The sequence below is a fragment of the Mytilus trossulus genome, chromosome 6 (assembly GCF_036588685.1).
Source record: "Mytilus trossulus isolate FHL-02 chromosome 6, PNRI_Mtr1.1.1.hap1, whole genome shotgun sequence".
Lineage (NCBI taxonomy): Eukaryota > Metazoa > Mollusca > Bivalvia > Mytilida > Mytilidae > Mytilus > Mytilus trossulus.
The window spans coordinates 36,544,172-36,616,260 of NC_086378.1; the positions used below are offsets into that span (position 1 = coordinate 36,544,172).

At 32.8% G+C, this 72,089-nt stretch overlaps 5 protein-coding genes across 6 annotated transcripts in view; 3 read left to right on the forward strand and 2 right to left on the reverse strand.

Moving 5' to 3' along the window:
- LOC134723403 (apolipoprotein D-like) overlaps positions 1-298 on the forward strand; it is a 2,946-nt gene extending 2,648 nt beyond the window's left edge. The window contains exon 4 of the mRNA XM_063587017.1: positions 1-298. This exon is cut by the window's left edge and continues 18 nt beyond it. Within this exon, the coding sequence (XP_063443087.1) occupies positions 1-206 (206 nt within the window). The 3' untranslated portion in view covers positions 207-298.
- Positions 299-13,227: 12,929 nt separating this feature from the next.
- LOC134723404 (uncharacterized) lies at positions 13,228-18,218 on the forward strand. Its single transcript, XM_063587018.1, has 4 exons — positions 13,228-13,466; positions 15,548-15,726; positions 16,044-16,179; positions 17,886-18,218. Exons 1-4 carry the CDS (start codon positions 13,333-13,335, stop codon positions 18,121-18,123), a joined length of 687 nt encoding a protein of 228 aa, XP_063443088.1. The 5' UTR covers positions 13,228-13,332; the 3' UTR covers positions 18,124-18,218.
- Positions 18,219-20,088: 1,870 nt separating this feature from the next.
- Positions 20,089-24,036, forward strand: LOC134723405 (uncharacterized). The gene is made up of 4 exons (XM_063587019.1): positions 20,089-20,257; positions 21,496-21,674; positions 22,790-22,925; positions 23,593-24,036. The coding sequence occupies exons 1-4, from the start codon at positions 20,124-20,126 to the stop codon at positions 23,828-23,830; spliced, it is 687 nt and encodes a 228-aa protein (XP_063443089.1). The 5' UTR covers positions 20,089-20,123; the 3' UTR covers positions 23,831-24,036.
- A 4,955-nt stretch (positions 24,037-28,991) lies between these two features.
- LOC134723406 (QRFP-like peptide receptor) lies at positions 28,992-39,221 on the reverse strand. Its single transcript, XM_063587021.1, has 3 exons — positions 38,947-39,221; positions 32,446-32,945; positions 28,992-31,790 (listed from the first exon to the last, which is right to left on the reverse strand). The coding sequence occupies exons 1-3, from the start codon at positions 39,188-39,190 to the stop codon at positions 31,584-31,586; spliced, it is 951 nt and encodes a 316-aa protein (XP_063443091.1). The 5' UTR covers positions 39,191-39,221; the 3' UTR covers positions 28,992-31,583.
- A 26,873-nt stretch (positions 39,222-66,094) lies between these two features.
- Positions 66,095-72,089, reverse strand: part of LOC134723407 (uncharacterized) — an 18,228-nt gene continuing 12,233 nt past the window's right edge. For both annotated transcript variants that reach the window (XM_063587022.1, XM_063587023.1), the window contains exon 2: positions 66,095-67,870. In XM_063587022.1, the coding sequence (XP_063443092.1) occupies positions 66,611-67,870 (1,260 nt within the window). In that variant the 3' untranslated portion in view covers positions 66,095-66,610. The remainder of the gene's footprint in view (positions 67,871-72,089) is intronic.

The following is a 72,089-nucleotide window of genomic DNA, read 5'->3' on the forward strand; positions in this document are numbered from 1 at the left end:
ATGTAGTTATTGATACAGATTACACCAACTACACTCTCATATACTCATGTACCAGTATTTTGGGAATCAGTCATTTTGAATTTGCATGGATTCTGGGAAGGCAGAGGACAATGGATCAAGCACTTGTAGACAGACTTTTTGCAGAACTAAAAAGTTATAATGTAAATGTTGGACATTTTATGAAGGAAGATCAAACTGGATGTTAACTAAAAACTATGTGATATTTGTATTATTGTTTTAAAATTTTGCATTTGTTATGTTATATTTGTTTTTTTCTATTGAATAATAAAAAAATAATGAGAAGCACATGTTTCTGTTTCTACTATACTTGATATGATTAATGGCATGAAACTATTACAAGGTATGAAAGAATGAATTTTGAATGCAATTTTTACGACAAATTTCCGACGGTTGTTGAAAAAAAAACCCAACAACCTGAAACTGTAAAATTGAAAGATGAAGTAGATTAATAAAATCCAAAGACCTGCATAATATAAAAATAAGACGATGTGGTATGGTTGCTAACGAGACAACTCTCCACCAGAGACCAAATGACTTGGAAGTTAAAACAACAATAGGTCAACGTATACGGCTTTGAGTAATGACCAAACACCATTACCCATAAGACCATTTATCACACATGCATGTGGTAACATCAAACTAGTTCATGTATAATAGGTGTTTTATAATTGAATAGTGTTCTTAAAATTTGCATTGCCTCCATGTCGATAATTTTAAGATAACTGTATTGAATTTGAAGCTTTAAGGTAGATCACAAGTATATATTTTTTGAGACAGAATTTTTTTATAATTTGCCAAAATGAAGATTTTACTATGCTCTTTTCAAAAATTTAATAAAAAGTATGGGTCACCGTGCTATTTTTCAAGCTATGAGTCGTTGAAAATTGCAAAAATTTGGTTAGTTTGTTCATGAAAAAACACATTAGTGTGCATAAAAAAAATTATGAGATAGAGTTTTGAAATAAATTGTGAGAAGAAAGGTTTCATAATATGTTTTAAGAAAATAAAAAAAAACAGGGTGTCACCGAACTTGTTTTCTTACTTCAAGTAAAAATTAAAAAAATCCCTATAAGACCAGTATAAATTTTGTATTAAAAGAGTTATCTCCCCTTAAATGGCTCATTTGAAAAAAATGATTTTAAAACCAAAAAAATATATTTGTTAAAATATTTTGTATTATACGAATTATAAACAAGATTTCTTTAAATAGAAAAAACAGTCTAACCATTGAATTGCAAATCTGTCTCCAAATTTGCAGATTTAGGCAAATAACTAGACCGATTGTGTACTGTTATTGTACAATCCAAGATGGCGGTAAACCATAAATCTTCCTATAGGACGTCCATCGGTAGTTTTACTGTAGCAAATTTAGTTTACCTGGCGACGCGTAGCGGAGACAGGTAAACGGGTATTTGCGACTATGGTGCCCGAGTCGTCTAAGTAGTTGAACTACTAGACCACTAGCATGTGATTACCGAGGTTCTACTACCGCACGTGACAGGAACTTCTCACGCAAGCTTTCCTTACCAGGATTAACAGTTTTCCTATCGAACGTCGATGGTTCTCTCCGTGAACTCCCGGCTTCCTCAACAATAAATACTTTCCGTCATGAAATGACACAATAGTTCTAAAGGTTAAGATCACCAATCAATAAATCAACATATTGTATATATACATCAGGGATAAATGGAAATTGTTCGGAATTTACCGAAAATGACGAAATCCAGGTAAATGAAATTGAGAAAGGAAACGGGGAATATGTTAATCAGACTACAACCCGACAAACAGCATAGTATACTAGCCGAAGGCCACCAATGGGTCTTCCACATAGCAAGAAAATCCTGCACCCCGAGGCTGATCCCTAAATGAATGTACAAATACGTACTACTTCAGTGAAAATGGATGCCATACTAAACTCAAAAACATATAAATGAACTAGAATTTAAAAAAAAGAAGATACAAGACTAAAAAAAGCCAGAGCTTCCTGAATTAGGGCTCAAAAATGCGACGGGATTACACATGTTTTGTCAGATCTCAACCCGCCTCCTATACCACTAGCCAATGTAGAATAAAAAAGACACATTAATACTCACAGTTAAACACAGTTTTAATGAAGTCCGAGTCCGATGTCGGAATATGTAACAAAGAACTAAGGAAAATGATAATGATACACAAAATCACAAAGCACTACTAGCAGTTACTGACATGCCAGCTCCAGACCTCAATTGAACTGAATATTGAAAGATTATATCTCCATCATTTGAAAATCAAACAAAATCCCTTCTGTTAGGGGTTTAGTATCATACCATCATAAAATATATGAGAAGAACATAACCCGTCTCATGCCAACAACTGGTTTTAGAATGAATGTGTTCATATCCAATGCAATGAGTGAATCTAATATACTGAATGAGATCCCCCAATCCATTACGAACTTCCATTGTTTTACAATGATGTCGTTATAGTTGTCCAACAGGATCAACAGCCATCCAGCCAGTCTTAACTTTGTCAATTTCATTTACATTGTTCAAGAATAGATTATCAGTAAACTGTTCCATAATCTTTTAAAACAACAAACTACAATGGATTTTTCATATCAACGGCTTTACATACTAGTAAGCTTTATACATAATTTTGGTTCATAAGTGACTTATTGTTTTTCGAATAACACAAAAAAGCATAACAAAAATGCTGAACTCCGTGGCAAATTAAAAAAAAATGGAAGTCCATACAAACTGACAAAACCAAACGCTATCATTCAACGGACCAAGTGAAAACTACTGCAATATTCCTGACTTGGTGCTTTAGTTAAACCTAGTTTTACAGCTATCTAAACCATGCAACTACTTGTATGCCAGATGTTAATAATTCCGTAATATTGACAAAATTGAGTAAGTCGCAAACAAAATAGACATAATAGGTTAATGTAATAATATCAGGGATTCAACTATTAAAACTATGTAGACATACAACAGAGTAAAAAAAAAATGCACAAATAAACATACAAACGAATCTAATGAATACAGTGGCAAAAAGAGTAAACAGCAATAACTCATCATAGATTCCAAGACCAATAGGTTCGCCCCCGATTTGTGGTGGTGTTCATGTTGCTATAGTTTTAGTTTTCTGTGAATTGTGTTATTTATATTGAATTTACTTTCTCTGTTATTTTCTATTTCATGTTCTTGTCCAGTTTTCGTTCGAAATTGGATTATTTCTCCTTTTTTGAAAAGTAATTATGAAATTGTCATAGTTAAATGACCTTGTTGTTACACATAAAAGGACGGCAGACATAATCAACTCGGACTCCTTACTCCAAATGACATTGACTTCTAACAGCTTCGATGTAATCGAGAGAAGAAAAAAACGCAAGAAAAATGTCATTGCTGCCTTTTCAAGATCTCGGAAACAACCAACGAGCATTCAGTGTAATTTGTTCATCATCAAGTTAATCATTTTTTTTAATAATCCGTCATTTCGGCTGCTTGTAATCCTTGTGTTCAGTTCTATCGCAAAGAAAGGATTGCGTTCATGAGTACTGGTTTAAATTTCGTCCTGTAAGCAAATTTTGTTATTAAAACTATTATGACTTAGTTCAAGGCTATTGGTCAGTGAACTTAATAAATAATTTCCTTAACTGCAATGGAATGTCCAGTCTCGATAAAGTGTCTTTTCATAAACAAAATTACATAAAATTTCACGCCGGAATCAACGTGATGGAAGATAAGCTTGTAAACATGGTATAAAAGCATGTCGTTACCGTGTGTGGTATCACACATACAAAATACTCCCGCTAAGATGTGGTCAGCTCTTGTCGTTCTTAGTTGTGTGTGGGCAACTACTGCTCAGGTAGTCAGGCCCGGTGGATGTCCAAAGACTGTTACTCAAACCACTCTTGATTTACAACAAGTAAGATTTTGATTATAATTATTTTTTCTATAAATGAAATGAAAGTTTCCCCCTCGCTGTCCAAGGATACGATAGTTCTTGGGTTTTAATCTGTTCGCTTTATAATAGTATTTTTAGGGCGGAGATTTTTAAAGTTTTAAAAGGCTTGTTAATATATTATTTAAAAGCCAAGTTTGTCTCAAGTTTTTGAAGCAAGGGTTAATTTGATTTCTGACAAAAATGGTGCTTTGCAAGAGACAATTGATTACCCTACCTGTGTTTTTTCACAGCAACATTAACTCTCCTTATCAGTAATAAAAACAATATACTTAATCAACTTTTAACATCATTTTCAGTATCTTGTACAAATAATATTAAGCAACGTCAGCAAATAGAACAACAATCCATGTCCAACGCAAAACTTGTAAAATTTATCAACAAGACCACCAGTCCGCCAACAACACCTAAAAAGTATACACCTGTCATACTTACGGACAGTAAAGGGAACTGGCTAAAACAAAAAGTCAACCCAACAAACCAAGTTGAACATACAATTAAATGGTGGAGCAAAAGTGGAGCAAATGGTAAAGACAGATACAAGTGGCTTGAAAATAACATACGCCAAAAAATAAATGACCTAGGACCAATCTGGTTATACATATGGTTCGGCACTTGTGATCTTACCACATACAACAAAGGCTACATAGCAATAACTGCACATGGAACCGATGCAATAGACAATACCATTCAATACTATCATAAATGCATTGAATTAATACAAACATTTGACAACTGTAGGGTAACCATACTGGAAACACCAGTCTACTCGGGAATAAGGGGAAACATCATAAAACCCCAGACAACTTTATTACACAAGACAAAGAACTAGCAGAACAAGTTGTCCAACTAAACAACAAAATCAAAGAAATAAACAGCACTTTAAACAGCCACACTCCAAAATTCTCGAACGACTTACAAGTGAGATCAAAATATAAAAAAGGAGCACATCGAACTGAAACAAACAGAAGTTACTACAATTTCCAACTATACGCCGATGGAATACACCCAACAAACCTACTAGCACGAACTTGGCTAAAGAAAATAGCAACTCAGGCACAGATAGACTGCTGGTAACACGTGTTCCTCACGCACTGGTCAGCACGGGCTTTTCCGAGCTAAACCAGGACTGAAAACACAAAACAACTTTAACACACCAAGCAGAAAAACAACACACAATATTGAATACTGATCCCACTCACCAGCAAACAGCAACGATTGATATATAGAAAGTGTTCTAAATTCTGGTCAGCACGGGCTCATCCGCGCTATACCAGGACAGAAAACACAAACATCTCTACAATCAATACCAGAAGAGTACAACATCACAATGAATATAATCAACATCATAATACTCATAAGCTTCCTGTACAATATCGGAACAAACTTAACAACCAGTAAAACATGGGAACATCAACAACTACTTACCTGTGTACTAAATAAGAACATGTCAACAACAGGCAGAAGACCGATCACACTACCAACAACACCAACCGTGAAACAACACCTCACACTATTATTACTCATATTAGGAGGCGACATAGAACTAAACCCTGGGCCAAGAGGAAAACAACAGAGCATATACCCATGTGGACTATGCGACCACCCAGTAACATGGAAGTGCGATGGGGTTTGTTGCGATGATTGTGACATATGGCACCATAGATCATGTATTGAACTCTGTACAGTTGACTATGAACTTCTACAAAGATCAAACGTACAATGGCACTGTTGTAAATGCGAAAGTATAAATGTGTCATCTTTTACATTTCACAGCTATGAACTGAACACATCAAACTACTATGAACCACTCACACATGATATATCATTCGAATCTGTGTCATCAAGCATATTTAGTCCACTAAAAACCAGCAGCCCAAGACTAAAAGCTCAATCATCAACAACAAATAATACCAAAAATTGCAGTAACAAAAGTAGAACACAAAGCAGTAATGTATTTAACTTGAACGAGAAAAGGAACTTGAGAATTCTAACCGTCAATTGCCGAAGTATAAAAGACAAGACTTCAGAATTTAAAGCAGCCATTAATTACATAAAACCTGACATCATCTGTGGTACAGAATCCTGGCTCAAAGGAGAAAAACCCGGGAAAACCAGCACAAAAGACGCTATCAAATCAAGCGAAGTATTCCCAGATGACTACAATGCCTACAGGAACGACAGGGGAACACTTGGAGGGGGAGTCTTTATCCTGGTCCATAAAGATATCATATCAGTTGAACAGTCTAGTCTAGTCACCAATTGTGAGATAGAATGGGTAAAAATACACCTTAAAGGCAAAAAAGAACTGCTTATTGGATCATTCTATATGCCACACCGGAACATGAAATGCCTAGATGAACTAGAAAAATCTTTACAAATGATAGCAAATTCAAACACCAACGTCATGCTTACTGGAGATTTTAACTGCCCTGACATAAACTGGGAATCAATGTCAGTACCAAATAACTCAAGTGATAAGGAGATACAAACCAAACTCATGGAAATAACATCATCATTCCAACTCACTCAAATCCATGAACAACCAACAAGAGAAGACAACCTCCTTGACATAGTATTAACCACAAACCCATCACTTGTCAAAACATCCAAAAACACACCTGGCATATCAGACCACGAAATGATTGTTACAGATTGTGACACCAAACCTTATTACCAACGTAGCAAACCCAGGAAGTGCTATATATACTCAAAGGCAAACTGGAACACTATTAAAGAGGAGATTTTAATAACATCAACAAAACTCCGACACATGCAGGATCGTGGAACAAACGTACAAGAAATGAGCGACACCTTTAAGAAAGAACTCTTTCAAAGTATGGACAAACACATCCCATCAAAAGAAATCCGCTCTAAGAACAGCTTGCCCTGGATAAACCACAAAATTAGAAAACTCTTTAAAAAGAAACAACGGCTATACCAACAAGCTAAGAAAACTAAAAAGTGGTCAAACTATAGACAGTTCCAAAAAGAAGTAAAGCGACAAGTCAGGAAAGCAGAATACACATACATCAATGATACTATCATCAAAGGCCTAGAAACAAACAATACAAAGCCATTCTGGAAGTATATCAAATCCAGGAAAACAGACAACATTGGTGTATCACCTTTAAAAGACAAGGGGAAATTAGTCAGCGACAGCAAAGGAAAGGCAGAAATTTTAATCCAACAATTTAGATCCGTATTCACAATTGACAAATCAACATCAATACCTAAAACAACAAAATACATACTGGAAACAATACCGAATCTACTTATTACCACAAAAGGGCTAGAAAAACTACTCAAAGATGTAAACCCATCGAAAGCATCTGGACCAGATGGTATACCAAACAAAATACTTAAAGAGTGTGCCGCAGAAATAGCACCAGGACTTACTGCCATCTTTCAAACATCAATAGACACTGGCCAACTACCCGAAGACTGGTTAAACGCAAACATCTCGTGTGTATTCAAAAAAGGAGACAAACACGCAGCAGAAAACTATAGACCAGTCTCATTAACATCGGTACCTTGTAAACTATTAGAACATATCATATGCAAGCACATCCTCAAACATCTTGAAAAGCACAGAGTCTTAACATCACTCAACCATGGATTCCGATCTGGCTACTCATGTGAAACACAACTATTAGTCACCTTACATGACTTCATGAAAGCATTTGACGCCGGACTACAAACTGATATCGCAATCCTAGACTTTTCAAAAGCCTTTGACACAGTACCACACAACAAATTATTATCAAAAATGGGAGAATACGGAATTCGAGGACAACTAAACAACTGGCTAAATATGTTTCTGACACAGAGAAAGATGAAAGTAGTAGTAGAGGGAGAACAGTCAGAAGAAGTTAAAGTGGACTCAGGTGTTCCACAGGGAACAGTTCTAGGACCATTACTTTTCCTATGTCATATAAATGACCTCCCGGACACTGTCAAATCATCAGTAAGGCTGTTCGCCGATGACTGTCTATTATACAGAACCATCAAAACAGAGAAAGATCACAAACTGCTACAAGAAGACCTAGCTAGCCTAGAAGATTGGGCAAATAAATGGGGTATGCGATTTAACGCAAAGAAATGCTACATACTAAGCATAAAGAACAAAAGCCAGAGATTCTATACACTCAACGGCCACATACTCCAACAAGTTCAGAGCAACCCATACCTAGGAGTGCAGATATCAGAAGACCTGAAGTGGAGCACGCATATAACAAACGTTGCCAAAAAGGCTAACTCAACACTAGGCTTCCTCAGAAGAAATTTACGATACTGCCCACAGGAATGTAAGAAAACTGCTTACATTTCCTTAGTAAGATCTACAATGGAATATGCAGCAACAGTATGGGACCCCTACAGTATTGCAGACTCAAACAAGTTGGAAAGAGTACAAAGACAAGCAGCACGCTTTATAACAGGCGATTATAGAACTAGAGAAGATGGCTGCATAACAAACATGCTTACAAAATTAAAACTACAGGAATTACAATTGAGACGCACGAGCCAAAAGCTTATATTTATGTACAAGGTGGTTGAGGGGCTGGTACCTGCTATTGATCCAGACGATTTCCTCAAATCAGCGAGACCAAGACGAAACATCACAGCTAAAAAGTTTGACAACTATCAAGCCACGAACATTGTTGAAAAACAAGTGAGGAACAATACCAGGTGTTTTGACATTCCTACTAGTAAAACACCGCAACATTCAAATTCATTCTTTGTGTCCACAATAGTAAATTGGAACCATCTAGAAGACACTATTGTACGCGCAACTAGTGTAGAGAGCTTTAAATCTGCTCTCGCGAAACGTCAATAAATCGACGGCGCCTTCACTCCCGTTGTATAAAAGCCAGAATTGGTAGCTACGACGTACCCATACAGATACAGATACAGATCTTGGAAACTGGTATGAAATTTACAAATTTTGGGCAATTTTTGAAGTTGGACAAAAATGTGTAGGTGCCAACTACCAGATGAAGAACAACACTCATATCAGGGTGGATAACTCTGGTATCAGGTAAATATAACAGTACTGTTATTAATTTTATTGTCGCCAAAGCAAACATGTCATTTCCTTCTGATAATGCAAACTGATTGTGATAACCATGGTTAACGATCGAATGGGGAGGGGGATAAGACTAGTTAGAAACAAAATGGGTGTTTTCAAAAGTTAACCGAACCTTCAAGGAGATAACAAGAATAAACTGACAAATACATATTTCATAATAAATTGAATTTCATTCGATACCAAAGCCATTTTCTAGCCCTTACTACGGCGGGAGAAAATCCAGTTATCTAGTGTTATCCTATTGTTAGTCGCTATTTGTAATTTGATTTCAATGTTCTATCATTTTGTAGATCTGGCAGCAAAGTAGAAGCAATAGGTGATCTGTATATGCCTGATACAAAGCAACCTGCTAATCTAAAAGTGAAATTTGCTTCAAGTAAGTATCTTTTTTTAAAGTATTTAAAAGCTCAAAAACAGTATAATTCTCTATATAACTTTGGCCAGTTTGATTATTTTATCCCCCCCCCCCCAAAAAAAAAAAAAAAAGTTGATGGAAATTACAATTCTATGAAAAATAAAACTGTTTCTATATCGTTTTTAAATGACATTTAACATATATTTTAACAGCAATTTATCGGACCAATTTCGAATATCATTTGAAACCAGTCAACTACTGAACTAGTTAAAACAATTCTGGTTCGACGAAAGGGATAATATAAATGTTCAATTGACGTCATCGCATACGAGCTTTTTATCAGATTTTACATTGGATTGTAGGTGTAGTTTTTAAAAGTCAGCAATACATTTTTGTTCGTATTGGTAATAGCAAATTGTTGTAGAATTTATTGTTGTTGGTCCTTTTTTCTGCTCCAGTAACGTTATACCTTCTTATGCATATGGTTGTAACAATAAACTTTATGTGGTTTTATTTCGTTGAAAATGACATATTCTTTTATTCAACAAACTGAGATATATATTTTCAGATGGTGAGCATGAATGCTTATGTTTTTTTGTGTTTTTTTTTTTTAATTTCATGTATGGATTTGTGTCATAACTTTTTTTAGCAATTAAGAAAAAACAAGTTTTTATTTTTTAAATCACAAAACTTTTTATTTGTTTCAGGTGCTCCATATGGAGACTACTGGGTGTTGGACACAGATTATAAAAACTATACATTAATCTATTCATGCGGTCCTTTCCTTGGACCACTCGGACATGTAGAGTTCGCATGGATACTCAGTAGACAGAGGACTCTGGATCAATCTATAGTGGACAAACTTATGGCAAAGGCCAAAGCTTTTGGAATAGACACAGGTCATTTTTCAAAAACCGATCAAACTGGATGTTAAAAGACATATATTGTTTGTGATAATTTATTCTGTTTTATATCTTTGTTATTTCTAAATAAAATAATTTCTAAAGAATTTGAACACTCACAATGTTGTTTAACCCCGAAAACTTTTGTAGGTGCCTGGCCTAAGCCAGCAAACTGTACTCGAGAACATGTAGTCTCTTGTGGCTCTATGTGCTAATTGTTTTCGTTTATTAGAATATAAGCTTTTATCAGGACATTTAGAATAGGTGGAAGATATCAAATGGACAATCAGAATTATATGTCGAAGATAAACTGACTAAATAGGTAAAGGAAGATGTGGTATGAGTGCCAATGAGACAACTCTCCATCCAAATAACAATTTATAAAAGTACACAATTATAGGTCAAGGAACGGCCTTCAACACGGAGTCATGGCTCACACCGAACACCAAGCTATAAAGGGCCCCAAAATTACAAGTGTAAAACCATTCAAACGGGAAAACCAATGGTCTAATCTATATAAAAAAAAACAAGAAACGAGAAACGAGAAACATGTATAAATTACATAAACAAACGACAACTTCTGTACATCAGATTCCTGACTTAGGACAGGTGCAAACATTTGCAGCGGGATTAACGTTTTAATGGTACCCAAGCTTCTCTCTTTTACCGAGACAATAGTATAAAATCACAACATAGAAAAACACACGATAAAATATCAATTGGAAGGCTTAACTTAATCATAAAGCATAGTAAAGTTAAAAAGAAAAAAAACCCAAAACAACGAAATGTCATGAGCAGTCTACAAAACATATTTATGTACTATAATAACAGATAACCGAACGACTGACCAACACAAACCTCATAATAAACGGTTTGGAAACTCATTCAGTTCAAGTTGATATATATATAACTGTGCCTTTTACAGCTTATAACATGGTATGGGTATTGCTATTTTTTAAATGTTGTACGGCTTGCAGTGGTTTACATCATTGTCATCTATCAATGTAATTCAAATATGCCCTCTGTGTTTTTGTTATATTTATTTCGATTTGTAATTATCTGATGAGTTAAGACTTTTTCAACTGATTTTTATAGTTCGTTCTTATGGTTTACTGTTACACCACTGTCCCAGGTTAGGGGGTCTCGCTAACAAGTTTAACCCACACATTCTGTATGTATGAGCCTGTCCCAAGTCAGGAGCTTGTAATTCAGTGGTTGTCGTTTGTTGCTGTGTTATACATATTTGATTTTCGTTCATTTTTTTGTACATTTATTAGGCGGTTAGTTTTTCGTTTGAATTGCATTACAATTATGGTATTTGGGCCTTTTTATAGCTGACCATGCGATATGGGCTATGCTCATTGTTAAAGGCCGTACTGTGACCTATAGCGGTTAATTTCTGTGTTATTTGGTCTCTTCTGGAGCGTTGTCTTATTAGCAATCAAACCACATCTTCTTTTTGTATACCTATAGTTTATATGGATTTTAGTAGCACTCTATCCATTTTAAAGAAGTTGTGCTATAATCATAACAAACCACATTTGACATGTTGATATTCATTCATTCATCTTAAAATTGTTTGCGACGTGCTCTTTCATATTAAATTAAACTTTTAAGTGAATAGGCCTATATTCTGTCTCAAAACATCTTTATGTGAAAAACAAAGGAAAATGTAATATATCTTTTCAATGTATGTTATCGTAGTTAGACGAACTCAATGGACGAGGAAGTGTCTAGATATGGCAACCGAAAAGTTTCAGCATCCTCTTTATCAGTAAGACCAGAAATGACACAGAATTATAACTTTTACATTTCTTTTAAAGTTTTCAAGATACTACATTTAAACTTCGTACTGGTAGGTGACATCCTTAGGCAGCAACCATTTGATTTTCGGGGGGGTTGGGGGGGGGCTATGTTTTTTTTTGGAAAAAAAGTATGCTACCAGTTTTTGGTGAAAAAAATAATTTGTTTTGGACCCTGAGAAAAAAATTGTTTGTTTCACCCTCAGCTGCCACTATATGTAATGCTAAAATTGAAAGAAACAAATTGTTTACGGTTTCGTCGATAAAAAATTGATTGTTCTTCGCCGAAGGCGAAAAAAAAAGTTTGTACAGAAAAAAAAACCATAGCCCTCAATGACCCCCACCCAGAAAACCAAATGGTTGCTGCCTTAAATAGCATGTCCAAAATTGCGGAAAATACAGCTCCCACATACACTTCACAGAAAACTAAAAATTGAGCACCATCAACTCAAATAAACAACCAAAAAAAAATGAGATTTGAACTCCTGTACTCCGGAAAGGTAAGCAGTTCCTTTTTCACAATAGTGACAACCCTATCAAAATTATTAGTTACCCGTGTTATAACACACCGGTGGTGCTGTTTTATTCTACAATATTCAAATTTTGAGCCACCAAAAACACAAATATCAATTTGCAAAATGTACTGAAAATATATCATACGGTTGGTTTAAAAATTTTGCTTACTAAAATAAGCGATTTATAATATTTTACTAGCTTTTTACTTTTATCGTTTATTTCAATTTCAATATTCTGAATTCCAACTTAAATGGGTTTTTTTACATTTTAAAACCGATAACTTTATAAAAAAAAATTTAAAATAAATAAAATTGTTTTATTCTACGTATAGCTACATGTATCATCCATTTTTTTCTAGATATTGTTGTTTCTGAATGTTCGTACATGCACATAATGAAGATCAATGAACAATAGAAATACACCAAAGAAAAACAGTTTCAAAAGTTTGCTTTAAATGTCTAATTGAAATAAAAGAATGGACAGAGGAAACATCAACTATAACAAATGCATAAAGAATCCATAAAGCTTAAAGTTCAACAGTAACACCCACAAAAAAATGCATTATTATACATCATTTGACATGCGTTTTACTTTATCAATTCAACTTTGAACTTTTGACACACGATTGTGAAGTTTTAAAAATATAAAATTTATTTACTCTAGTTATGTAATACTATCAAGTCATAAATATACTGAGCTAAAATGGGAACGCAGGCTAACATCAAACTGGAGTTTACTGACGATGGAATTGCGATACTACGAATGTTGAATGGAGAAAATCGACTGAATAATTCGTTTCTTCATGAATTTAACAAGGCTTTGGATCTTGTGCTGGAGTAAGTGAAAATTTACTTATATCTTTATCCCAAGTTTGTATAACAGGTAAGTTTAAAATGTAGAACGTTCTACATTTTGACACTATTTTGTAGTATTGTTCGAATTGATTGAAACATATAATTATAAAGCACAATTTAGAAATAGACTGGCCGGCGAATAAACAAAGTATGGGCATTGGTAAAATTATATTCAAATCTGTTGGTTTCATTTAGATAAAAGAGTTAAAGTTTGAAAAGTCCACTGCGCCTGAAATGGAAAGTACAGCACTGCAGCAATGAAACTATGCAGTCAATTCAAGAATTTTGTATCGACCTCCTCATCCTTGATTTGTGACTTTAAACAGTTAACCATGTTTTGAAATTTATAGATTTTTCTTTGCAAAACAAGCACTTGTTTAGTTGCCTTTAAATTGTCCAAGCTTTTGTACGGACAGTTTTGTTATGGGTTTAATAAAATTGAGAAAGGAAATGGGGAATTTGTCAAAGCGACAACAACCCGACCATAGAGCAGACAACAGCCGAAGGCCACCAATGGGTCTTCAATGTAGCGAGAAACTCCCGCACCCTTAGGTGTCCTTCAGCGGGCCCCTTAAAAATATGTATACTAGTACAGTGATAATGGACGTGATACTAAACTCCGAATTATACACAAGAAACTAAAACTAAAAATCATACAAGACTAACAAAGGCCAGAGGCTCCTGGCTTGGGACAGGCGCAACACTGCGGCGGGGTCAAACATGTTTATGAGATTTCAACTCCTCCCTCTAGCCAATGTAGAAAAGTAAACGCATAACAATACGCACATTAAAATTCAGTTTGAGTCCGATGTCAGAAGATGTAACAAAAGAAAATAAATAAAATGACAATAATACATAAATAACAACAGACTACTAGCAGTTAACTGACATGCCAGCTCCAGACCTCAAATAAACTGATTGAACCATTATGTCTTCATCATATGAATATCAGGCACAATCCCTCCCGTTAGGGGTTTAGTATCATACTATCATAAAATATATGAGAAGAACATAACCCGTGTCATGCCAGCAACTGTTTTTTTTTTTAAATAAATGTGTTTTTCCCTGATGCAAAGACCCTATAAGTGAATCAATATTAAAGCCAAAATATGCAATCTTTAATGACCTGATAACAGTATCGTAACTATTTCCCTTCTTAATAAGTCTGTTTAAAGGTTTTGTAAGCTTTTGATGTGACATGTTTGTGCTTTGTAAAGAATATTACCATAAAAGATTGGATGTCTGCATGTTGAGTTATAATTACCAATTATTTGCTTATACCGATGATAAAATTTAGTAAATTTTGACTAGTTTGTGATATCGAAAACCCTGGTGTAATAATTTTTCAGTAATACATAAATTTCTCTCGCTAAAATCTAATACGTTGTTACATAAATGAGCGAATCGTACAAGTTGAGATATATAAACACCACAAGGGAACGTCACCATCTAAAAAGAGATAATTAACAATAGGAAATGAAAAATCATCTCTTTTATCATAAATTTTTGTATTAAGCTTCCCGTTAATGATATAGATATCAAGATCGAGGAAAGGGCAGTGGTCATTGTTAGTATTAGCTTTATTTAAAGTAAGTTCAACAGGATAAATTTCTTTAGTATACATACTGAAGTCGTCATTATTGAGAGCCAATATATCATCCAAATATCTAAAAGTATTGTTAAATTTTTGTATCAAATGTTGTTTCGATGGGTCTTTGCTAATTTTAGTCATAAGATGTAACTCATAACAATACAAAAACAGGTCCGCAAAAAGTGGTGCACAGTTAGTCCCCATTGTAATTCCAATAACTTGACGATATACGGAATTTCCAAAGCGAACAAAGATGTTATCAAGTAAAAATCAAAGCGCATATATAGTATCAAAGCATGTCCAATTGACATAGTTCTTTTGTTTATTGCTACTAAAAAATGACCTAAAAGAGTTTGAACATATATACTCGCATTCTGACTTTTTAAATGCTCATTTAATTAGAGATATGATTTTTTCTTAAAAAATATGAGGCAAAGTGGTATATATTAAACATGCCATAACTTTTTTTCAGGAATAAAGATTGTAAGGCCCTTATTACAACTTCAGAAGGGAAAATTTACAGTAATGGCCTAGATTTGAAATGGTTGGCACCATTAACAGACAAAAAGAGGGATCAGTTCAGGGCATACCTAGCAGATTCCATATGGAGGGTTATGCACTTTCCAGTTCCAACTGTAGCAGCATTAAATGGTTTGTTTTAACATTCTAAAACTGATAACTTTGAAAAGATTATTTTGTTGTTTTTGATAACATCAGACTAGTTAATGATAGTGTATTTTTTGCAATAAAGATTATAATTAAAAAACGACAGCAAACATTTGATTAGTAAATTTTAAAAGAATGGTCATGCGGTATGGGCTTTGCTCATTGTTGAAGGCCGTACGGTGACCTATAGTTGTTAATGTTTGTGTCATTTTGGTCTTTTGTGGATAGTTGTCTCATTGGCAATCATACCACATCTTCTTTTTTATATATCATACAATCACTTCATATCACCAATATTCTAGGTCATACATTTGCTGGTGGTGCCATTCTTGCAATGGGACATGATTACAGAGTGATGCGGTCAGATCGAGGATGGTTATGTTGGAATGAAGTTCACATGAATTTACCAATTAAAGACGACGCGAGAGATGTTATAAAGTAATATTTTGTTTCCTTTCTGTCATTTTTTAATTTTTGTAAAGATTTCGCTACTTATATCGTTATTAGGTTAACAATATTGATTGACCGGGTTGAGAATTTTTCATTTAAATGACTGTTTACTGGACATTACAAGTTCATATAAATAATTAGACAAAGAAAAACTGTTGTTAGTATTCCAGTGAGCATGAACAAAACAGTTGCACAGTTTCAGCAACAACCATTATTCATTTAACTGGTTATGTACATATTGGTTTATTGGCTGTTCATTTGTTATGCTGAGTTCATACGTAATTCGAATTCGATCCGCATGAACTAATTCGAATAAGTATAATTCGCATTCGAAACGTTTTTCGCCTTAACGTCAATTCTAATTCGAATTACAATTCGCTTTAAAAAATACTGTCCAAACGATGTTAACTTTTAATTCGTATTCACAAAAGCGTATTTCTAATGCGAATTAGATAATTCGAATTAGCCAATTCGAATTAAAAAAGAAGAGTGTGTAAACACCATCTGCGAATTCGATTAGAATTCAATTCAAATTAAATGTCCTTGTGAACGAGGTATTACACTGACTAACTATGACAATACTACATATCCATGACCATATGCAGCTTCAATAAACAGCTGCGCCATGAGCGCATGATACGCCCGACGTTCTGTGTAGAAGTTTTATGCAATAATTATAAATAGTTTCTGAGAAAGTTTTAAGCAATAACCATATATTGTTTTTGAGACACGGCGGGACATGTGAAACCCCCAAACTTTTTTTTTTTTTTTTTTTACAAAAAACTAAATATCACTAAAATAAAATTTTGAATCAAAACCAAAAAGTATACAGATCTTTAGATTAATATAACAAAGAAGTGTGTAAAATTTTAAGCAATTATCATAAATTATTTTTGAGATACGGCGCGACATGTAAAAATAACCTTCCCTGTTTAACAAAATACTCAATAACTCCAAAATAAAGTTTTAAATCATCACCAAAAAGGATACAGATATTTAGATTAATATAACAAAGAAGTGTGTAAAGTTTTAAGCAATAATCATAAATTGTTTTTGAGATACGGCACAACATGTAAAAAAACCCTCACCCTTTTTTTTACAAAATACTCAATAACTCAAAAATTAAATTTTGAATCATCACCAAAAAGTATACAGAATTTAGATTCATATAACAAGGACATGTGTAAAGTTTTAAGCAATAATCATAAATTGTTTTTGAGATATGGTGCGACATGTAAAAAACCCCTCCCCCTTTTTTACAAAATACTCAATAACTCAAAAATAAAATTTCGAACCATCACCAAAAAGTATACAGATATTAAGATTAATATAACTAAGAAGTGTTTAAAGTTTTAAGCCATAATCAAGAATAGTTTTTGAGATACGGTGCAACATATGAAAAAAAACACCCCCCTGTTTTAGTTACAAAGTGCCGTAACTCAAAATTTTTAATCTTATTTTCACTAAAAAGTATACAGATCATTTGACCATCATAAGAAACAACTGTTTTAAGTTTCATGAAATTTGGATAAGTCGTTCTCAAGTTATGGTGCGACATGTTTACGCCGGACAGACGGACAGACGGACGGACACCGGACATTTGTATACCATAATACGTCCCGTCAAAATTTTGACGGGCGTACAAAAAATTGAAACTGAACAAACTAAACAAAGTACAATTTTTACAATTTCAGCAACAAAATTTGGAATGCTGATGCCCACCGTGAAGCTATTGTATTTGGAAGGAGACTAACGGCCCCAGAGGCTAAAAAGTTAGGCCTTGTTGATTCAGTTGTAGACATTGATCATCTTCTTCAGGAGGCAAAACGTTTGGCAAAACATGCTCTTGGGAATAATAACATTGACAGGGAAGCATTGGCAATGATGAAAAGGAATACTTACACAAGAAAAGTTCATACCTCAAAATTGTGACACGCTTGCAATGACTTTAGCCAAACATATGCATTACTTAGGTTTAAATGTTACTGTTCAGTTGTATTCAAAATAAATTGATATCTGGTGTTTTATTCAAGTACCTAAATAAAAGAGGACGTTAAACATGAGTCAATGAGACAGAATACTTAAATTTTGATTAAAAACTATTCTTGCTAAGGATTGTTTTTATGTACCCACAACCTTCCAGAATCAGTAAGAGCTTGCCATATTATACAAACACCTGTTATTGTCGGATACTCTAAGTTACCCTCTTAGAGTTTCTTGTCTTTCTTTTAGAAAGTCAGCAAAATGAAAAAGAAGTAAATTTCTCACTAAATTATTTACCAACAGAGCCATATTTCAAACGTCCTTACTAAATGTGCTTCGGTGTGGGATTTCTCACTGCGTCACTGAATTTTACACTTTTGCGTATATTTTCTGAACATGTACCCAATTTTTAAGATCGAAAATCTCAAACTGATATATTTTGGGAAAAGTTGTATGTATGTATGGCCGAAAAAAATTAAAAAAGAACATTAACGGGATAAAAGTTCATTAACCTGTGAATTTTTCTCGAGGAATTTTCCGCCTGGAGGACCTTGATCTATTTTTTGTTTTTTTAGACGTAAAATTTGCTTTAATTTGTTTATGGACACCAGCCTGTATTGTTTCAAAATTGCTTTGAACAGCAAATATGCTTCAACACGTAGACTTTTATCCTTTTTTTTTTTTATTAAATATACATGCAAAAAAAAAAAGAAAAAAAAGCAAAGCCCATACCGCATATAGTCAGCTATAAAAGGAAACACATTTGGACTTAGGAAATGGGAATCATATTTCCAACATGAGTTCTTTAACAAAAAATATAAAGCAACATAACTATCATGCAATTATTAGTCCAGTCAAACTAAGATTTAACCTCAACTAATTGCAACAGAAAATGTTTTAGTTCTTATCTATAGTATTATGTCCTGTATATATATATATATACACAGAAAAAAGTCCTATAAAATCTAACTTGAGGAAAACTCAAAATCGGCATTTTAAATTTTCTATGGAAATTAACATAGGGAGGGGAGATAACTCTTGCAAAAATTAATCCTTTTGGGTCAGTTTTTGGTTGTTTTTCTTGAAATTTATGTATAATATAATACATTGATGGGGTTATAAGTTTGTATTTGACTAAATTATATAATCTCCTGCTCATGAAATGTACTAAACCGAAGCGTTATGGGTAGTTTTATTTTTTTCATACATTTTTTATTAAAGAAATTGCAAATTTGAAGCTTTGTAACCATTTTGAAAAAATAATGTGAAAATTTGGTATTGTTTATATCTGTATATTATATATTTTTTAGCAACTTACTTATCTTAAGAAACTTTAAACCACAAAAAGAAGAATACATGCTTTATTATTTTTTTATTAAATTTGAGATTCTTTACCTTGACATGTTGAAAAATTCAATAAATGGTCAACTGATAAATTACGAAATTTAGATTATAGCTTGATAAACTATATGAAAATACCTTTAGAGTTGTTTGTTATACTCTAAAGACCGCTAAAAAATCAAGAATCAATACATTCTGACGAATAGAAGCGGTAAAGTTATAATATTGTATCAATTTTTGTTGATATTTCTGACTTTTTGCAAGAGTTATTTCCCTTTTCAATGTAAATCTTCATAGGAATTTTAAATGGTGATTTTTTTAATTTTCCTCAAGTTAGATTTTATGGGACTTTTATCTGTGTACATTTGGGGTATAATGCTAAAGATTAAAACTTGAAAATCTTCTGTTGCAATTACTTTCAGGTTAGGGTCAAATTTATGCTAGATTGACTGGACTATATCCATATCAGGTTTCTACATCTCAAATTAAAATGATATTTACATGCGTCTTATAAATTAGGTTCACGTGTTGTCTTTCTTTTTAAAAAAGAAAACTGTGTGTGTACGAAAAAAGGTCACGTTATCTATCATGTGACATTAGGGTCAGAAATGGGAACGACACAGAAGATTACCACAGAGTTTACTGCTGATGGATTTGGAATTATTCGAATGTTAAATGGACAGAATCGGTTAAATATCGACTTTCTCACTGAATTAAACTCAGCACTTGATCGCGTTTTAAGGTAGGGTATATATATAAATTATTTTTGGTTTATCATAGTCAGTTTAATTGGTTAATACGGCTATTTTACTGACTATTTTATAACATTTTTTTTCTCGTATCACACTGTTATATTCGACTCTAAATCTTGTTTCGACAGTTATTAAACGTAGACCACCGTCTATAATTAATTTGCAACACTAAATTTCGATGATTTCTTATTAAAACTAATAAAACAGGTGTATAAATTTACGTGCAAGTTGTATAGTAGTCTTTATTAAATACGAAACACATGTACACGGTTGCTGCTTTTAAAAAAAGCCGAAGGAATCTCAGTATCAATGGCAAATTTAAAGTCATTCCTTCGAAAGTTCAACAGAAGAGACCACGCCTTGGTTGACAATACATGTGTTTATCGCGGTTTCGCTCCGGTCATTCTACATCGTTACATCGTTGCTTTGGATGACCAACACGATGGGTACCACAAGTAAAGCTGGAACCGCATACCCTTACAGAGCACCTTTGTGTACAAAAGTATTTTTATTGGAGTTAGTTGTTCTTACTTCCGTTATTTTATTTTTTTTCAAAATTATGCAGGTGTTACTTGTCACTCGTGATTTAGCATACAATTATTCTCATTTAATTTCAAATTCTAATTAATTCATTTAATATAGGGTTGAATAACTTTTATATAGATGGTTGATGTGTTAAGTAATTTCTTAGGATTAGACTAAGACATTTGGAATGAAGCCATATATCTCCATTCAGACTTATCGGGTTTTATCACTGACGAATAACACGAATGTTGTCACTTGTGGAGCAGGAACACCTAACCCGTTAGAAGCGCACGAATTTACCCCGTTTCTGTAGTGGATAATTTATTGTTAAATATTGAAGATTTGTGAAGTGTTTTTTTCGACTGCTTTTGTACATTTTTTTCCATTGTATGTTTTTTTTGCATGGTCTGTCCTTCTTAGACTTGATACGTTCGCTATATGTGTATCAGTAAATTCGGTCCAGTAGTAAAATGTGTCCCTCAGCACGAACTTTGTTTCCTAGGTATTCAAGGCCATATTGTTACTTATGCTGGACAATAAGTCCGAGGATAAATTTTCCATGAAAATAATTCCATAGCTAGTAAAAACACCCATGTCTTACACTTTTTTTGGTAAATTCGGTAACCATTGACATGTCTCCAAAAAGCCACACAATATATCTTCTAGCAAATGTTAATATTTTGTCATTCGTCATTCATTTCAGTAACAAAGATTGCAAAGCTCTTATAACAACATCTGAAGGAAAGTTTTACAGCAATGGGATTGATTTGGATTGGCTGTTTAAACAGCCCGAAAAAATAGCACAGACATTTTCCAACCTTTTACACGATACGCTATGGAGGATCATGCACTTCCCTTTACCAACTGTGGCAGCATTAAATGGTACGATATGAAAATTGTTTAGAATTGATGAATGATTTTATGAAATGATTGCATCAGCAAAAAAAATATCGGTTTAGAGAAAGGGGGTATTTTGAAAATGAAGTTGAACTAATTACATAGAAATGTGTAATTGTTATGCTTTTGACTCCATCTTATGGGGGTAATTCCTGCTTAAGGTTCATCATAACCTTTTGGCTAAAATGGCCGTATTTACACCCCAAATTTTACTCTGAGCACAGACTAACCTATACACCTGGAACAGTTTTGAGGGATGGCAGGAACTAGATATATAAATTTTAAATGCATTTTATGTTTCAGAAAATTATAAACTTTTCTAGATTTTGCTATCCATTTTTTTTCGTTCCTGCAGAAGGTGCAAAAATTAACTAAGTAGTGAAAACGATTGAGAAGCTCCCCTCATATAATCAATGTTGTGAGTAGTATTGATTTAAATGGACAATAGATGGACAATAGACTCCTGTAGACAATAGGTGATTTAACAGGTTTAAACTGTGTAACTGAGTGGACCGTATCAAATGAAACTCGGGTGTTTGTTTATTTTGCTATCTTCTGCAGACTGGAAAAAAATGCACATCAAAATGCAGGTAAGTTTTTAATTTTCTGAAACGTAGACTTCATATAACTTTTATATATCTAGTTCCTGCCATGCCTTAAAACTTTCCTGGATGTACCAGTTTGTCTGTACTCATAGTAATTTTTGAGGCGTAAACACGGCCATATTTTTCAATTCCTTATGATGAACCTTAATAAAGTAAACAACTTTAAAAACGACATCTGAAAGTCGAACTGTTTCCGCATGGTAAAAGTTTAACAAGTTTTCAAATTGTATCTGCTCTTTGGTCGGGTTGTTGACACATTCCCCATTTCCATTCTCAATTTTATTTCAATTTCTCTTACACGTGTTTGCACATTTCGATTCGCCCTTATAGCTGATAAAGGCTATGTACATGTATGACCTTAAAGACTAAGGCAATTATCTAATTACTAGTAATTAGATTAATGACAACTAGGCATCGATTAGGTTGATTAAACAAAGGATCGAGAAAGGGTTAAATTGCAGAAGAAATGTTTTTATAAATGTTTTTAATCGACAGGTCACACGTTTGCTGGAGGAGCCTTCATTGCAATTTCACATGATTACAGAGTTATGCGGGCCGACCGTGGATGGATTTGTTGGAATGAAACTCACCTTAAGTTGCCAATTGGTGATCCTCTACATGAAGTTTTGAAGTAAGATCTTTACGCCATTTATGTTGTATACACTACCGTAAAAATGTTATCTCCAAAATGCTGACCCTACGGTTTGAGTCTAAACATAAAAAGTCTTATAAATAAAAGCTGATGACATTATAAATTCAGTTTTAATCATAAACCGAGATTCGTAACGCTTACAGACATTAAGCCGTCACTTTTACAACATGGTCAACTTAAAACTTTAGAGGGTTTTCTAATGAATAAAAGGGATCTAGGTTATACGTTAATGGGATATCACGCGTTAGAAACCAAAATACATTTTAAGGGATCAACATACGGTCTTCAACAGTACAACTTGTTAGCATTCATAGAGGTCCGTTAAAACTTGGAACATCTGCTTCATGTTTGTGAGTTGTTAAGGATCAACAGAAAGTCATTTACAATAACAACATGTCGGCAAAGTATGCCAAGTTATAAGCGTCCGAGTTTAGAAAATTTGTAAACTAATTTAATCGCAACTTGATGTCCATTCTTTCGAAATATCTATTGTAATAAATCATTTCTTATCCTATATTTCTGTAGTAAGAACCCCAAAAAGGAATTAAAACGAACCATTAAGGTATAACCACCAACTGTTTAGATTTTTCACATTTAAAACAATGTGTAGACTATGTGCAGTATATATATTTAAAATTTGTTTCAGCACAAAAGTTTGGAATCTTGATGCTATGCGTGAAGCTGTTGTGTTTGGGAGAAGAATAACAGCACCGGAAGCCAAAACATTGAGCCTTGTTGATTCTGTCGTTGAATTAGACAAGCTACTTCCGGAAGCAAAGAGATTGGCAAAGCATGCGCTTGGGAACAATGACATTGACAGAAACGCACTAACAATGATGAAATCAAACACATATGTCAGAAAGATTTTTCCGTCTAAATTATGATCATTTAAGAGAAATCAAAATGTTATGTTCACACCAACATGGAGATGGCATGCGGAGGTGTTTGCTGTGCAAATCATATATGTTTGATAAATAAAAAAACAACCGATTTGTACGCTGGTTAACACCCTCCGCTGGATTATAAATGAAGATATAATCACCTCTATATGATTTAATCTATAGCCAGAAAAGACAAAATAATAGTAATTATATCATAGAACAACAGATTTGTTCGGATATAAAATTAAAATAATAATTAGAAAAATAAAAAATTGCCTGGTCTGGACTTTTCTCTCATCAAATACACCAACAGATTCATCCCTGATTTTTGTCGAGCCTTCGACTTTTGTCGAAAAAGCGAGACTAAGCGATCTTACATTCCGTCGTCGTCGGCGGCGTCCACAAATATTCACTCTGTAGTTAAAAGTTTTTGAAATTTTAATAACTTTCTTAAACCATACTGGATTACTTCCAAACGTGGACAGAAGCTATTTTATGGTCATAAGATAGTATCCAGACGTAAATTTTGTAAGAATAAAATTCCATTTTTTTCCATATTATACTCATAAATGGACTTAGTTTTTCTGCGGGGAAACATTACGTTCACTCTGTGGTTAAAGTTTTTGAAATTTTAATAACTTTCTTAAACCATACTGGATTACTTCCAAACGTGGACAGAAGCTTGTTTATGATCACAAGATAGTATCCAGAAGTAAATTTTGTAAAAATAAAATTCCTTTACTTCCGTATTTTACTTATGAATGGACTTAGTTTTTCTGCAGGGAAACATTACATTCACTCTGTGGTTCAAGTTTTTAAAATTTTAATAACTTTCTTAAACTATCCTGGGTTTGTACCAAACTTGGACAGAAGCTTGTTTATGATCAAAAGATAATATACAGAAGTAAATTTTGTAAAAAAAATAACTTCGACAGAAGCTTGTTTTTGATCATAAGCTAGTATTTAGAATGAAATACTGTTAATATTTTGTACCTGTGTATCTGTATTTTTCTTATAAATGGACTAAGTTTTTCTTCCATTTAACATTCAGTCAAAGCTTTTAAACATTCATTAGATTCATAAACTATCCTGGATTTTTACTAACATTGGACAGAAGCTTCTTAACAATCAAGAGGATTTTTTTTATTGATTTTCAGCAAAAGTAGGCGAGACACTGGGTTCCGCGGAACCCTTACACATTTTTATGGGATTCCTTTAGCTCAATAGTTCAGTTTTCATTATTGAGATATGAACTGTTTTTGCACCTTTGTGGTGTTTTTTTTCTTGAGCAATGTCATTGTCTGGTGTTTATTTTTTTAATTATGGGTTTTGATTGTATTTAGATTATGGTATTGGTATCTTCTCTCTCACAAATATGTAATGTCCAAACAGTTTTTATCATCATTTTGTGTTTTGGACATTACATTCCATTCTTTATAAATTATAATGGGGAACTGACTTAAATTATCTATATAGTCGAATATACGGAACATTTCACTTTTGAAGTAGAACAACAGTTCGAAGTTGGGGAAAAAAATACTCTCCAGTTTTATAGTCTCATTTCAATTCTCAGATGGGTTTTCAACCAAACACATTCAACTGGATCCTCCATTGCTCTATTATATACCAACCAAAAGTTGAACTACGAAAGCGTGTTTTAGTACTGCCATTAGACTCTGATGTGTGCATTAGTAAGATCAATGTAGCCTGCAAGTTTAAGTAGACGTAAAAGACGAAAAGATGGCAGGTGATATAAATGCCAAAAGTGGTTTAGTTTGATACAAGTTGACCATCGTCCATTTTTATTTCCTATTAAAAATTATTATTCTCCGGATTCATACTAGCTTTTGATCTAGAACTATGTCAAATACACCAAATAAACAGAAAAATAGTTTACGGAAAACATTAATTGATTTTTTTTACGTAGATGTAACGAAAGTTAATTTAATAGCATCCGACCAAGGTCCTGCAGTTAAAATTGTCACACGTAAGATATCAACGGCCCGTACGAAAAGATCACACGAATAAGTGTCGGAATTTTGGAATGACCAACAATGTTTGTCTAGTATTGCCTTTGTGTCTGTGGTATATATCCGTATTACTGGGACACGACGATTGGTCAGTCTTGTGGGCACTCCATTTTTTCGAAGTTCAAGTTCATAGGTCAGATTTTGAAATGAGTTTGAATTATCAGGAGGCATCCAGTCAATATCCGTCTGTGTTGGAGATCCAGTGTGAAAATGATAAATTGTTTGTTTTGGACAAATTCTGCCAGGCATATTGTGTTGATCACTTTGAAGCGTTGATGAACAGGTTCGTTCACGGACTTGGACACTGCTGCCTAATTTGCTTAGAGTAGTAGCCACATTTTCGTGCAGCTTTCTCCTCTATTCTCTAAAAATGAAACAGCTATAAAATGTTGAAGTCAAAGAAAAGGGAAACACATTTAAGAACTATTACCTGATGTTCAGTGGTTGTCGTTTGTTGAGATAGTTCATAAGTGTTTTTCGTTTCTCGTTTTTTTTTATATATAGATTATACTGTTGGTTTTCCTTTTTGAATGGTTTTATGCTGGTATTTTATTGGACCCATTATAGGTTGCTGTACGGTGTCAATGGTCCGTGTTGAAGGCCGTACTATGATCTGTAAAAGTTTACGTTTAAAAATTGTGACTTGAAAGAAGAGTTGTCTCAATTGCACTTATACCACATCTTCTTATATCTATATAGTCGGCTATTTTGTATGAATTTCTCAATTGTTCCGTTTTATATATGTAGTGTACATTCTCAGATGGTCTCTTATACAGGTGCTTCCAGTGATGCCACAGAACAAAAACGTTTTATTTCCACTAAAAACATGAAGCAGAGATATATAAGATATCATAGAATATAAGGAAAAAAATCTGTCTGTTTGTTCCCTTTCCTGTGGTCAATTCTGATGATAAATCTAGCAAAAGTTTCAGAATTGTCCTTGTTATCTTTTCTTTGGTTAAAAAAACTAAACGAGAAGACTATTATCTTACTGTTGTTATTCAAATATTTCATCTTTTATATCTAAAATTATCATTTTGTCTTTCTTTCACTTTCAATGTAGAAAGTAGTTCAAAAACGGTATTGCACATGACCGGTTTTTTTTTTCTTGATGACGTTACAGTTTATAATTTATTCTGAAGTTCAGCTTGTGATATCAGGGTTTGGGCGACAGAATTTCATAGTACTGCGAACTTGCTATCCGTAACTGCTATTAAAAAAATGTGTGTGCAGGGTTATTTATGACGGATCAGAAGGGCGTGTGCCTCTTAACAGTACCCAATTAATTGATGAAAGCACAACAACAGAAAAGAAAACTTATGACATTAAAATCTGATGGTATCCGAATCCGAATTGTCTTCACACTGTGACATGCAGAAGGTATATGTACCAATACTTCATCCAAATAACAAACTTTCCTATTAAACCATTCAACAGAATCGATTTCAATTTTATTTATATAAATACCTTTGAGGGTATATATAAATTGGCTTGGGTCACAGGGGGGGGGGGGGGTAACTTCGATATTTTTTTGGTAGGAGTGTGCCATTTTTGCCTTAAAAACTTACCCATTTTAATATAACATTCACTGAAATTCAATACCTATAGTTATATAAAAATTTAAGAAAGAATGACCTATACTTATATACAATATTTAAAATATGACCCATGCTTATATAAGCACTAACTCATCATCACTCATAATTCATAAATATACCAGCTACCCTTAAATTTTTATATATGAATTGACATCGTTTGTTGCACATATATTTTATAATGTAAGATTCTCAATTTAGCATATTTATATATATGATATGTAGATCATACCCCAAATCAATATATAGTTATAAAACGTATATGCATTTTAATATAGGATGTCATTAAAAAGAAGGGTCATTCTTATATAAAATCTCGCAAAATTATGACCCATATTTTTAGCACATCCCCGTATACCCAATAATAGGAAGTTGACCCCCCGTGGCTTGGGTATTTGATCAGCATTACATGGTTGTTATAAATATTATCTATTTCAAATACTATAAATGGCTATTAATCTGTGATCGATACACTGGTATTTAGGAGGTTCCAAAAGGTTAATCCTTTACATTCAGAGAATTGCTCTCTTTATGGACAAAAGAGAACTCTTCTTTTTATATATCTGAGAGTCTCGCCAAAAACAGACACATGAAATGGTTAATCCCATGTTTGTTATGGGAAAACCAAACAATATTAACACAAAACTAAAATAATATATGCACAGCTTTATGTTTTGCAGAATCTTGCAAAAAAGCCGTTTTTCAGAATAAAAAGTAGTACAAAAGCGTGGTGCGGACTAGATTATAAGTTATTCTTATACGCGACATGAGTATCAAGTTTATCGTAATTTTTGTATTATTGTAAACTAAATTAAACAACAAAACAAATATAATTATAAAGATGAGCGTGTGCAATAATTATTATTTTACTTAATTATTAAAGCTTGATATGCATTCAGCTTTAATTTGCCAACCATCTACAAGTTACCTTTCAGTTGTTGCCTTCATGTCTGTCTTAGTGTTTTAAACAGTAAATTATCGTAACATTAGAAGATTTTTTTAATTTTCTATAGAATGCATTCACACATTGTTTGAAACACATGGCATTCTAGAGATTGAGCTGAATACATGTATTGCAACTTTCTTGTACCATCACATTGGCTTGACCCCGCTATAATTCGTATGTTTTCTTTATTCGACTATTTGGATTCGAGCGTCACTGATGAGTCTTTTGTAGACGAAACGCGCGTCTGGCGTATATACTAAATTTGGTCCTGATATCTATGATGAGTTTATTTATCGACAAGCTGCATTATCTGTTAAAAATTTTGAAAATACAGCGGTCATCTTGGATTGTTCATGTAAAGATTTAATCAAACTACTAAACAGATGTTTAAGTAAATTTTGAATAATCTAACACATACTTTTCGCTAAGTAGAAAAAGCCCATCAGTTTGAGGAAGATAGACAATACTTCAGCAAAAGAACAAAATAACTTTTCCTTAATTCCTGAGTAGAGAACTATCAATAAAACTAGGTCAGTAGTACAGATAGAAACAATAATGCAAATCAGTTTTGTGTAAATTTTTATGACGATATTTTAACAATGGGTTATTATTTACATCTACATGTTATATATTCAACACAAAATTACCTACATACCTTAATATCACGTATATAGGTACCAAAAACAATTACAGAGATGGACATGTAGTTATATGAAGGTATTATTATGATATTTCAAACAGCAATGATTAAGAATATAGATATGTAGAGGACAGTAGTTTATCGCTGTTCAAAAGTCATAAACCGATTTAGAGACATCAAATCCGGGTTGAGGAAAATACATCAACTTTACGAGGAAAACAACGAAACAACAGAAACACTGAAGTGCAACAAAAACAAACGACAATAAAACATACATAGAAATGAACTTTCATATAACAACTGCCATATTCCTGACTTGGTACAGGACATTTTAAGAAAATTGGTTTGAACGTGGTTTTGGGGCTAGCCAAACCTCGCATTTTAAGGCAATGTTAATATGATCCACCATTTTCTACATTTAAAAATGCCTGTACCAAGTCAGGAATATGACAGTTCTTGTCCATTCGTTTTTGATGCGTTTTGTTATTGATTATGGTTATGGATTTCCCGAATTGATTTTCCTTTAAGTTCAGTATTTTTGTGATTTTACTTTTTAAATATACAGCTAAAATGACAACATTACATGGCAGTAGTACAGTACAAATAAACACAAGAACAACCGGGACAGAAAAATACATATATAAATAATATAATAGTACATTTCGACATGTTTACAACAGTTTTACACGAATGCCTTAAATTAATTTAGGTCGATCAGTACACAAACACAGCATAAAAGAATTACAAACTGTGCGTCATACGAATGTATCAACGCCACAAAAAGTTACGTCACAGGTAAATTTCAATAAATGTATATAAATCGTGATTAGGTTTGTCATTATGTTACTCGATAAATAAAGATATCTTAATTTTACCCTTTGTCAGAAATTTGACAAATCATCAAGTTGGTATATATGTTATCATTCTATATTTATTAATTACATCTTGTTGATGTCATGAAGGTGTCAAGGGGCGTATGACATTTGCGCCGATTTTGAAAATTTTCATTCTTTCATTTGCGCCAATTTCATTTTTTCATTTGCACCGATTTTATATTTTTTCCTAATTGGATTTACAGGTAAGTTCATACTTTTAATTGGCCTAGCACAGAGTATAAAGACAAATCAAGTGACATTGCAATTGGTAAATGGCTATCCCAATGTTTCGGGTAACCATTCCTTTCCCTAAATGAAATCGATGACTTCTTCACTTTTGACATTGTCTGACGCTCTGCTCCTTCTGATGACAACGTACAAGTACACATTCCATAACGGTCAACCAATTTGTGATGGCGTCCATAAAATTAACTAAGAGATGCTTTCAACTTCACCATGTGGAACTCTTGGTTTAATAGCTCCCTTGTGAGAAAATGCGAACTCTAGAAATGCCACAACCAGTACGTATGCCAGACAAAGAAAAGATGGCCTCTTTATTGACAATTACGCCAAATATAAAAGAGACGAAATCATATAAGAAAGGAATATGTTAGATGTGTTGCCTACTATACATACTCGGCAAAAACAGATTTATGATTTGAATGTTTTCCGTTTTTATTGATTTGAATGCTGTACATATATTTTTTAATTCGTCATTTTAGTATAAACAAAGTGCTTTTATCTTAAGTTTTTACTTCTTGATTTGAAACAGGAGACAACAGTTATATACATGTTATGATTGACAGATCATAACATATGTACAACTGGCTGACGAAAGAGGTCTTTAATGATAAATGAAAATAACATTACTGGGATGGAGAGTTGTCTCATCATAGTGGCACTCATACCACATCTTCTTATATCATTTCACCTGTATTTTACCTGTTATTTACCTGTAAAAAAATCGGCGCAAATGAAAAGAAAAATCCGCGCAAATGAAAGAAAAAATCGGCGCAAATGAAATGCAGATCGGCGCAAATGCAAAACGCCGGTGTCAAGTAGTGTCATATAGCCTTGTTGTTTGGGTTAATGCAATTTATTTCCATATTCAGTTACAAGTATACCATAAAATAAAATTTTACCTTTGACTTTATTTATTGACTTTCTTAGTATTTTGATCAGAGCGACACTCATGAGTCTTTTGTAAATGAAACGCGCGTCTGGCGTATCAAATTATAAGCCTGGTACCTTTGATAACTATTAATTGATCGCTGAAAAGAAAATTGTATTCAAAGCATTTAAAAAAGGAAGGATTTCTTGGTTTTTTATATAGACTGTTGTTTTTCTTATCATCGACTATTTTGCCATAGTTTTGCCGATGTCTCTTCGACATCTCTTCGACCTATGAATTTTTATTGTCTATTGGTATCTGCCGCTTTTTAAAAAAAACAAAAAGTAAAAAAACAAAAGGAAAATCTATATTTTCGACGAAAGGCAGACAAAATCATGACCAGTAGAGAGAAAAGGACGACTCACAGTAAAACATACACAGAATAGACAATAAGTAATAGATTCGGAAACGCAATAAGAGACGAAAAAACCCCCACAAACAACGTTAAAAAACAAATTAAAAAATATCTTGAAGAATAACTGTTCTGATACTTCTATACTTAAGATGTTTCGTCTACGGCTTCAGGACTAACTCCACTTAACTGCACTTTTCCGCATGTCAGAAATTTCAAGATTTGTCTTCTAAATTTTGAGTTTGAGGCGAAGTAGATGATTGGATTAGACATCGTACTCATAACAACCAGCACTTTCTTGGCCACCTGTGTCCATGATGCTGTGTGAAGTGTATCATCTAAACCAAGTATTTCCTGTAAAGCATGAAGTAAATTGATGATTAGTATAGTTTTGAAATGCAGAAAATATTTACTGTTCATACAAGAACAATATTTATGATTTAAAATCGACCGTTTGTATTGTGTAGATACTTCGAAGTTATTTTTTGGTTTTCTTTTAATATTAAAGTCATATGAAACGAATGACTGGGAAAAAAAAGTTTATCCAATTCGTGAACCAGTGCATGTATTTATCATAAACTGAGTATTATGTGCACGATTTTATCCTTTTTTACGCATTCATATCGTATAATCATGAAAAAAATCTTTCGGTCTGTTATGATGTAAAAATATGGCAGCTAATTAATTTGAAGCCGTAGTTTATAGAATTTTCTTGAGAAACAAGTATATATACATAAAGTTTTATTATAAAAACTAGCCATTTAGTTATAAAAAAAGCACATGCATAATTTTTTTATTTGAAGATACATATTACTTCAACATCATTTTCTTTAAATGTTTTAAACAAGTGGTAATATTAGAAGTTTCTCAGATACATAAAAATATCTAAAAATCATAAGACTTGTTATTTAGCCTCTATTGGATAGTTATCGTGTTGTCACAATACCACAACTTCTCATTGTTACTGTCAAAATTGAAAAATTCTACACATCCAGTATAGATGACTCACCTCCATCCCAAACAAAACGAAAAATGGTGACCACAAAATGACGAATACAATTGTTATCAGTAGAAGAATTCTGACAACCTTCATTCTCTTTAGAGCTTGTTTGTCGTTTTCAGATGAAGTTTTTCCGACTTTCCAGACGTAGCGCATTATCTTAAAATAACAGATTGTGATTATTATCAAGGGTACAGCGTACGAAAGCACAATAGCAACGCATGCGTACAGTGTTTCAAAATTTTCAACAATGCCATGTGCTCCGCATGATGTAATATTGTAATCATCTTCTTCTTTTCGGTAGGTGCTGTATTCGTATAGCTGTGGTGAACTGATAACGAGACTCCAAATCCATGTTCCGAGAACGATGTTTGATGCTCTCTTTGTAGTCAACTTCTCTAATTTTAGTATTTCTTTGTATCTATCAACAGCAATGGCAACCATTGTATAGATCGATGACGATACTGTAAGGAGGGGAAGAAACATTACCAGCTTGCAGACTGCATCACCTGCAACAAAAATATCTGTGTAATTTCAATGATTCACAATGAATTTTGAATACTACTAGTCGATGTCAAGTTTCTTCCTAGAAGAAACTTTACCATTGGAGGATTATTCTCCGAGGGCATCACTAACTTGGTAGCTTTATGCATGAGGAATACATATAATACAAAAACAAACCAGATAGGAAATCGGGTAACCAAGGTCCTCTTTTGCCTCAAGGAACACTGTAGCATTTATGTGTTTTATTATTTGATTTTGCCATTTGTTTAGGCAGCAACTATTTGATTTTCGGGGGGAGGGGGGGGGGGGGGGGGGGTGCTATGGAATTTTTTTCTGGACAAACTTTTTTTTCGATTCGGCGAAACACAATCCATTTGTTTGGCGACAAGTCGAAAACATTTTTGTTTTTTTCAATTTTTTCACAGGGTCAAAAACAAATAAAACAAAAACTGGAAATACACTTTTTTTTCCAAAAAAATCCATTGCCTACCGCAACATGACGGGAGCCACATGTGGAGCAGGATCTGCTTACCCTTCCGGAGCACCTGAGATCACCCCTAGTTTTTGGTGGGGTTCGTGTTGTTTATTCTTTAGTTTTCTATGTTGTGTCACGTGTACTATTGTTTCTCTGTTTGTCTTTTTCTTTCTTAGCCATGGCTTTGTCAGTTTGTTTTAGATTTATGAGTTTGACTGTCCCTTTGGTATCTTTCGTCCCTCTTTCACCTTTTATCCCTTACTCTATAATTCTATATGTGATTAAACAATAGTAGGGAAGTAATTCCAGATAGAAATGAGGACATTAGTCTGATCTATTCTATCATTTTAATTATAATGTCTGTTGCATAACCTTGGAACTATTAATTTACATTTCAGAATATTATCCTCTTATTACTAGTATAGTAATACATAATACACGAATGCATTCATATTTGCCATATAGATAGATTTGATTTATAAGAAATCAACTGACATCACAGAAAAATGTATAAGATTTGAGAGGAAGCCAATAAAAAAAGGAAACGCGTTGCAAAACATATAACCAGGCACAACAAGTAGAGGTGTCCATTTAATCAGGTTACATCAAATTGCTTTATTTCTCAATTGTTTATAAACATGTTTTCCGTGTAAAATTTTAGAAAGAATAAGAACTTTTTCCAGGAAAGTTTAATGTCAGATATAAAGACAGAATCAGATAAAGATATGCACAAAAAAGGAGAGATGGTGAAGATGAGCAGAAAAGAAGGGAAGACAAACAAAAAGCACGTTTATTAAAGCAGAGTTTTGAAAAAAATAAAGCAGATAGTAAGTGCAGATAAACACATCGCGGTGTCAAATTATTATTGACCCACGAGTTTGAATGTCTCTTTGGTATGTTTTGCCTCTCTTTTATGCTTCATTTGTAATAAAAAATAATATTTAAACACTTAATCCATTTAGTTTTTAATAATCCTAAGCTAACATGCCTTTCCATTATACATCTTGTTGTTGTACACCTTCTAATTACTACTGCTTATATTGTATCTAGTTTTTCTAAACGTTCTGTTTGTCAATTCAAGTAAATACCAAATGCGTGGAATAAATTATACGATATAGCACACACCTTGTCGCTATTTCTCAGCCATAATTGGACATCATAGACGTTCCTTTAAAATATATGTCACAGAAGAAAATGTATGTCGCAACAATGCAAATATAGCTGTTGTAAGTCCTCAAAATTTAAATTAGAAAACATGTGGACTCGTGCAGAAGATTCCGTAAATAGTAATAGAATTGGTAGTTGGGTTTGGATCTGTCTATGGAGAAAGTAATTTCAAATGCTATTCAGTATTACATAATTATCAAATGCTATAACTTAAATGTATGTGCCGCATTACATACATCATTTCATTGAAAATGTAGCATTTGAAATAAATATCAAAAAGCGTTTGCAACATCATGCTTTACAATTATCATAACCTTATATGACTGGCTATATGTTTCTCATATGATTCACAGAGGAAAATGGTGGAGTTTCTTATTGAAATTATAATTTTGAATTTGAAGGTAGACTTTTCAACAAATTGTCGGCATTCCCATGGGAACGAACTATGCGCCTCTCTAATTGTCTACATCTCTTCTTCTTTGCATATGAATTGGAGTTCCTTCAAACATTTGTTAAAAACAAGAAAATCAAAGAAGCCATGTCATCTAAGAAAAATCACATTTAGATATATTGGTGATGTTCTTTTTACTATCATAAACTAAGAAAAAAACCCAGACACGGCTTATTACTCCCCCTCATTTTTGAGACTTATCATCTCAGTTCCAGAATCGAAATCTATGACAACGTGACGATCCTAGTTTTGAAAATATCAATTTCCCCAACCTTTGAAGCGATAAACAAACTTCACCTTCATATGAGATTAACATTTTCCAACTAATTCAAGAGCTTGCAGCTCCTATTAAGACTTTGTAAAACGTATCCAGTGTCTGAACACAAAGTTGACGAACCAAGGGTTAGGCAAAGACGACTCGTCCTTTTTCTTTAACATGTTCATCGGAAGGTACCAAGAGCAAGTTGATAAATTATTTTCCGTATCAACTTCTCAAATACGATGGTGTTAAAAGAGGGACGAAAGACACCAAAGGGACAGTCAAACTCGTAAATCTAAAACAAACTGACAACGCCATGGCTAAAAATGAAAAAAACAAACAGAAAAACAATAGTACACATGACAAAACATAGAAAACTAAAGAATAAACAACACGAACCCCACCAAAAACTAGGGGTGGTCTCAGGTGCTCCGGAAGGGTAAGCAGATCCTGCTCCACATGCGGCACCCGTCGTGTTGCTTATGTGATTACAAATCCGGTAAATAGTCTAATTCGGTAGGTCAAATTCATGAAAGGGAAGGGGATTGTAGTTACGACGTAAGGAAAATATCCGATATCATTTGTGAAACGGTTATTCCATAACGGTCAACCAACTCGTCCGTAAAATTTACGAAGGGATGATTTCAACTTCACCATTTGGAACCGTATGCAGGTGCTGCTGGAATGTTGCTACTTAGAAATGGAAAGTTCACAATTGGAAAGCTGAAATCATCTCTTTTGTCGTAAAGTTTTGTCTTCAACCGACCCTCATTGTCAATTTCTAGATGTAAGTCAAGATATGAAGCCGACTTAACTGTATCTGTAGTATCCTTTATCTCCAATTCGATGGGATAGATGCGATCCACATAGTCACCAAATTTTGAATTGTTTAGTGAAAGAACGTCATCTATATAGCGGAAAGTAGAGTTAAAGGATATTGCTAACTTCTTATCTTTCTTCCTAAGAAGTTCCTGCATGAAGTCAGCCTCATAATAATAAAGAAACAAGTCAGCAAGTAGAGGGGCACAGTTTGTTCCCATTGGGATGCCGACAGTCTGTTGAAAAACACGTCCTCCGAACGTAACAAATATGTAAATTATAGATTATAGGTAATGACGTTATTTATCATTTCAATGACGTGTTATTGTATTCTTAATTAGTCTTAATGAATATTACTTTTACTGTTTAGTCTGTTCTTGTAATATCCATTTTACGTGATTCTGAACTTTTACTTTCCGTCATTGTGTTACAGTTCTTTGGCAGCACTCCACAGTTAGAAAATAAAATTAAATATGAGCCACAAAATGTTTTATCATTTCCTATTCCTGGATTTCTAATACATTAACCTAACTGTTTGTGTTGTACATGTGCATATGTATGTAATCAGTATCTTCCATAGATTTGATTTTCAAAAGTGAAAAGGGTGAAAATTAATTCCTTTTATGTGTATCCATGGCAACATTCTGCATTTATTTCCCATAAAATATTGCAAAAAGGGGGGTGAACATGTCACATTTCACCCAAAAATTTGGATCAAACTAGAATTTCAATGCCTTTGAGTGATACCTTTTCAGAAACTGTTTCCCTGAATCTTCCTAATGATCAAATAAAAAATGGGTGTCTTTCGCCTCATTTTTTCGTAAAATCCAATCACAAAGTTCGTGCGATAAAAAGTTGGAAAAAAACATTGCAATAATTGCCGGACCAGTGTATGGTAGGGACATGCAAATACGGACTGTCATACAAAAAACAGCCTATATTACATACATAACATAACCTTGATGTTCATATAAACCCAATACAAAAGTTATTTTAATACTCAGCTATCCAAAAATGAATTTTATTGCACACTAGCTCTCATATTTGAAAAATTCACAGGGGCCAAATTAAATATGAGCCACAAAATGTTTTATCATCTCCTATTCCTGGATTTCTAATACATTAACCTAACTGTTTGTGTTGTACATGTGCATATGTATGTAATCAGTATCTTCCATAGATTTGATTTTCAAAAGTGAAAAGGGTGAAAATTAATTCCTTTTATGTGTATCCATGGCAACATTCTGCATTTATTTCCCATAAAATATTGCAAAAAGGGGGGTGAACATGTCACATTTCACCCAAAAATTTGGATCAAACTAGAATTTCAATGCCTTTGAGTGATACCTTTTCAGAAACGGTTTCCCTAAATCTTCCTAATGATCAAATAAAAAATGGGTCTCTTTCGCCTCTTTTTTTCGTAAAATCCAATCACAAAGTTCGTGCGATAAAAAGTTGGAAAAAAACATTGCAATAATTGCCGGACCAGTGTATGGTAGGGACATGCAAATACGGACTGTCATACAGAAAACAGCCTATATTACATACATTACATAACCTTAAATTCACAGGGGACAAAATGCGAAACTACACATCTAACTGTGAAGTGCTACCTTTATTAAAAATTTTGCATTCTTGTCTTTCATTTTTGTGAATGTTATTTGTCTATATGCCTTTCTGGTGTTTTGTTAGTTTAGCTAAAACATATTTATTTTTAGTGGATTTGTAAAGAAGTTATTACAACTTACAAAAACCCCTTTCCACTTTGCTGGGGCAAATGCTGCTTTGTAGCGACATAAGCCTGCTCTTGTTTCTTTGTTACATATGACATGGCTTTGTAATTTTACACCCGTAGGAGATATATAGCTATAAAACCAGGTTAATCCATCGTTTGTTTCATAAGAAAATGTCCATACTAAATCGGGTATATGAAAGTTGCTATTGATTCTTTTGATGTGTTTGAGCTTTTGATTTTGCCATTTACTTAAGAATTTTCCGTTTAGAATTCTTCTTTTAACTGATTGTATTATTCACGAAGCCTATAAAATAGTGTGCACATTAGTGGTAACAGAGCAGATTTCAGTCACAGCGTTGTATGAGCATGGTTCTATTCGATATTATTTTCTTTGGTTGTTGTTGTTGGTATGAATGTTTTGCATATTTTATATTTCAGTTTTGCATATTTCAGTAAAGTCCACTTTTTTAACATAACAACAATTTGTGTGGTCACCATTTGCAATCGTCAAGCAATATTTAATCCAATCATAATCTTGTAGTAAAATGATTTTATAAAATAATTGCTTGATGTGAATGTTCAATACAATAATTAAAAATATTTCAGCATCTTTTGTTATTTGAACCAGGATAAGATTTGCAATATGAGGGGAAAACGGAGACGCTGATTACTTTACGACGTCAATTACAGTTTAATTAAAAAGATAATGAATTTTGCTTCGTTTGCTTCTTCTTGGTATCTTTTTACTTTTAATTATGATTGGAGAAAAGTAAAATCACAAAAATACCGAACTCCGAGAAAAAATCAAAATGGAAAGTCGCTAACACAAATCAGACGCTACATTGTTCCGTGCATTAAAATTGTACCTTGGTAACCCGGGCGACTTCCCAGTAGGTTTGTTCTTTGTATAACTAGTATTTGCTTTCATCATGAATAACGCCGAAAGGGAATTTTACTAGCTTTTAAATTTTCAAATAAGTGTAGAATGATCACCCTCTTCATTTTTATTCATAAGATGAATATTTTGATTATTTTTGGACTCATTCTAATATCTTAATAGATATGATTTAGTGGAAAATAGTTAAATTAAATGCATTTACCTCCAACAAAACTTTCCCCTTTATGAGATGCGTTGTTTATCCTTACTGGAACAGCAACTCCAGCAAGAAGAATATCACTTATACACAAGTTGACGATGAACAGTTCCACTGAAGAATATTGTTGTTTTTTGGTTAACAGTATGCCTGTGACTAATAAAATGTTTAAACATACAGCAAATATGCACATCAATGATAAGAAAAGCGTTAATCCAGGAATATCCCCTAGGTGTTCATCTTCTGACATTATGTTATAAGAACGATATCAACGTTCCTATTGTCTGTTATAACATAGCCAGGAGAGAAAATAATGATATATTGATTATTATTATTAACACATTAATCATCTCTATTGCCAGTCTTGACAAAAAGTTGTTTTGGTCATATTACAGAGACCACAATAGACCAAAAAAGATCGGCAAAATCCACTCTTGATTTCATTTCATATCTACTCTTCTGCCAATCTTCTTGCAATGAGTTTGTTACAGTGAAAAAGTTTTCTATAATTAAACAAAATAAGCTAGATAATTACATAGTGTATTTTTGACTATTAAAAACCTGATGGCATACTTAGAAATCCCTTTCAAAGCTTATATTGTATTGAGCTACTTATCTTATATATTGCTGATAAAGGTTAATGTAAAAAAGTTCTGTATAAGCAACACACGTGGTATTTTTGCAGCTCATTCGATAGACTTTGTTGGTGCAAGAATCCAAAGGCAGGAAATCAATTTTACATTCTCATATTAACCTTGTGATATCTTTGATTCATTTTTTGACAAAGGCCGTCTTCACATCAAAGTTGCGTACTTAATACTGTATACACTTATCTTCATATAACGAGCATTTTTTTCTGTACAACAGTTTTAACTACCTGTGTATGCAAATTTTTCTCTGCTGTAAACTACATGTACACGCGTATGTAATTGATGGTCAAGTTACAGTGAATGGGCAAAGTTAACATAGTTGATTTGATTTTTGGTGTTTTAACGCCACTTTCAAGCACCGCAAGCCGGTGTGCCCGGAATGAACCACCGACCTTCGATAGGAAAACTGACAATCCTAGACAATTAAGATTGGAGTCGGGTGCACCCGCACGAACGGGATTCAAACTCACAACCTCAGTGTTGACTAGTTAGTGATGTCAGTAGTTGGCTTTTTTTTTTTTTTTTTTTTTTTTTTAAATAAAACAGTGTTTATCCTACGAAAACAAATGGTCACTGCCTTTAGAAAATCGATCTAAAGACTATGAGTACTTTCAGGGTTAAAAAGATGTCACGATTACACAGTTTAAAAAAGCATCGTAATAGTAGAAAAGAAGGATTTAAAAAATGAATACTCTGGACTGATATTGATTGAAAAAATAACCTTGTCTACGACAAGATGAAAATAGATATTTTTCCAAAAATGCCGAATATGTAGAAAAGTAAAAATAATTTTCGCGCGAAATTAAATGAGCAACACTATCAAAAGATGTTAATATTTCATCTGCCAAAGATTACCCCCTCCCAATGAAATTTAAATAGTCATCCCCTATGATTTTTTTTCAAATTTAAACATGCTATTAACTGAACATATTTTTTTGTTATACAAATAACTAAATTCAAGATATTATTATAATCATTATTATTCCAAATATTTTTCTACCTTAGATATTCATAATAAAAATCATGTTCTTGATATCTTGTTTTTTGAACACTTAATCCAAACAAGACCTATATTGATTATCGACTACATGTAATCAAAACCTGTTTTAAATTTGATTGATATGTTCATAATTAGTAACTTTACTGTTATCACTAAATTTAAAAAAAAACTAAGGCTTTTCTAATTATTCTGGCAAAAACAAAAACAAATGATATATTTATCAATTTTCATACTTTTAGATTTAAGAAAACATTTCAAAGGTTTAAAACAATTAAAAAGGCAGAATTTAAACAAAAATATCATATACAAGTTAAAGTATGTGCTCAGTTATTCTTTTCATTATTACCATTTTACGAATCAAAGTATTTTCTATTTGCACCAACGCGCGTTTTGTATACAAAAGAGACATCAGTGATGTTCTAATACAAACAAATTTAAAAGACCAGATAAAGTACGAAGTTGAAGAGCATTGAGGACAAAAAAAATCCTTAAACTTTTGCCAAATACAGCTAAGATACTTTATTTTTATGGTAGAAAAGCCTTAGTTTTTCAAAAATTCAAAGTTTTGTAAACATATTGTTGACAATTAAGACCATGCCAACACAGGAGTGATCAAATACTTTTGAAAAATGATAACAAACCATATCAACTTGCGTAATATTCTTTTGTCTTATTTTCAAAATAGCTCCTTTTCAGTTGTTTACCAAATATGAATTTATTATAAAATTGATGGTCCTCAAATAACCATGAAATATCTGTTTTATCGATAATAGATATGTTCCCTATAAAATGAATTAGATCTATTTAGAATATTCATAAATAATAAATAGAATATTGAGAAATTCTTGAATGATTTGTCTAATGATTTTTGGACTATCTCTTATGAATATGGATATCACACATGTGGCACATGTGGAGTAGGATCTATGTACACTGCCTACCTCGGACCAACCTTAGTTTTTGGTCGGTTTACTCAGTCCTTAGTTTTCAATGTTGTATTTTGTCTAATACTGTTGTTTGTCAGTTTGTCAGTTTGTCTTTATTAGTTTAAGTGTCCCTGTGGTATCTTTCTTTCGTTTTAGTTTTCATATATAATAAATAAATAGACAACTGCTTTAGCAAACAAACAGTTTAAAAGCCAAACAAGTACAAAGTTGAAGAGCATTGAGCACCCAAAATTCCCAAAAGTTGTGCCAAATACGGCTTAGGTAATCTACTCCTGGGATAAGAAAATCCTTAGTTAAAAGCCGTTTTATAACCATAGATAATGAATTGTGGCTTTGATAAACAATCTGTGCTAATTAAGTAAAAACCCGCTTTTTTTTACATCTTTATTAGCGACAGGTGTTTAGATTTAACACTCGTCGTTATTAATAAATCTTCTCCATTTTATCCTCTCCAATTAATTGATAAAGGGGTAACACTTGTCATTCACCTCAAAATCATATTATATAAATCCATAATGATACATACTAATAATACTAATGAATGACACGGATTTATATAAGTTCTTCTGGTTTCCGAATCCAAGTAATTCTATTCTGTGCACTTTTGAAAAATAAAATATTGTTCAAACTAATAGATCTAAGACATAATAATATCCTTATAATTCCAAAATATGTCGATGAACTTAGTTAATCCCGTTCAAAGCAAAGTGTGTCACTGGCATTTAATTTTCAATACCAATATGAGAATCAATTCTGAATGCAAAGCCAAAAATGCAAAAGCTGTAAAATTTAATAAAAATGCCCTATTTACTAGCTTAACTAAAAAAACAAACACTACGAATAGCCCGATTTTTTTTTTTTTTTAAACTCAGAAACTACGATGATCTAAATTGTAAATCAACAAATCTTCTCTCTGGATTAGAGTGTAATGTGGCAGATTTTGATGTTAGTGAAACAAAAGAAAGGCTTGATTAACGAATAAAAGTGCGGTCATTGATCATGCAAATGACATTACTTACTCAGTTTTAGTTTGTAACCCGGAATTTTTCCTTTTTTTTCTCAATTGATTTATGAATTTCGAACAGCGGTATACTACTGTTGTCTTTATTTACCAGCATTTTAATAAGTGTGGTTGTCTAGTACTTTCCACACGAGATCGCATCATTGAAAAAAAAACCAACAGGACTAACAATCCTTATTTTGTTTTGTGGCCTAAAGCATCACTGAAGAGACATGTATTATCGAACTGCACATCTGGTACAGTCATTTGTATCATTTATGTTATATCTTCAGACAAATTCATTTTTATTCACGGATTAACATATACTATTCGATAATAGTTTTGGTATAGTTGGTTTCTTCTTGTAGCTGAATGATTCATAAATGTTTAATGTAAAAACTTTGATAAATGATGGTATTTAAAAAGGTAACATTTTCAACTATTGATATCATGACCTACCAAATGAAACGTATAACCGTCTTTCATTTTACATGAACAACACTATAAATGATACATGTGGAATTATATCTCCTTATCCCTCCGAATCACCTGAAATCACCCATTGTCTTTTCGTCGGGTTTTTTTTTCGATTTTTCGTTTTTCGATATCATTTTTTTTCCAATGGCATCATTTGTTGGTTTTAGATTTACAAGTTTGAATATTTCTTTTGTGTATCTTGAATTTAAAGACTGACTATCGTTTGATATATATATAGTGGTTCATCGTTTGGAATATTGTAACCAATTGATCCAGATGTTTTATATTTATGATCGTCTTTCTGGTTGACAGCGTATTACTATGTTTTATTTTTATATGAAAACTCATTAAAGATACGAGGCGTTCGTCTGCTTTAGAATTTTAAGTAGCTATTTAATCAAAATAGTGGGAAAACCAAATCAGTTATGAAATTAAAGCCAAGAAACAAAATATTACTACATAAGGTTGCGTCAATAGTTATCAAATGTACCAGGATTATAATTTAGTACGCCACACGCGTGTTTCGTCTACATAAGACTCACCAGTGACGCTCATATCAAAATATTTATAAAGCCAAACAATTACAAAGTTGAAGAGCATTGAGGATCCAAAATTCCAAAAAGTTGTGCCAAATACGGCTAAGGAAATCTATGCCTGGAATAAGAAAATCCTTAGTTTTTCGAAAAAAAAAAAACTTTTGATAACAGGAAACATATCAAAAAATTACCCCAATATTGATATTCATGTCAACACCGAAGTGTTGACTACTCGGCTGGTGATACCATCGGGGATGAAACGTCCACCTGCAGTGGCATCGACCCAGTGGTGTAAACATTTATAGGTACCAGGATACATTTTTTTTAATGCCGTCTATGCCTTGGGGGTTTTAAACCGAAATATTTTGCATGATTCAACGTTTTATCAACACTGCATTTTTCAGGAAATTAAATATGATGTTTTATGTCAGCGCATTCGTGCCTGAGTACTGACTACTGTTGGGTACGGAAGGTTTCAGTGGTATAGACGCGGTGGTATAACAAGTAATTATTAGGATTCACAGTTTGCTTTTCCTTAATGATCAATTATCATATTATAAAGTCCGAAAAGTACAGATTCGATTCATAAAGCCAAATTGGTTGAATGTATTCACACATTTAACATATCATAATTAACTATAATTGTAACTAAGCAACACAAATAACATTGTCATTATGTATTTCCCTTGAATGCATTTAGATCAGAGATCAGAGATCTAAATATATTTAAAAAAAGCTTTTGAACGTTTGACGTTAATTTTGTTTTTTGTATTGAACTTTTTACTGTATTGAGTTTTATGATTACATTCATTTTCCACTTCATATAACTGTACAAAAAAAATTTGTTAATGTATAATCGACAATATATACCACATGTTGTTTCAGGAAATTGAAAAATTTCAAAGAAGATACGAACATCTATCGTGTTTACGGGAACGATAAACCGAACTCTCACTCAAACAAACACAAAAACTGGCAACTGACACTTTCACTTTGATGCGACTCTCATACAAGTGAGAGGTTTAGCTAGCTATAAAACCAGGTTCAATCCACCATTTTCTACATTAGAAAATGCCTGTACCAAGTCAGGAATATGACAGTTGTTATCCATTCGTTTGATGTGTTTGGACTCTTGATTTTGCCTTTTGATTTTTGATTTTCCTTTTTGAATTTTGCTCGGAGTTCAGTATTTTTGTGTTTTTACTTTTTTCAAGATATTTTTTTTTTTCAGTAATAACGCATTTGTTATGTTAAGAGGATGTGTTTTTCAACAAATAATCTGCATTTCCATGGAAAAAAACTGTGACCTTCTATTTACTGACTTGTTCCCTTTATTCTTATAAAATTAAAAGATAACACAAACACAATTTAGTCTTGTATCCAGAAATTGAGAGCAGTACTTTACAACAAAAAAGATGATTAAGCTTCCCTATTGTGTACTGTCCGTTTCTATGTAGAAACGTTCCAAACGAATTTGTGTTTGCTGTGCATTATGTTGTAGACATAAAAACTAAACGTTCAAATGCAAGAAGTAGCAAATGTTTTTTTTTAATAAATAGCTATCTGCATTAAAATACATTATTATCATTCAAACTCTATTATTCTTTTATTTGGCAGACATTTTGATTTAATTAAGCTCTATTGTTTTCAGTTTTTTTTCAATTTGTTTCAAATAGTTACTTTAAAAGAGTCACAACCATCGTAGAAATTAAATAATAACCTACAGGTCTGGCTTAATTAGATATGAGTTATGTGTCTTTGTTCAACAAATTTTACTTTTAAAAAATTCAAACGGCAACAAATGAAAAATATAATTATAAAAAAGTTGTCAACACTCCTCAAATATGACGTTTCGTGTCATCACATACGTACTGACTCCTGTGCCAGTGATAATTTTGGGGACGAAATGATGCAGTGGTATAGACGCAGTGGTTGTATACGTATCAACTATTTATTAGAATTCACAGTTTGATTTTCCTGAATGATCAAGTATCATATTATAAAGTCCGAAAAGTACAAACTCGATTCAAATAGCTTGAATAGGTAGAATGTGTTCACACATCTTACATATTATAATTAACTATAATAATTGTAACTAAGCAACACAAATGTTGTGTTTCTATTGTGTCATTGCTCTCTTGTTATATTTGATGTGTTTCCCTCAGTTTTATTTTGTAACCCGGATTTTTTTTCCCTCAATCGTTTATCAATATCGAACAGCGGTATACTACTGTGGCTTTTATAGATATATTCAACAAATAATCTTCATGTCCATGGAACAAAACTGTGAACTTCTATTTGCCGACTTGTTCCTGGTATTCTTATGAGGCACACTACATGCAGGAGTAACACGAAACAGAAATACAGATGATGTCCTCTCACTTGATAATTCAAACCAATTTTAAGCACTCTATCCTAGCAAACATTGATATAAAATATATATCACATATTCAATAAAATCTGGTTCATATCATATATCTAGAAATTGACAACGAGGGTCGGTTGAGAGCAGAACTTTACAACAAAAAAGAAACGTTCCAAACGATTTGTTGTCTGCTGTGCACTGTGTTGTAGACATATAAACTAAACTTTCAAATGCCTAAAAGAAATAGCAAATGTTTGTTTTTTTTATAAATATCTATCAGCATAAAAAAACATTATAATTATTCAAACTCTACCATTTTTTTTATTTCACAGAAATTTTGATTTGATTAAGGTATAACCTTTTCATTTTTGTTTCATTTGCTTTCGTTTGGTACCTGTTGAAAAAAGTCAAAACCCTGGTAGAGATAGAACAACTATCTACAGTAATATTAATGTTGTGGATTATTTTGAGATGAGTTATAGAACTTTATCCAACACAAATCACTCATAAAAATTATAATGGCATCAAATGGAAAATCACATGTTTAAATGTTCATCGTGTCAACACGCCTCAATATATCTTCTACAATAATGACTAGCGCAGGATAAATAATTAAATAGTATACAAGTGAGAAAAGCCAGTTGAATATACGAACATATGAATTCATTTGACGCTATAATAAATTATTGGTTTTCAATCAAAACAATGACGACCATAGACAATCTGAATCAAAATAATTTCAAACTTGAAGTCTGGAATTGATATTCAGAGAAACATTTGAATATAATTGAATTTCAGTTGAAGGCAACAGTAGTATACCGATATTCAATAGTCATAATGCGATTAAGCAAGCACAAATCCGGGTGGCAAACTTAAACCCGAGGACAAAACTTCAATTATAAGAACGAAACTAGACAAGGCAGTGAACGACCGATAAAGAAGTTGAAGTGGGCACTTTATCTGAATTGGTAGAAGTTATCAGACCTCTGATTAAACGTTGAAACAAAAAATGATCAAACCCCGAACTCAGAGACAAAAAAATGATCCAACCCCGAACTCAGACACAAAAAAAAATAATCCAACTCCGACAAAGAATATATGAAATATCTATCATCTCTTTGTGATAAATATGATGTTGTTCCTGACTTCAAAACATTAAATAGTTTTATTTTTTAATGTACATCGTACTACTCCGAGTGTCGTGTAAAAGTTTTAGGAATAAATAAGTACGCAGGTAATGACATGTACAAATACATATAAATAAAATAAATATAAATAAATAATCTTTATTTCAAGAGGATGATCCCATTAGTTAAAACTAATCTTCCTGAGAGTCCTCAAAATAATAATAACATAGTTATAAGTACAAACAGTATAATAAAGTTATATTATACACAATATACAATTGTATTGAAATAATAATGAAAATGCATATTAATTTGCACAATTGATGAAAAATTTGTAACATTTTGTTTTAAAAGATACAAGTGTATCACTCATTTTGATTTCATTTGGTAAACTGTTCCATATTTGAGAACCTGAATATGTAAATGTTTTCTTTAAAAAATTTGTTTTTGGTTTTGGAAGATTTAATAGTTTTTCATCAGCTGAACGTAAGTTATAGTTTTGATTATTAGTAAAATGAAAATTTTCTTCTAAATAGTTAGGAACCATGCCATTAACTGATTTAAATACAAGTATTGCCTTTTGGTATTGAATTCGTTTTTCCACATTTAACCAGTGTAAACTTTTAAACAATAAACTGGATGATGTCATTATGTCAGCTTCTACAATAACCCTAGCAGATTTCTTTAATAATTTATTAAGTTTATTTATTCCACTTTCACAACAACTTCCCCATATATTGCAACAATAATCAAATAATGGCAGAATATAAGCATTAAAATAGATAATACGTATATGCATAGGTAAATATTTTCTTATCTTTTGTAATAAGTTGATTCTATTTGATATAGTAATTGACATTTTATCTATTTGCTGATTCCAATTTAAGTTTTTGTCAATATATAAACCAAGTAGTTTTTCACAATCTACATTTTCTATTTGTTCATTTGAAATATTTATATCTAAACTGTTTCCAGTTAAACAAAGCCTTTGTTTTGAACCATTGATTTACACTTTTTGGCATTTAATTTCATACAATTTTGCAAACACCAGTTTTCAATAACATGAATATCATTTTGAAGGTTAGAAGCTATCTGAATTACATCATTACCTCTACAATGTAATGTAGAATCATCTGCATATAAATCTATTAATGAATGTTCTATATTAAGTGGTAAATCATTGATATATAAAATAAATAACAGAGGGCCCAGGATAGAACCTTGTGGTACACCAGTTTTTATGCATTTAGTATTAGACATGACGTTATTGACCTTAACTTGTTGACTTCGTTCAAACAAGTATGACTTAAACCAGTCTAGTGTACTATTTGAAACATTATAATATTCAAGTTTTTTCAATAAAATTATATGATTAACCAGATCAAAAGCTTTCTTTAAATCTAAAAATATAACTCCGTTTATCTCTCCATTATCTATATTTGCTAACCATTCATCTACTAATTTAGTAAGTGCAGTAGTACACGAATGCTTAGGTCTGAAACCTGACTGTGTAGTATTAAGAAGGTCATTGTTATTTAAAAATATATACAAACTATTAGCTATATGTCGTTCTATGATTTTAGAGAGACAAGGCAAAACTGCTATTGGTCTATAATTATCAGGATTACAGGCATCGCCACTTTTAAAAATTGGGCATACTCTTGCAGTTTTAAAAATACTTGGAAATTTACCACATTTGATACTTAAATTAAATATATGTGTCAAAGCTGGTGCTATGACATAGCTGCACATACTCAAAATATTTGGTCCGACATCATCTAAACCAGTTGCTTTCGACTTGTCAAGTTTTTTTAAATACATATTTACATCTAAAATACTCATTTCTGGTATAATGAATTTTTCACTACCCCTTTGTAACTTTGATTTTACAAATTTATTGAGTGCATCAAAATTGGCACCATCATCACTATTACATAATTTGTTATCAACTAAACCTTCAGCAATATTTGTGAAATGCAAATTAAATGTATTTGCTATATCAACATCATTTTGAATTACATTATTTTTATATTCTAAATGCGTGATATTATTATGTATTTTTTTAGGATTAAGACTTTTGACATACTTCCAAATAGTTTTACTATCTTTACAATTTGAAATAGCATTTTGAAAATATTTTTTCTTTGCCTGTTCTACTAAAAATATAACCTTATTACGCCAAATCTTATAATTATATATATCATTAATTCTGTGAAAATGATCTCTTTGGTGTCTAGCGCTATTTATATCAGAAGTCCACCACTCTGGTTGTTGGATATTTTTTACCCTTTTAATTTTCTTAGGAGCATGTTTCTCTAGAGTGCTTAGAAATAGATTGTACCAATAATTAGCTGCTTCATCAACATCTCTAATCGATTCAATGAGATGAAAAGGAGTATTTGTTAAATTTTCAATAAATTTATTTTTATCAAATTGTTTAAATGATCTATATTCTATGGACAAGTGCTCCATTTTTGATATTTTTGGGTTAAGTTTTCTTGTTACACAAACAGGATAATGATCACTGACAGCATAACTAGGCACATTTACTTCTATAATATGGTCTACATCGGTTGTATATATATATGGTCTATGGTAGTTTCACATTTATTTGTTACTCTTGTCGGTTTATGTACAATTTGTTGTAAACCATACAAATTAATACAGTCCTTCCATTTTTGATTTCCGACAACTGTATGATTTATTTGTGAATAGTTTATATTAAAATCTCCTAAGAGTATAATTTCTTTATTTTCTGCAGAAGCTTTATCTATTTCTTTTTCAGCTGAATCAATCCAAGATTGAAATGAGCTTGGTGGACGATAAAAAATGCCTATTAAAATAGAGTTTGTGTTTGGAAATTTAATTTCAATCCATAAAGATTCAATACTACTTATTTCTAAATCAACTCTTCTCTGATGACATACACTATTTCGTATGTACGCAATTACACCTCCGCCATAATTAATAGCGTTTCTATCTTTTCTTTCTATTTTGTAACCTTCAATTTGTAATGTTTCGGTACCAATTTCATCATTTAAAAATGTTTCTACCATACCAAATATATCAAATAATTGTTCATATTTTAATAGAAATTTTATTTCTTCAATTTTTGGTTGTAAATGTTGAATATTTAAACAACCTAGTTTAAACCCTTTTTTAAATAACCAACTTGCCTCATTATTTGTACTTTTATTTACAGAACTAGGTGTTTTGTTTTTACCCTTTGTATGCCTCTTTTGGGATTTTCTCCATTTATTATTATTACTGTTGTTTATATTATCAATGTCTTTTATACAACAGGAGCATTGTATACTACTACATTTATCACATAACAGATTTAAAATATTATATCTGTTTGAAAAACTAGAACAAGCTAAATGCTACCTATGAACATAATCTGACTTACGTACAGAGTTTGGTGAATGATAGTTAAACAATGGTGCTCTGTCTACATTTTGTGTATTTAGCTCATTAATGTTTCCCCACGAGTCACGAGAGTTCATATAGAGATCATTACTGTCCTTTACGTTTCTTGGGTTGATTCCTGGATGATTGAAATTTCTTCTATCTGTTGTATTCAAGTTACTCCGAGATTGATATCTTGGTTTTGTAGGGCTCCTTTTGAAGTTGTTTGTGTAATATTGGTGACTGGAACTTTGATATCTATTTCTGTTTTGTTGGTTGAAATGATGCTGTATTGGTTTTCCTTTGAATACTTTAATTACTTTATTAACATTTGCCAACAACTTTATGGTTCCATATCTATTCAGATGAATGCCATCTGTGGTGTAAAATGATTTAGCTATATGATTATCTTTGTAGACAAAAGATTCATAATTTGATATGAATTTGACATCATTATAATGACACATTTCTTTTAGGATTGTGTCATATTCTGTGACATCACATCGTATCCTTGGCAAAATTCCAGAAACAATTGGTCGACAGTTTTGACATCTTACATGATTAATGATTTCTTGGAAAATGTCCACAAACTGTTGTACATTCATTTTGCTACTTGCATCGTTGCCACCTACATGGATTATCATTGTATTGTATGAACTCAGATCCATACTTCTTATGTCTTCGTATAAATCTAGTACATTTGCACCTCTGTGAACATGAACATCTATATAATCTTTTAATTTAGATGGGTCAATTCCTTTTAGGACTGAACTTCCTGCAATTAAAACTCTACTTCCCGATAATGGAAAGTTTGGTTGGGTATCATACTCAGGATTTTGAGGTTCTTCATTTATATCAGCATTTATTGGCTGTTCTAGTTCATGTGTATGTTCCTGTAATATTGTTTCACATGTTGTTTTTGGAATTGTTTGATCTTCATCTAACATTTGGGTAATTTGGTTACAGAGATTTTCCTCCTCAATAAAGCTTTTTTGTAATTTAGATGTTTCCAGGTCATAAAGTTTTATTTTATCACTGATGCTTTGTGTTTTTCCTTGTAACATGTTAACTTTTTTTTCCAAATTTTTATTAACATTCTGAATTTCTGCTTCAATGTCTTGCATCTTATCCATTGATTGTTGGTCATGTTGCATGCGCACCTTTGACAAAGCTGTCATGCGGTCATTTAATATTTGAATGCTACTCGCATTTGACAAGTTATTTGCTTGTATAGATATTTCCAATTCGTCCATTTTGTCTTTCAAATTTGTAACAACAGTGGTTAGTTTATCAAATGCTGTAATGAAGTCTTGAATATTTAACTGTGGTAATTTGTTACCAATTTTATCTAAACATGTGCTTCTATCCTCTAAATGAGTCGAATTTATATCTTTAACTTGTGCTTGTCTATCATCTGGAGCATATATTGTAGGTATAACTACTGACGAAGTTGACGATTCCCTATTTGTATTTGCCGATACATCATCTTTTATTGTGTTGTTATTAGGATTTGATATTTGAATGGTACCGGGATTTACTTCTCCTGATTTTTTAACATCTATTACAGAGTTGTTATTGCAATCTTCTTTTCCTTGTTTCTCCATTAAAATGACCTCTTCGAAAATTTTGTTTAGTTCATTTAAATTTACATCTTTTCCGTTTATTTGACATTCCTTCATTTTAACTACAATCACTGGAAGATCTGTTTCACAAAATATGTTCAGTCCTTTTCCGTTAATAAGTACAGAAGATGTTGTAAAATATATATTGATACAATACAATTTACGCTTGATAGATCTTCCCAACGAATCCAAACCTTTTTCGGAAACTTTAATTTGTTCTTCAACGGCATTTTTATTATTCTTATCGGTTATTGGAATAAATTCGATTTCTCTGTTATCTTCTCCATTTGCATTCAGATGTTCATAATAGTATGTGCATGCACGTTTAAACACTTCAAAACTAGACGTGCTAAAAAACAGTCTAAGGCCACCACCGGTCAATTTAAAACTTAAATGTTCTGATCTTGTTGCATCTAATTTCTTTATCAAGGCCTTTGATTTATTCAAAGTGTAGTCTCTTGATATATTTTGATGTTGAACAGTTTTGGTATGATCTGCGCTTTGAATTTTTTTCATGTTTCACTTTTATTGTTTTTTGTTGCTAGACGCCATTTTCTTCAACAATTGCAGAACGTAACACACACAATAGGAAAACGTTACAGAATAATCAGGGTTGTTATTATGACGTTACTCGTTGGAAACGCTTCAAATCATTTTGAACAGCAATATCGTTTCAAAGTAAAATTATTAAATTGGCACAGTTTAAGATATATATTTCTCGCCAAAAGCCTCTTCGAATTTAAATGAATATATTGTACCTTTTTTTTCCGAAGAATTCCGATCATAACAGGTTAAATGCACACTTTTTTGCGGAGCAGTTTTCAAGCAGCTACGCCATTGCACATCCGGGCTCTCCAGCTCATTGAACATTGAACAGTAAATCGGAGGACTTATTATTAACAATGATAAGATTTTGGCGAATCATAAGACCTTTGTGGCTTCAATGATCAGCATTTATGCGGACGTATTTTATTTGTTGCGGATACCAAAGCATCACAAATAAAAAGTAAAAAACACATGGTATGTTCATTGAACTACTACGATTGACAAGTGAAAGAAAAAAGTGGGAAAAGCGCTCAGTCTGATCCATATACAAGAACATATCATTTGACAGGAATGAAATATTTGCAAATCATAAGACGTCTCGGCTTCAATTAACAATACATTGAACAGTAAATCGGAGGACTTATTATCATCTTTGTATTGGATACAAAACATCACATAATTCCGTACAACAAGCGGTCCATTCCTGGCTCATCTTCATATTCTACAGATGAATTGTCAATAAAATTGACAAAAATATATGTCCGCAGTAAAAAATGGTCTTCAAGAATACTCTGCAACTGTTTACTCGCGTAGTGTTATCAACTATTGATGGATTAAAGAAATAAAGTCTAACGGTAATTTTAAATCTTAATCGTCCTTTAAAAAGAGTTCTCTTCAAACCTTTGATTTTACACCATTTCTATATCAAATTGAAAAATCGCCTTAGAAAAACAAGTAACAATGCTTTTCAATTAAAAAAAATAGTTGTATAGCAGGTGTTGCTCCGATTGAATTGAAACTGGCAGATATGAAGGTATAGATGTAAATGAAAGGTTTTGTTTTAATTGTAGAAAAATGATATGAATATACCATGTATACTTGAAGATGAAAACCATGTTTTATTAGAATGCCGAGAATATGCAGATTTGCGAATGGTATTTGTTAACAGTGTTTGAAATATAGAAAGAATTTTGGTAATTTAAGTAATGAAGAAAGTTTTTATATATGTTTCATGATGATTGAGTTTTTTATTTTACAGCCACAATCTGCCATGAAGTACTTTTTAAGAGAAAATGTATTTTCTACTCGTAATAAGTGTATACAATGTTGTTGGTTTTCTTTTGTGTAATAGTTTATAATAGTATGGTGTTTCATGCTAAAATATAGTGGTATATTTTATAGATATAATATACATGTATTTTAATCTGTGTTTTCACAGTCACTCATAACTCTTTTTAGAGCGGCTCTTTAAATTTATAAATTGTTAATATTATATTGTGTTTTATATCAAATGTTTTAAAGAGGTGACACTCAAATAAATTATTTGTTGTTGTTGTTGTTGTTGTATACGCTTTAAATTATTTGCTTGGGATACCCTACGACATATTTGGTTAAAAGTGAACCAAAAACGAAGTGTGTGCCTCTCCTCCACATATTTCCATAAGAATTGTAATTCCTTTAAACATTTGTCAAAAAAAAAGAAGACCATAGAAGCCATATCATTTAATTTCATATTCAGATGTTCTTTCAATTAAGAATCCAAACTTTTCTGATTAGATTCCAGAAATATATTCTTCTGAACAAGACATAAAAGGTACAACATTCACGACTTCCTCTTTCATTTTTAGACTTATACAAGAATTCGACATAAGCGGTCATCTCAGTACCAAAATATATGACAAACGAGATTATTTTAATTTTATAATTACAAATATTCCCCTACCTTCGCAGCCATAGACCACCTGCATATTGGATATACCTCTTTTTTTTAAACTCATTCGGTTTTCGGAAACCTGCAGCAGTCACTTAGAATTTATAAAAGGTAGAAAGTATCTGAACAGAAAGTTGATGAACCATTGTCCTTCTTCCAAAGATGTTCGACAGACGATACCAAAGCCCGTGTTGATTAATATTCCGTATCAACTTATCAAAGAATACATTATGGTTGATGTATATATTCTAGGTACTGGAGTTGGTCATCATCTTTTATACGTGTTAGGGTGTTCGTTTTGGTATTTATTTTAATTATGCACTACTGTTCCGTCCATTTTGGTAATATTCTTTTGGCAATACTCGGTCTTAAAAGTTATAATCCTCCAATGTATGATTATGTTATGGTCATTCTTTGTATTACTGTCTTACATTTTTACTTTTGTACTTTAATTGTCCTTAAAGCGTCGTAGTTGTTTGTTTTTATAGTGACAAATATTAAAACACAATTTTGACTGCTGAACCATAGTTTTGTACATTTTTACCGATTTGTTTTTTTTACGCACACACTGTTCTGGTACCACTTATAAAACCAGGTTGAATCCATTATTTCTTCCCTAAGGAAATGCCTGTGCCAAGCTAGAAATATTCCAGTCGATTTCTATTTGTTAGATGTGTTTCAGCTTTTGATTTTGGCATATGATAAAAGAGGGACGAAAGATACCAAAGGGATAGTCAAACTCATAAATCTAAAACAAATTGACAACGCCAAGGCTAAAAATGAAAAAGAAAAACAGAAAAACAATGGTACACACGACACAACATAGAAAACCAAAGAATAAACAACACGAACCCCACCAAAAACTAGGGGTGATCTCAGGTGCTCCGGAAGGGTAAGCAGATCCTGCTCCACATGTGGCACCCGTCGTGTTGCTTATGTGATTACACATCCGGTAAATAGTCTTATTCGGTAGGTCACATTCATGAAAGGGAAGGGGATTGTAGTTCCGACGTAAGGAACATATCCGATATCATTTGCGAAACGGTTATTCCATAACGGTCAACCATCTCGTGATGGCGTCCGTTAATTTGGTTTAGTAGCTTCCTTGTGAGCAGTAACCCTCTAATAAGAAAATCATGATAGGAAATGCAAGCACGGGAATATCGTATCAATTGGGAGATATATACCCCGTATGCAGGTGCTGCTGGAATGTTGCTACTTAGAAATGGAAAGTTCACAATTGGAAAGCTGAAATCATCTCTTTTGTCGTAAAGTTTTGTTTTCAACCGACCCTCATTGTCAATTTCTAGATGTAAGTCAAGATATGAAGCCGACTTAACTGTATCTGTTGTATCCTTTATCTCCAATTCGATGGGATAGATGCGTTCCACATAGTCACCAAATTTTGAATTGTTTAGTGAAAGAACGTCATCTATATAGCGGAAAGAAGAGTTAAAGGATACTGCCAACTTCTTATCTTTCTTCCTAAGAAGTTCCTGCATGAAGTCAGCCTCATAATAATAAAGAAACAAGTCGGCAAGTAGAGGGGCACAGTTTGTTCCCATTGGGATACCGACAGTCTGTTGAAAAACATGTCCTCCGAACGTAACAAATATGCTGTCAATCAAGAAATCAAGCATCTTGATGATACCGGTTTCAGAGAATTTTTTGTTTGAATCAGAGTGATTCTTTACAAAGTAGGATTTATCCCTCCCCAAGACAAGATACTTGTATCTACGCTGGTCATTCTTTTTTATGAAGCAAAGTAATACCAACTCTTTCAATTTGTCTTTTAGTTTGGAATGTGGAATACTTGTGTAAAGAGTAGAAAAGTCAAATGTTTTAATACTGTTACAAGATGAAAGAGAGTAAGATTGTATGTACTTTAAAAGATCTTTGGAATTTTTAAGTATCCACATCTGATTGACACCACCTCTAGAATAGGCAGTTTCACAATAACTTTGAAGCCCGTCTTTGATTGCTGATAAAATGGATGTTAATAATTTAGAAAGAGGTTTCTAGGAGCACTTGGAAGACCCAGCAATATACCGTTGTTTGTAAGGACACTTATGTAGTTTAGGTATCCAATACAGTGATGGAAGATCAAGTTCTTCATCTTTGGTTGACATACCAAAGGAACAAAGAACAAACCTATGATTATCCAGGATTTCCTCTTTGGTAAGTGTCGTGAGGGTATATGTTGAGTTTCCAAGTGAATTGTCTATACCTAATTCGTTTATCAAGCAATTAATGTAATGACTTTTACAGACAAAAACGATGTTATTTGGGGCTTTGTCTGCGTGGACAACAACATATTTATCATGGAGGTCGGATAGGTGTTTAGAATCATTAGGGTCTTTAAAGATTGACGTAGAATGGGCATTGATAGACCCATTCAGTTTCTTAATTCTGATTTTTATTAACGACCTCACTGCCTTAATCCATTCGGATAGAGTGTCTACGTCTTCCTTCTCGCGCTTAGCCCATTGCCTGGCATAATCCTCGACTGAATCCATCAAAATTGTAAAGTTGTATTTCCAATTGATGGATTTAGGCTAACGATATTTCGGACCTTTCGATAACACATTTCGTAGAGAGGTGTTATTGACAATGTTAAGGTCACCGGTAATAACGTGGCCTGCAGGATTATGTGTGAATTGGGAACTAGCACAAGTGCAATCAGGAGGTTTAGACTTGAAGTCGTCAATATTGAGATCCTGCAAAACGCGTTTGTAATTGAAAATTTTAGTTGCAATAGGTTTGGTATAGGTATAAGAAATTATTGGTACAGACTGGTCTTTGAAATAAGGAGGTATTTTCGATTGAACTAATTTATGATGAAGGATATTGCCTAGGTTGACGCCATCAAGACCTTTGTTGGCAAAGGAAAGATTTAGAAAAGATCTTTTCTCTTTTTCATCTTTTCCAATGCGAACTGGCTTGAAAAGTCTGTGACTAGCAATATCCGAAATTATAGCTTGAAGTTTGTATTGGTTTGAATGAGGGTTTGTAACAGTGGATTCAAAACATAAATTGAACAGAGAATGAAGTTTTGAAAGGGGTAATGAATAAAGTTTCGTGCGAATGTGATGAATACCTAACGGCTTTTGCATGAATGGCAGCAAGTCATTAATAGAGATATCATGCAGAGAAGGTGATGTATAATGACGATGACCATGACTGCGTCTACGTCGAGGAGTCGAGTTGAAAATATTCATCACATTCACCGAGTTACACGAAGGACTAGATAAAATACCTATACCATCAATTTTGTTATTGCAGCCATACGGTGTTGCAGTTCCCAATAGTCTAATCCAGTAGTCTTCTTTTTGTCTACGGAGAGTCGTTGAAAGATTAGGATTATTAGAGCTATGGTATATCTTTTCAAAAGTGCAAACTGTCATAGAAACGATGGAATGATCGGGCTGATTGAAATGCTGGTATAGAATGTCGTTAGCATTTAAGTTAATGTCTGATCTATGACCGCACATACGTTTGTTTAGCCTTCCTTTCGTTTCACCGACGTATACCAATCCGCAAAGGTTGCACTCTAATACGTAGACGACATATGGGATTTTTCGTTTTGAATGGAGTTTGTTGTATTTTTGTTATTTTACTTTTTTGAACGAGTGACAATCAATTGATGAATCCGCGTAATGTTCAATTTTTAAATGCAAATTGATCCTTTTCATGTTTTATATCCTTTAAACGTGTGCGAGGTATAGGAATTTTATTAACCATCTTATTGTTTTATCTGCGTATAGTCTTGTCTTCAATTGGACTGTCAACTGATGTCATTTGTGAGGTGTTGTGTAAAACGACGTTTTTTGTTTTTATGTATTTACTGTTTTTATTTCCTTTAAAAATGTTGTTGAAATTCAGACAATCCATTTGTTTTATGTGAAAGACAATTGTCGATAGATTACTTCGTTCTTTATTTGGCCTTTTAACTTCTTTTATTCGAGCGTCACTGAAAATTGTATTGTTGACCAAACGCGAGCCTGTCGTGCAAAATTGAAAACCTGGTATATATGATGACTTTTTTTATATGATAATCCAGTTTTCAAGGTTGAAAATGAATCCCTTACAGCTGTTTATTATGATTTATTACATGTTTTGTCTGAAATAGTTTTATCATTGTATAGTATTGGGTAATATGAGGCAACTACTCAAGTCATATATTAATTCATACGTTTTATCGTACTTATTCTTAAAAAATAAGTTTCCTTTTGCACGTAAAGAACTTTAAAAAGTTTAAGCTATTTTTCTTGATTTATATTAGTTTGAAGATTACTTGGCATGTTGTACTGTCATACCACTGTCCCAGGTTAAGGGGAAGGATTGGGATCTTGCTAACATGTTTAACTCCGCCATATTCTGTATGTATGTGCCTGTCCCATGTCAGTAGTTGAGTGGTTGTCGTTTGTTTATGTGTTATTTATTTGTTTTTTGTGTTCATTATTTTTGTTTACATAAATAAGGACATTACTAGTAGTTTTCTTGTTTGAATTGTTTTACATTGTCTTTTCGGGGCATTTAATAGCTGACTATGCGGTATAGGCTTTGCTCATTGTTAAAGGCCGTACTGTGACCTATAGTTGTTAATTTCTGTGCCATGTTGGTCTGTTGTCAGAAGTTGTCTCATTAGCAATCATACCACATCTTCTTTTTATGAATTGTCATAAAGGTTCTTGCTGTAAAGGCTTGTGTCAAATCAGCAGTGATAATAAAACATCACAAATCATAAACTGAGGGACAACACAGGGTAGTAGATATAGAGAACATCAAATACAGTTAAACGAACCAATCCATTGAAATCATTTATTTTATGTTTTAGCCGTATTTGGCACAACTTTTTGGACTTTTGGGTACTCAATGCCCTTAATCTCTGTACTTGTTTGGCTGTATTACTATTTTGAGCGTCACTGATTAGTCTTATGTAGACGAAACGTGAGTCTGGCATATAAAATTATAATTCTGGTACCTTTGATAACTATTTCAAAACATTGATGATCAGCTTAAACCGGTTAATCTAAATTTTATGCTTGATATTGAACAGCTATCAATTACCTTGTTTACCTGTCTTTATTTCTGTTATAATAATTCAGTAATGTCTCAGTGTATATGTACATCGAAGACATTAGTTGTTTTATTATGTCGTTGCTTAAGATTATAGAACGGGAGGGGTCGAATACATTAGTTGTTTTATTATGTCGTTACTTAAGATTATAGAACGAGAGGGGTCGAAGACATTAGTAGTTTTATTATGTCGTTGCTTATGATTATAGAACGGGAGGGGTCGAAGACATTAGTTGTTTTATGATATCGTTGCTTGTGATTATATGACTGGAGGGGTGTACATTTATGCAGATTAAATGAAGACGATACAGCAAGTGTGTACTCTTTTAGATTGACAAAACTTACATGTTCATCCAGTTTGAAGTTTTAATAACTGTTTTTGGAAAGATTCAATCTGTTTTACCACCAAAACATCAACAAGTTTTTTTGATTTTTTTCCCTTTCGGTTTTATGCTTTATGCTTCTAATGACTTAGACATTTTGCTCTCATTCCCATCTCCTTTCACCTATCTTCCCTCTCTCTTTTCTATATGTGATATTTCATTCTGCAATCCCCTTGTCCCATGCCAGTGTTCCAAATGGAAAAAATATATTTAGAAATTTTACTATCTAAAAATATTATGAATATTTTTTTCCAATGAGGAATATATAAAAAGACTAATATAACAAAAAAAAACGAATTCCAAGTAAATTCATAACAGAAGGCCATTTACCAAAAAATTGGTACCGTTAATGTTATTACAAAGGGTGCATAATTTGTACAAAGGATGATCGGAACCAACTGATCTTTAACATAAGAATTTATTCAAGATTTGCCTGATTAACTATGTAGAATATCGATTAAAGTAATGAGACCAAGTCGTATGTCGACAAAACAAAATTTTTAAAAAAATGTGTCGCAGGTTCATTTATTAGCGTTAACCTGAAAAGTATGTTATAAGGCAACATCCGAGATAATAAGTTTGTATTGTTGAATAATTTATTTGAAGATTAGCTTTCGAAAGCGGGTGTTATAAATAAGGATCATTAGGAGAAAATATTAATATTACATATTTCATATAACACAAGGGGGTTATACATAGCGGGAACCAATGGCGTCTTACTGAATGATGTAATGTCATTTATTTTAACTATCATGAACGTAAGTGATGAAAAAGTAAATGATTATTTTCAGCATAAGAGCCGATGAACAGATTTACAAATATTCATAATATAGAGAATGCTGTAAAAATTACAAGTATGTCTAACTGTAAGTATTGAATGGTCAATGTGATTAAAATGGTGTTTAAAAAGTTCTTTTCGTGTTGCTGATTGTTGCTCATCAATTTGTTCAAACTATGCAAAGACATATATTTTATGACTATAATCTTTCTGTGTTCTTATTGGCTAATAGCATAAGAAATCATCTTTAATAAATCATTATATTCACCGCGGCTTAAATCACGAGAGGTTAATATAAGATTTGGAACAACGTCCTTTTACCTAAATATAGATGTACCAACGCAACGTCAAGGAATTTTAGGTCATGAAAATTCCCGAGTTTTGTTTCTTTTTCTTCTTGTTTTCGGTGTAATTTTTCTTCTCTTTCTGTTTTAAAACAAAATTCTGTGTAATTTTTTTTAGTAATTTTTATTAAATATTCAATTCAAGAAAAATCCAAAAGCAGATGATATATTTACTATAATAATCGTTTAGTAAATAATCAAGGATCCGTTTTAACTGTAGTGAGTATCTGAGGAAATGCTAGAAAATTGGTGAAGGACAAAAGTTATATGATAAAACAATTGTTGACTTCTGATTTCAGTTGATACTATGATTTATCAATTCAAGAGATAGGATATTCAACCTCGGCCGTTGGCCTCGGTGAATGTCATATATCTTGGTTTGTTATATAACAGTTTAATATCAGCCTGCTAAGTGGCAACTTAATCCGTGAACAATATAGGCTGGATTTAACTTCGCTTATGTTGTCCATTGGTAAAGTAAGATTTTTATCAAAATAACTGGTTAATTTATATCCGGAATATCCGGATATATGATGCTTTTAAAACTTATAGAAATCCAAAAATAGTTTGTAAGGAAACTGTGTACATGGTTGTACTCAAATATTTAGTGTGTCTGTCATTAGAATAGTGATCTGAATGTAAAGATCCTAGCTCTTAGTTGTATCTGAAAATAATGTAACACTTGAGAGTTTCCAGTTGAATCACTAGCCCTAGGGACGTCTGCGTCTGATTTTTTATGTTGGTCGTCGTTCGAATTTTTCATTAATTTTTAGAAAGTTGGTGAACCAAGGGGATGTCAAAAACTTTCTTTCTAAATAAAAGTTCAACGGATAATACCAAGACCTGGTTGATAAATATTCCTTATCAACTTCGAAAATAACATACGATGGTCTTGAGTATAGATTCTGGGTACTGACGTTATTTATCATCTTAATAACTTGTTATAGTTTACTTTTATTTGTCTTTATAAAATTGAGAAAGGAAATGGGGAATGTGTCAAATAAATATTACTTTTCGGTTTCGAAATTCTCTTTTTTAGCTTACCTGGCCCAAAGGCTACGTAAGCTTTTGTCATCACTTTGCGTCCGTCGTCCGTCGTCGTCGTCGTCGTCTGTTACTTTTACAAAAACTTCTCCTCTGAAACTACTGGGCCAAATTAAACCAAACTTGGCCACAATCAGCATTGGGGTATCTAGTTTATAAAATATGTCCAGGCCAACCAACTAAGATGGCCGCCATGGCTAAAAATAAAGCATAAGGGTAAAATGCAGTTTTTGGCTTAAATCTCAAAAACCCAAGCATTTAGAGCAAATCTGACATTGGGTATAATTTTTAATAAGGTCAAGATCTATTTGCCCTGTAATTTTCAGATGAATCGGACAACCTGAAATGGTAATTTTAAGGAAATTTTGCCCGTTTTGATTATTATCTTGAATATTATTATAGATAGAGATAAACTGTGAACAGCAATAATGTACAGCTAAGTAAGGCCTAAATATTAGTCCATATGACCAATTGATTCCCTGAGGAGTTATTGCCCTTTATAGTCAATTTTTAATAATTTTCATAAAATTTGGAAATTTCTACTAACGTTTTCCACTGTAACTACTTGGCAAAGTTTATTATAGATAGAGATAATTGTAAGCAGCAAAAATTGTCAGTAAAGTAAGATCTACAAACACATCACCATCACCAAAACACAATTTTGTCATGAATACATCTGTGTCCTTTGTTTAATATTCACATAGACCAAGGTGAGCGACTCAGGGTCTTTAGAGTTCAGCGGAAAATACCAAGACCTGGTTGATAAATATTCCGTATCAACTTCAATAATAATACAGGATGGTCTTGAAGTATAGATTCTGACGTTGTTTATCTTCTTAATAACTTGTTATAAGTAACTTTTATTTGTCTTTATGAATATTTATTTTCGGTTTACTCTATTTTTTGGTGAGATCCATTTGACATGGCTCTGCGTTTCTCATCCTGTCATCGTGTAAGTGCTATGGTATATTCCTGTCTTTCGTTTATCCTAATATGCTTTGTTTTATATGTCTATTTGTGTTTTTGTTAAATATTTGTTTGTTTTTATATAAATATTAAAACTGTAACACAATGTTGACTGTTATGCCCCTATTTTTGATATTTTTACCTAGTACGTCTATTTATTTTATTCACACATCGTTATCAATATAATTCAATTGTATGCGACAGTTATACAAGTCAGAGGTTTAGCTTGCTATTACACTAGGTTTAAAAAAAGAGGGACGAAAGATACCAAAGGGACAGTCAAAGTCGTAAATCTAAAACAAACTGACAACGCCATGGCTAAAAATGAAAAAGACAAACAGAGAAACAATAGTACACATGACACAACATAGAAAACTAAAGAATAAACAACACGAACCCCACCAAAAACTAGGGGTGATCTCAGGTGCTCCGGAAGGGTAAGCAGATCCTGCTCCACATGCGGCACCCGTCGTGTTGCTTATGTGATTACAAATCCGGTAAATAGTCTAATTCGGTAGGTCAAATTCATGAAAGGGAAGGGGATTGTAGTTACAACGTAAGGAACATATCCGATATCATTTGTGAAACGGTTATTCCATAACGGTCAACCAACTCGTGATGGCGTCCGTAAAATTAATCCACGATTTTCAAATTATTGTACCTATTCAGGAATATGACAGTTGATATCCTTTTGTTTAATGTGTATGGGCTTTTGATAAGGGACTTTTCGTTTTGAATATTCCTCAGTATTTTTCTAATTTTACTTTTTGCATGAATATGGAATTGAGCGATGATCAATGTCCTCGGAGTCAAATGTCAATCGACATTGATAATAACCAAGAGGTATTAAAAAGAAGCCAAAGAGGGAAGATGATTCCATTGAGAGGTTGTTTTCATATACAATAAGTCGGAGAAAAGTAAACACTTTAGTCTTGGATTTGATTTGCGCTTTTGCATTAGTTGTTATTGACTTAGCACAACGTGTCAGTAACTGCAAGTAATTTGTGATCGGTACTTAATTTTTTGTATGTGTCGATTCAATGGTTCAAGCATTTGTCAACTGGTTTTTATAGTTTGTTCTTATATTGTATTGTGACACCACTGTTCCGAGTTGGGGAAGCATGTAAACTCCGTCACATTCTGTATTTGCCTATCCCAAGTTAGAAGTCTGTAATTCAGTAGTTGTGGTTTTTACTGTTTGAAATATTAGATTTCGTTTTTTTGCTTTTTGCTTTGTGCATAACATTAATTTTTCTTATTTGAATTGTTCCTCATTTGTCATGTCGGTTGTGTTTTTATCCCTTGATATACGGACAGGAAAACTTTTACTATTTGAGAACTACTGCACTGATACCAACAGCAAAAACACCAATAACGATTTCATAAAAATGCCCGATTTGTTTTTAATATTGATAAAATATTTCTCTTGCTGTAGATTGATTTAAAAACAAAACCACAGTAGATACCCCAATGGTCACTTATACTGCACTTCTAATAACTTGCTCGTTTTTGTATTCATATTTTGTAGAGTTTATACGAACACTCTTCGACCAGAAAGAAACATATTGACAATCTATTACTTTCATGTAAAAAACCTTGTTCTGTTACTTGGTGCCACATGTGGAGCAGAATATGCATACCCTTCCAGAGCACCTTAGGTCATCCCAATGTTTGTGGTGCGGTTCGTTTTGCTTTGTCTCAAGTGTCTATGTTGGGTCTTGTGAACTATTATTTGTCAGTTTGTTTTTATCTTTTTTGGCCATGGCGTTGTCAGTTTATTTTCGATCTGTGAGTTTGACTTTCCCTCTGGTATCTTTCGTCCCTCCTTTACTCCATTACTTATTTTTAATCGATTGCTTGCATCTCTTTGTCTCATTGAACGTGTTATATAAGATACTACCGAACACATATATATGATATATGTATCTGGAATCTATGACAACCCCAACGATTACAGTTTTGTAATATATGCAAATTCTAATTTCTCAATAGTAGAACACACTTTAGTAAATTATAATCATGGTACTTTTGATATCTATTTTAACCATTGGGTCGATGCCACTGCTGGTGGAAGTTTCGTCCCTGAGGGTATCACCAGCCCAGTAGTCAACATTTCGGTGTTGACATGAATATCAATCATGTGGTCATTTTTATAAATTTCCTGTTTACAAAACTTTGAATTTTTCGAAAAACTAAGGATTTTCTTATTCCAGGCATAGATTACCTTAACCGCATTTGGCACAATTTTTTCGAATTTTTTTCTTATGCTCTTCAACTTTGAAATTGTTTGGCTTTATAAATATTTCGATTTGAGTGTCACTGATGAGTTTTATGTAGACGAAACGCGCGTCTGGCGTACTACATTATAATCCTGGTACTTTTGATAACTATTTACAAAACCATATCGATATATGACGTTGACGTATGGCTATTGATATATGACGTTCATGATTTTTTTTTACTCAATACTGACTTTACTAATGGATGTGTACAAAAACATATAAACGCAAAACTCCCCAAGCAGTATAACGAGGATGGACAACTTAAATTGATACTACAAAAAAAGTTGAATGTCTAAATTAAAAATATTCTCAATAATATCGGCAATTCTCTACGTAATGGCAAATATTTGACAAGGTAATTTCAAATCATAAACATAGACTAATGGCAAAATCAAAAGACAAAACACATCAAACGAATGGACAACAACTGTCATATTCCTGACTAGGTACAGGCATTTTCAAATGTGGATTGCACCTGGTTTTAAAGCGTGTTAGTAAGTTACAGTAATGTTGTATACGAAAATTGCTGTTTACTTCGTGCTATTCGTTGGTCTGTTATACATATAGGGTATTTCAATTTTTAGATTAAGTCATTAACTGTTAGAATTATATGAGGTAAAAAGATGACAAAAATTTATTACTACATAAAACCATTACACGCATCTTAACATTATTTCCACACGGCAAAAATTCTGGAATGGGTTTTTCCCACTTAAACATATATCATAGTATTTCTTCCGAACAGGATAAAGCGTATAGAATATATGTTGCATCTGAAACAAATATTATGGCATTTTTTATAACAAAGTTGTCCGGGTAGCAAGTCAGGAATATGACAGTTGCTGTCCATTAGTTTGATGTATTTTATCATATTTTTTTTGCCATTTGAGCACGGACTATCCGTTTTGAATTTTCCTTTGAGTTCAGTACTTTTGTGATTTTAATAACTTTTTGCATGGTGAAATTCTGTAAGACAAAACATACAAACATTGGCATTATGAGTATGTAATTCATTTAGATTTTTTTAAACCCTACAACGTATTTTTCAATACTCTGTTATAAACATGATATCCAAAAAAATTCGAGGTTTTATAAAATTTGAATGTGCATGCTCAATTTACAAATCTATTTAGTGAGTATGATGAAAATTATTTTGAAAAGGTTGTCCCTGCGTTTTATGTCGTTGCTACTGGTTCACCACTGTTGTATCTTTTTTGCAACAGAAGAGTTTCTTCATAGCTTTTCGAAGCTCTTTGAATCGAAATACATAAATGAAAGGATTTATAATACACTGAAGGGCAACAAGCAGTGCAGAAATGTTTCCTATAGCAAAAGGAAAAGAATGACCAATTCCGTCCGCAAGAAGGCATATGATCATAGGACCATGAAGCAATAAAGTTGAACCAATGACGTATCCTGATGTAGCTAAAGCTCGAAATTCCCATTTTCTCCAAGCAATTTTTAATGCGTTTTCTTTCTTAACTTTTCTTTCGCCTATTTCTACGTTCCTATCATTGACCTTGTCATTGCCTTCTGCGCAAAAGTTTCGAGTGTCTGAGGTTTTTCTTCTTTTTGATGAGCCATCTGTGCAATCTATCATTTCAATTTTTACTCTTGTAGCTGATAATATCCTTGGATCCAATTCAATATCCGTGGTATTTTCTACCCTTGCATCCATCTTTTTACCGTTGAGGGAACTTTTATCTTGAGGGGATTTAACATGGCAAATACGGTCATATGTTTGATCAGAACAGAGCTCTGTTCCAATGCTACTACTTACTTCAGCAGTTGAGCCTTCCTTTTTGATATTGGATGGTGCTTTCGATAAAGGGTTGACTTTCTTCATCATGTTGGAAATAACAAGTAATATTAACGAATATATGACAATAATTGCAAGAGAGAGACAAACAAACAGACCCGATAGTAAAGCTGCAATAATCTGGTAATTGTATGGATCGTAAAAAACACGCATATAACAAACGGTAATTTCAATTTGACGTCGTGGTACTGCAATTATACAGACAATGACATATCCATTTGTCAAGCATAATAAAATGGCGGTCATCTTCTTTTTCCATCCATCTGAACGTGAAAGGATACCATAATTGTAAAGTTTTATCGTCAAAAACCGTTCAATACAAATCATCAAAGCAACTGTTAGTGCCATGTTCACTGAAACAAATATAAGTGTGATTTGTGACATACACAATCCACTGAAAGCACCGCCTACCTTGTTGATAAATGCAAGCAAGAATAATGCGATGCCATACACACAATCCCCTCCGCACATTGATATTACTAACATTGTATGAGCTCTTTTTTCTAAAGTCTTAATTCCAAAAACAAAAAAGAAAACATTGACGGTGACGGTAATCAACGCCAATGGTGCAATTATATATCCAGTAAAGCCGGTACTCACTGTGGTGGTAGTATTTGTGTCATTCATCTGTAAGAAAGAACAAAAAACGAAAAATTAATAAAATGTAACGCAACACTTCAAATGGTTCTCATTTAATGTTCGAGAAGATTATCGTTATAACGTTATTGGAATGTAATATCCCAATTTAAGATATCGCGTAATAATAGTTCTACGAAAACGAAAAAGTATTAACTAAAAAGTTGAATAAAAAAAATCTAGCGCCAAGGAAAATCACAAAGAAAAATCCATAATAAATGGCAAAATCAAATGCTTAAACATATCTAACGAATGGAATACAACTGTCATATGCCGGAATTGGTACAGGCATTTTTTTTATGTAGAAAATGGAGAATCACACCTGGTTTTAAAGCTAGCTAAACCATTCATTCCTTTTGATGTCATCTTTGACTGATGTTAGACTTATGGGTATTAATTCGCCTTTTCAGAATCTAAAGGACTGTGGGTAATTTCATTGTTCGTACACTAAAATGAAAATAACATCGCGTCATTGGATGGATTTCCATTGTTTAAAACGTTTCAAACCAATAGACAACTTTCGAGTTCGATGTATTTCCGGCAAAAACTGTGGTTTTCGTGAATTTGTGCGTTAAGGTGCGTCGTCATTTCCGTTCCAATGTTGAGCAACTGGTTGGAAAACTATAATGCTATATTTTACGAAATTGTTCGGCAAATTGAACTCTGATAATTGACAATCAGCACTGTTGTCATTAGGGGATTGTGATTAAGTACCTACAAAACAAATATTATATCTAGTTAATCTTACAAAATGACGATCCCTTAGACGCTTGATGAACGTAAATAGTGAAGGGATACAGGCGACCCCCTCTACCTGGTAAATGACGTCATAAAGGCACGTATAGTTAACTAGTTTTTTTCCGGCGGACGGATGAACTCGAAGGTGGTCTATTACAACGTTTTGGTGTACGCTTTTGGAAATATTACCCAGAATGCATTAGATTCTGAAACGGCCAATTGTGTGTCTTTCGTTAGCTCACAAGTGGTCTTAACAAACTTAATAAAAAAAATTATAGTGAATCTGGGAAGAGGGAAAATGTTTCAAACGAAAACAGATATTGTATATGTGCAGATAGGTATATCTATACGACACCAACCGACGAAAGTAAGAGCTGAGGGTTGAGAATCATTATGAAATCCATCAAACTCATTACAACATGGTGTGACAAATGTTGTTTATAACACATAGTTAAATTCAAGTTTTAAAATAAACATGTGACATCATATGTAAATTGTTGGTTTTTTGTTTGTTTTATTTCATTAACAACACCTTTGGTCAAATGTGAAATTATGAACATACCAATTGTAATACCATTGTGCTTATTTAAGTAAGGTGCGTCAGAACATTCAAAATCCTGAGAATTTATAAAAGAGTGCGTCAGACAAACTACGCGAGAGACTTTTAAAGTAGATAAACCTTTATTGAAATATTCCACAACCATCAACTAACTCGTCGTGGCGTCTGTAACTTACGAAATAATCTCGTCCAAGTAAAGTTTCAAGCGCCGGTATCTACGATCGTTATATTATGAGATTAAAACTGAAAAGCCGCATAGGAAATTGTTAATAGTTATCAAAGGTACCAGGATTCTAATTTGTACGCCAGACGCGCGTTTCGTCTACATAAGACTCATCAGTGACGCTCATATCAAAATAGTTATAAACCAAACAAATACATAGTTGAAGAGCATTGAGGATCCAAAATTCCAAAAAGTTGTGCCAAATACTGTTAAGGTAATCTATGCCTAGGATAAGAAAATCCTTAGTTTTTCGAAAAATTCAAAGTTTTGTTAACAGGATTTTTTTTAAAATGACCACATAATTGATATTCATGTCAACACCGAAGTGCTGACTACTGGGCTGGTGATACCCTCAGGGACGAAACATCCACCAGCAGAGGCATCGAACCAGTGGTTTAAATAGTTATCAAAGGTACCAGGATTCTTATTTAGTACGCCAGACGCGCGTTTTGTCTACATAAGACTAATCAGTGACGCTCATATCAAAATAGTTATAAATCAAACAAATAAAAAGTTGAAGAGCATTGCGGACCCAATTTCCAAAAAGTTGTGCCAAATACGGCTAAGGTAATATTTGCCTGGGATAAGAAAATCCTTAGTTTTTCTAAAAATTCTAAGATTTGTAAACAGGATTTTAAAAATAAACTGCATTATTTTTTTTATTATAAACTTTGTGATAGGTGTTCATCATGATTTATAAGTTGCAACTCAGAGTGTAAAATTACATGTTTTTTTTCAAAATTTAAAAGATATTTTCTAAAAAGTCCTCAAAATCGTAGAACATGGCTTTGTCTTTGGACAAACATTACTTGTCAACTTTAATGAATACAAATCCTTTTTAAGTACATAAAGAAAATAAACCTTTTTATTGCAACTCATATAAGCTTTCTTCTGTAATCAGAAAAAAGGGAAATATACTAGATATAAATTTAATAGAGCTATTCTTATAATGCGCTATTACATTCTGTTTCAGGTTAAGGGGTGTTGTGCGCAAACGCTCACATGTGTTTCATTCCGCTCATGTCCCTATTTGGGAGCATTTAATTCCGTGGCTATGTTTGTTTCATGTCTACCGAATTTGTTTTGAATAAATAGTGTTGTTATAAATGAGGCCATTAGTTTTCACTTTTGAATTGTTTTCACATTTTTCCTTGCGATGCCATTTATTAAAAGCAGACTATCCGGAATTATTTTTTCACAATTTCGACGGACGTACGTTAACCTATTATTGCTCAAACTCCCCGGCAGTTCCAGTTCCGATCCGCATACGGACCCGAATACTACTCTACACTAATGATGGAGTAAGGGAAAAAAGTTCCGGAACGGAAACGATCACTGTCCGGAGTTTGATTATTGCTAACATCTTTACGTTTGCAACTTTGGGGGTAGTTGACTAATTGGCAAGCATCTCGAATATTATTTTTATTAACAAATTATTACAAATTATTTTTTATGATTTGCTTTCGACATTAACTAGATCTACAATTTGGAAATTGTAAAAAAAAAAAATTTAAATTTAAAACCACACCGATTTATCATAAATAAACACATACCACCCTGCATCGGTCTATGTCTATTATAGTTATACATAGGTATGCTGCATTTCTTACAAAAGGAACTGTGTCTTTATTATAATCAAAATCAAACACACAAAAAACACAAATAATTGCAATTTAAAATTCTTTCTAATGGCTCACCAGGATGAGAAACGTCACCTATAAGTTAATAAAATGATTCTTTATCCTTTTTGATATGAGACTTTTATCATTATATACGACTGAGTTGGCATATGTCTTATTTGTTTTCCATCAAACGACTGCGTGTTGTACTTTGTTTCCATGGAAATTAACGTTTCTTGTCATTAAAATTTTTACTAAGACGTGTAATTACTCAAGGTTTTAGTTACTTCTATTCTTATCATCACGTTTACATTGAAAGTAAATACTCAATGTATCCATTATTTCTTTTATCACGGCTGCTCAGTGCAGGTGAACGAAGTGATAAATTTATGTGTATTTTTTATATTTTTTTATATATATACTGAATGAAATCAATCATTACACTTTAAAAGTTTGACTTTCAATTCAACTCAATATCAAGAACTCTCTCATCACTCTTAAAATGTTTAGATAATATATACTTTTCTATAAAGCAACACTGTCTTCTTTATGACAGTATGGTTGGATCGGTACTGAACTATCCTTCCGAAATATGGGGTTTTCACCGTGCCAACGACATAGAGATTATTCATAACCGTTTTAGTAGGTTTGTTTTAAAATTAGGTAAACATGCTCCTATTACTTTTCTTTGTGGCGAGCTTGGTCATCTACCTATGTATGTTTTGAAAAAACAATTAATCTTAAAATAAGCTTATTCTAGATCTCTAACAATTAAGCTCTGTAACTATTTGAAGAGTGCATGGAAAGCTATATCTGATATTATTGGTTAGCTACAACATGTATTTTATGATTGTATTGTTCTCTGTTACCAGTCTTTTGTCACATTATGTATATATTATATATTGCCATAGCATGTTCTATATGTTTTTTGACTTTGGCAGCTACTGCCTCTTTTCTACCTCAAGAAAAAATTGCCTTGGCTGTATTTGGCAAAACTTTGGGGAATTTTGGTCGTGAATGCTCTTCGACTTTGTACTTTATTTGGCCTTTTTAACTTTTTTGGATTCGAGC

Coding starts and splice junctions, on each gene's coding strand:
- LOC134723404 (XM_063587018.1), top strand. CDS start 13,333: ATGGGAACGCAGGCTAACATCAAACTGGAGTTTACTGACGATGGAATT. Junction 13,467..15,547: donor GCTTTGGATCTTGTGCTGGA/GTAAGTGAAAAT, acceptor ACTTTTTTTCAG/GAATAAAGATTGTAAGGCCC. Junction 15,727..16,043: donor AACTGTAGCAGCATTAAATG/GTTTGTTTTAAC, acceptor CCAATATTCTAG/GTCATACATTTGCTGGTGGT.
- LOC134723405 (XM_063587019.1), top strand. CDS start 20,124: ATGGGAACGACACAGAAGATTACCACAGAGTTTACTGCTGATGGATTT. Junction 20,258..21,495: donor GCACTTGATCGCGTTTTAAG/GTAGGGTATATA, acceptor CATTCATTTCAG/TAACAAAGATTGCAAAGCTC. Junction 21,675..22,789: donor AACTGTGGCAGCATTAAATG/GTACGATATGAA, acceptor TTTAATCGACAG/GTCACACGTTTGCTGGAGGA.
- LOC134723406 (XM_063587021.1), bottom strand. CDS start 39,190: ATGTCAGAAGATGAACACCTAGGGGATATTCCTGGATTAACGCTTTTC. Junction 32,946..38,946: donor AGGGGAAAGTTTTGTTGGAG/GTAAATGCATTT, acceptor TTTTTGTTGCAG/GTGATGCAGTCTGCAAGCTG. Junction 31,791..32,445: donor TCGTTTTGTTTGGGATGGAG/GTGAGTCATCTA, acceptor CATGCTTTACAG/GAAATACTTGGTTTAGATGA.